The sequence below is a fragment of the Lactuca serriola genome, chromosome 3 (assembly GCF_051521515.1).
Source record: "Lactuca serriola cultivar US96UC23 chromosome 3, Lser_US96UC23_V15, whole genome shotgun sequence".
Lineage (NCBI taxonomy): Eukaryota > Viridiplantae > Streptophyta > Magnoliopsida > Asterales > Asteraceae > Lactuca > Lactuca serriola.
The window spans coordinates 41,749,375-41,821,463 of NC_136410.1; the positions used below are offsets into that span (position 1 = coordinate 41,749,375).

Consider the following 72,089-nt stretch of genomic DNA (forward strand, 5'->3'; position numbering starts at 1 on the left):
CTCGGAAACACAGGCGTTACATATATATATATATATATATATATATATATATATATATATATATATATATATATATATATGTATATGTATAAGATCAAGTCGTCTTACCGCTAGTACGCCTCATTCACGAAGTCGGTCGATAAGGGGGGTATAAGGTTGTTGCCTATAGAATGGCAACTTAATGGGTGTCCACTCTCACCCACCGCTTCCTTGATCGGTGGAGGGTCGTTAGCCGAACGGGTAGGTTAAGGGCTTACAAATTCTCATTAAAAGTATGATGAATATTATAAAGTAACTAAATGTTTTATTAAATACCCAATCTTAGTTACTTTAGGAAAAATGTGAATAAGGTGCTAATCCATGAAATTACACTTTACACTTTGTTTAAGTCGTTGGTGGAGCATGTGTGGTTAACCGGCACACTAACTTGGACTTAACAAGGTAGGTAAAGGGTGACTTAAGGTTTATCATAGTACTGGTGGAGCGTGTGTGGTCTACCGGCACATCGATTGAGTGATAAACTTTAAGGGTACCAAGTGATTTGCATGGTTACTTCACACCTCGTTTTGTGATCCTCGGTATCCCAGTCACAAAACTTGGAGGGCACACTCGAGATTGAAACATGCCTTTGAAAAGTTCATTGAATCTCAAAAGAATCTAGGAATTTCTAAGAACCAATTAAAAACCTAATATTCATATTTTGTTTTTCATGGTGGAAATTGGTAAATTGTCATTCACCTACCTTTCAAATATGTTATATAACTTGGATTACGGCATACCTCTTCTAAGTTATAATATATTGTGATTGGATCCTAGCCTTAATATTACATTTGGGTGCTTTATTAAGGACTCTCTTAATATCTAAACTAATCTTGTCCTCTTCTTTCATATGTCTTCAAACAACGCTGCTTCTGGCTCTAATCCTAATGGCTCCTTTACCCTTATGAACTTGTGTGGGAAAATCAATTTTGACGGATCCAACTTCAATGAATGGATCAGAAACATCAGGATGATTACCCGCTACGAGGACAAAGAATATGCCCTTGACAAGGAGCTTAAGGAGATTGATGAGACCACTGCAACTCCCCATGAGATCGCTGACTTCCAGGCACATGAAAGGGATGCTACAAAAGTGGCATGCATCATGTTGACCACCATGACAGCAGAAATCCAAAGGTCCTATGAGGACTTCTACCCTTTTGAAATGCACCAAGATCTGATGGAAAGATACCATCAAAGTGCACGACAAGAGAGCTATGAAATCATTTGCTCCATGATAACAACCATGATGAAGGACGGGGAATCTGTCATGAGCCACATGCAGAAAATGCAAAGGTATGTGGATCGGTTGCAGAAGCTTAATGTGAACTTCCCTGAGGAGCTTGCAATAGATATCTTTTTGCGCTCCTTACCATCGTGCTATGATCAATTCCGCATGACATATCACATGAATAAGGAAGAGGTCACACTCAGCAAACTTCAAGGACTCCTCAAGACCGCGGAAACAGGTCTTAAGGGTAAGTCGGTTGTTAACACTCCTACTCCAAACACCACCCCGGTTTTGGCAATCGGGAAAGGTCGAGGGAAGAAGAGGAAGAGCTCTTCGAAGGGTACCAAGGCTAGGACCCTTCATGGCTCTTCTTCAAGTGGAACCAAGAAAGGTTTCATCACTCCTTCTTCTGACCCAAAAGAGGCTGAATGCTTCTATTGCCATGAAAAGTCACATTGGAAGCGGAACCGACCAAAATACCAGCAAGATGTGAAGGATGGGAAAGTTAAACCCAACCATGCAGGTATTTACACTATCTTATCAAATAACTCACCTCATTCTAACTCTTGGGTCCTTGATCCCGGTTGTGGTATTCATATATGTTCTGATTCGCAGGGACTAAGAAGAAGTGAGAATGTGGAGCATGGAAGAATAAACTTCATCATGGGGAATAGGAAAGCTTTACCTATCACTAAGATTGGAGTTTATACTTTATCGCTAGGTAGTGGGTTTAGTTTATATTTGAATAAGTGTTGTTATTCGCCAGAAATGGCAAGAAACATTATTTCCTTTCATGCATTGTATAAACAAGGTTTCACCTTTTCCTTTGATAATGAAGTTGGTTCGATTAATGCTTTCTTTAATAATGTTCTTTATTTTAAAGCATTACCTTGTGATGGTGTGTATAAAACAGTATTTGTGGTTGATAACTTAGGAAATAATGTATTGTGTATTGATTCTGTTAATGATAATAACTTGGATAAAGTGTCATTATGGCATTGTCGTCTTGGACAAATAAGCAAGAAACGCATAGGCCAACTCCAAAAGGATGGAGTCTTGGAGTCATTTTACCTAAAGTCAGATGATAGTTGCGAGTCATGGTTACTTGGCAAAATGAAAAAGTCACCCTTCACAGGTTCTTGTGAGAAGGGTGAAGGTTTGTTGGATCTCGTACACACGGATGTGTGTGGACCCTTCAAACATCTCATAAGGGATGCTAATCGTTATTATTTGACTTTTACTGATGATTATAGTAGATATGGATATGTCTACTTAATCAATCATAAGTCAGAGACTTTTGAAAGGTTTAAAGAATTTAAACAGGAAGTCAAGAATCAATTAGGCAGGAATATTAAGATGCTTCGATCCGATCGAGGTGGTGAGTATCTTAGTTCAGAGTTCCTTAACTATCTTAGGGAATGTGGAATTGTTTCACAATTGACACCTCCCAGGACACCGCAGTTGAATGGTGTGGCTGAGAGGCGTAATCGAGCCTTGTTGGATATGGTTCGTTACATGATGAGTCGAGCTTCGCTACCAATCTCATTTTGGGGGTATGCCTTAGAGACTGCCGCCCATATCCTTAATCTGGTCCCTACAAAGAAAGTTGCCAAAACTCCTCATGAGATGTGGACTGGTAAAGTACCCAAACTATACCACATCAAGATTTAGGGTTGCGAGGCTTTCGTGAGATGCGAGACTCATGATAAGCTCGAACCCAGAAGCGAGAGGTGTATTTTCATCGGCTACCCACAACAATCCTTTGGTTACCTCTTCTACAGACCTAGTGAAAATGTGGTCTTTGTAGCTAGGAGGGCTGTCTTTTGAGAGAGAGAAAGAGAGAGAGAGAGAGAGAGAGAAAGAGAGAGAGAGAGAGAGAGAGAGAGAGAGAGAGTTCATAAGCCAAGGAAACAGTGGGAGGCAAGTTGACCTTGAAGAAATTCAAGAGTCAAGTGGTGAAGGAACTTCAAACCCTAGCACTCAACTTGAGGAGGAAACTCCTGTTGAGCCAATTGACATGTTTGTACCTCTGAGGCGTTCCACAAGTGTTAGGAATGCACCTGAGCATTACTATGGATTCCATATTACTACGAAAGGTGATACACTTATCAGTGATGAGACACTAATAGGTCTGGATGAACCTAACAGTTACGTAGAAGCCATGGCAGGCCCTGAGTCAGCCAAGTGGAAAGAGGCAATGAACAGCGAGATATAGTCCATGTATGACAATCAAGTTTGGAACTTGGTTGAGAATGTACCATGTCGTAAGACTGTAGGGTGCAAATGGATCTTCAAGAAGAAGACCGACATGGATGGTAATGTACACACTTATAAGGCACGATTAGTTGCAAAGGGTTTCTCACAAACTACGGGAGTTGATTATGATGAGACCTTTTCTCCAGTGGCCAAGATTAAGTCTATTAGGGTTCTGTTAGCCATAGCCGCATTTCATGACTATGAAATGTGGAAAATGGATGTCAAAACCGCTTTCCTTAATGGAAAGTTGGCTGAGGATGTTTACATGAGTCAGTCAGAGGGTTTTGTCAATACAAAGTACCCTAATAGAGTGTGTAAGCTGGAGAAATCCATTTACGGGTTAAAGCAAGCACCTCGCAGATGGAATCTTTGCTTTGATGAGAAAGTCAAAGAATTTGGCTTTTCTAGGAGTGAAGATGAATCTTGTGTATATGCCAAGGCTAGTGGGAGTATAGTTAGCTTTTTGGTATTGTATGTGGATGAAATACTACTCATAGGAAATGACATCCCAACTCTCCAGGAAGTTAATTCCTGGTTTGGGAAGTGTTTCTCCATGAAGGACCTAGGAGAAGCTGCCTATATTCTAGGGATAAGGATCTTGAGAGACCGGAGTAAAAGACTAATTGGACTTAGTCAAAGTACTTACTTGGATAAGGTGTTGAAGAGATTCGGCATGCAGGACTCCAAGAAAGGAGAGTTACCCATCCAGAGTAAGACACAAAGCCCTAGTACTGAGGCTGAGATAGCAAAAATGAGTCGAATACCTTATGCTTCGGCTGTAGGATCGATCATGTATGCTATGACGTGTACTCGACCTGATGTAGCCTTTGCCTTGAGCATGGTTAGTAGGTATCAGGGGAACCCTGGAAAGGCACACTGGACTGCGGTAAAGAATATCCTCAAGTACCTACGGAGGACTAAGGACTGGGTCCTTACCCTCGGTGAGAGTGATGACTTGAGAGTTGTAGGGTATAGTGATGCTAGCTTCCAGACTGATAGGGATAATTTCCGCTCTCAGTTAGGCTAGGTCTTTACCATAAACGGAGGAGCAATTTCTTGGAAGAGTCCCAAGCAAGAGACAGTGGCTGATTCAACTTGCAAATCAGAGTATATAGCAACAAACGAGGCAGTAAAGGAGGCGATATGGCTGAAGAACTTCATTGGAGACCTTGGAGTTGTAACGGCTATTAAAGAGCCAATGGAAATTTTCTGTGATAGTGAAAGTGTTGTTGCCTTAGCCAAGGAACCAAGGGATCACGGGAGATCCAGACACATCGACAGAAAATACCATTTCATCGAACATCGAATGGAAGATGGACTCCTCGTGGCGAGGAGGGTATCATCGGATGAGAATCCAGCAGATCCTTTCACGAAGGGACTTACTCAGGTTAAGCATCCCCAGCATGCTCGAAGCATAGGGCTGAAGGATGATATTAGATTTAGTAGTTAGATAACCTTGAAATTTGTAAAGTGTAATTGACATTAGATGATGAATAAAAGGTGTTTTATTTATGAGTAAAGTGTTGCTATCTCTTGTCGATCGTTTACTATATTTCTTTTGCATGTTTTCACTTCCAGAATAATTACGTTTGGTATATCACATTATTCGAACCTCCACAATCGGTCATATGTCGGAAGTAGGTATGAATCAAGACTGTCATGATTGGTTGCAAAGGTCTAAGGTGTTGCACATGGCTACAACAATCATGAGTGCTCATAAGTTCTGAGCATTGGACTCAACCCACGCTTACTGGAATCACTTCATGGAATTTATCTCGAGTGATCGTGAGATGGTAATATCATATAAGTCTTCAAACCTATAGATATGATTTGTTACTTATGAGTTGGTTATGCATTGATTGTACGTAAACACATTGGTAACTCGATGTTATAAAATGTGCTTTTGTGTATAATTCAATGAGTAGTAGAACAAAAATATGAGTCAAAGTTTATCTGTTCCTTCTTGGATTAGAAGCTGATATCTGGGCCCCTCGATGATTTTTGTTTGACCTATGTACCGGGCCCGGTCAGAACTAAGTTGATGTGTTCAATTAAGTTTTTTGTCAAACAAATCGGAAATCGGGAAACAAACTGCTGGACAATAAGTAAGACATTGTTCCATGTATTTGTCTGGCTGATATCTAGAATAGAGGATTATATGATCACTTATCTAAATGGAGTATCATCATCTTCTCAATTCTGAGAGACCTTGAAAGAGCTACGATTGCCGATCGGTTCCTGAAGTCATCCTTGCAGTTATAGTTATTAGACTTATCCAAGTGGGAGACTGTTGGATAAGGTGTCTAAGTCCATAACTATTTTTAGTATGTACTTGACCCGACCCGGCATGGTCCATTTGGGTTGCATGGCACCATGCAATTGGATAGACTAAATGAGAGAAATAACACTTGTGGTTTATTAATATATTATAAGTTCTAATATATTAATATTATTATTTAATTAGTTTGATCAAGAATTAATTTAGAATTAATTAAGTGATCAAAAGATAACTAATTAAATATATGGGTTGATTATGTAAATCATCCATAACTTGTATAGTGGGCTAAGAGGCTCCATGGATTATCAAGTTGGGTTAAACCCATAGGATGCTCCATGGGAGTTACAAACCCATGGGTCATGGAAATGAAGAGCCATGACACATTAGGGTTTACATGGTGTAACCCTAGATGTGTCAACACTATATAAAGAACATGTTCTCCACCAAAATCAGCTACACAAGAACAAGTGAGGGCTAGGCCAATTTTGCAAGTGTGTATTCTCTCAAAAAGTTTACTCCTTTGCATTTGGTGTTGTGTGAAGCATTTGAGGCATCACACTTAGGGTGCTAGGCTCACAAGGTTTCAAGGATCATAATCAACAACAAGGTAAGTTATTCTATCTTTCATTCAAGTTAAAAATGTTCCCCATGTATGCTAGATACGAATATAACCTTGGAATTCAACTTTGCATGATTATTAGACAAACATAGATCCAAGGTTATTAGGGTTGCATGTACACTTAGGAAGTGTTAGAATGCTCAAAACCCATCACTTAATACACGGCCTCGAGCAAAACCCACGAGACCTCAGAACCAACAAACTCATCGAGGCCTGAACAAATCAACCCAAACTAATATCTCCACTAGGGCCCAAAAGAATTACTAGACCCATCCTTATGTCTAAGCAACCACAATCAAAAAGGTCGACATATAAGGATCCACTGCCACGAAAAACGGTATCAAACCATGCTATATTCCCCAACCAACCCTTAGAACCCCTGAAATTTCCTTCATTTCAAGTATAGATCCTATGCTTCTAGTAGTACGGGCCCAATACTACTATAACACCGTAAATTTTCAAAAAAAAATTACATTTAAATATCACATAATTCTCATAACATGTTTCACATAAATCCCATTTAATTTATTTACAAAACACAACTTTATAATTAATTAATAATAATCCAGGATCCTCAAATCATAACTCCTTCTCTGGTGTGTACAATCAAGTTGGTACCCTCCCACAATTCTGAGAAAAACCTGAAACACATAACACATAACACGGTAAGCACGAAGCTTAGTGAGTTCCCCAAAATACCACATACACATATTAGCCACTCGAGGCTATAACTCCGTAGGACCCTCCGATCTGATGTGTCTCAGTGGGACCCTCCAGCCCTATGGCTCGTTGGACCTGTTGGAATAATGTCTAAGGCTGCAACTATATTAGGCAAGTATTTGACCCGGTTGTGCATGGTCCTTTTGGGTTGCCTTCACCATAGCAACTTGACAGGATGATTTACTATGAGAGAAGAAATATTATTAATATATTATGAGAATAATATAAGGAATAATAATATTATTATTTGATTAATATAAGTCATAAATTAATTAAGAATTAATTTGGTGACTTAAAGAGATTAATTGAATAAAGGGGCATAAACTGTCAATTGTATGATAGTTAGACTTTGGGCTATAAATCCCTTATGGATAAAGGGGGACGGTTTTAAGGACTATGGATAGGCCTTGAAATCGTCCAAAGTCTTATCAATTAGGGTATTGGATTGCTTAGGGCCTAAGTTATCCAATTAGGGTTTAAGGGTGAAACCCTAGGAGCCTCACTAGTATAAATAGACCCTATGGGTCAAAGGAAATCGGCACCTATGCTTTAGAAGAAACCCTTGCCGATTTTGATCCCCTCTCCTCTCTCTCAAATCATCCTCTTGCTAGTTGGTGTTTGTAAGCCATTAGAGGAGTGACAATTGTGACTCTAAAGCTCCAAGAACAAGAAGATCAAGCAAGTGATTCAAGGTAAACTTATAATTCGGATTTCTTATTGTTATTATACTCTATTAGTCATTAGAACTCTTGGATTCAATGTATGTTCAATTAGAGAAACCTAGATCCAAGCATTAGGGTTTGCATGTGCACATAGGAATGTTCATATGGCCAAAACCCATCAGTGGTATCAAAGCCTAGATTGGTTTCTATTGAATTGATGCATTGGTTGCTTGTTTGATGCTTGCTAAATTCGGATTTTATGTTTCTGTCTGATGGACTCGGCGAGTCCTATAGTGGACTCGGCGAGTAGGCTTGACTCGACGAGTCCATTGGGGTACTCGGCGAGTCTAAGTGTCAGAAAGAGCAAATATCGGGATTTCTTGCTGTTTATCTTTGAGATTATTGCCTTTATCATATTAGATCAATATAAATCCGATTTTATGATATATATGAGTATATTCTTGATCTAATTGAAGATATTTATCAATTAATAAAATATTTACTTCCTTATGTGATAATTGATTAACTATTTTGATTAAATTGGTAAATTATTTTGCAAGAAATTATTAAATAAATCAAATATGGATAATTATGTGATTAAATGTTAATTTGGATTAATTGTTATTTGATCCTCCATGTTTTGAAAAGTTTAAAACTTGCCCTCAAGTTTTGAAATTTATGTTTTGTGATTAAAAGTTTAATTTAGACAATTTAAATTTCAAACCCTAGAATTTTACAAGTTTAAAATTCAACCCTATACTAATATAATATTACAAGATTAATATATATATATATATATATATATATATATATATATATATATATATATATAATTAAAATGCTAGTCTTACCGTTAGTAGGCCTCATTCACGAAGCCGGTCTATAAGGTGGGTATAAGGTTGATGCCTATAAAATGGCGCTTAATGGGTGTACACTCACACCCACCGCTTGCTTGATCGGTGGAGGGTCGTTAGCCGAACGGGTAGGATAGGGCAACCTCATCTCTTCATTAAAAGTATAATATGAAATACAGAGTAACTACATGTTTTTCAAAATTCCCAATCCTAGTTACTTTAGGAAAAGTGAATTGATGAAATCCCATGAAATTACACTTTGCACCCTTGCTAAGAAGTTAGTGGAGCGTGTGTGGTTTACCGGCACACTAATTGGTTCTAAGCAAAGGTGACAAAGGGTGATTCATTGTTTATCATAGTTCGATGGAGCGTGTGTGGTTTACCGGCACACCGAATAGGTGATTGTTACAATGAAGGCACCATGTGAATTTGCATGGTAATTCACACCCACTTTGTGATCCTCGGTATCCCAGTCACAAACGAGAGGGGCATATCGAGATTTAAACATGTCATTGAAAAGTTTCAATGAATATCATCCAAACCTAGGAATTCTCAATACATTTAGAACTTAAAGTTATGTTTTCATGGTGGAGAATTAGTGAATCGTCATTCACTTACCTTCAAATTGTTTGCATGTTAGATTACGGCATCCCTTTTCTAATATGTAAATATTGTTGTTGGATCCTAGCCCTAATTTTTCTTATTGGGTGATAATTAGGGATTCAAATTCTAATCTATCTTTGTCCTTTCTATTTGTAGATGTCGAACGCGAACAACGCTGCTGCTAGTTCGTTCACATTGATGAGCCTTTTCCAAAAGGTGACTTTCGATGGAACAAACTTTAGCGAATGGATAAGATACATTCGCACAATTGCTCGCTACGAGGACAAGGAGTATTGCCTCGATGAGAAGCTCGAGAGGATCAACCCAGAAATCGCTACTCCGGCTGAAATGACTGCTTTTGAGACTCATAAACGTGATGCAATGAAGGTTCATTGCATCATGATAGCCATAATGAACGCCGAATTCCAAAAGTCCTATGAGGACATGTATCCATACGAAATGCACCAAGACTTGTTGGAGAGATACCACCAAAACGCGAGGCAGGAGCGTTACGAGATTTTCACTAACATGATTTCCGCCAAAATGGGTCATGGAGAATCTCTAACCGTGTACCTGCAAAAGATGCAAAGGTATGTTGATCATCTTCGCAAGTTGAATGTTGACTTTGGGGAAGACTTGGGGATCGACATGGTGCTTCACTCTTTGCCTCCGTGTTACAATCAATTTAGGATGACCTACCACATGAACAAAGAATAGGTCACCCTAAGTAAGCTCCAAGGTCTCCTTACGGTTGCTGAAATCAACCTCAAGGACAAGTCTGTTGTACCCACTCCCAATCCACCCACTGCTCCTGTTTTGGCCATTGGGCAAGGAAGAGGCAAGAAGAGGAAGGCTCCGTCTAAGAGCCATTGCAAGGGAAAGTCCCGAGATGGTTCCTCTTCTAGTGGAACCAAAGTTGATCCCGCTAAGCCTAACCCTAACCCGAAGGAGGCAGAGTGCCACCACTGCCACAAAATAGGGCATTGGAAGAGAAGCTGCCCAGACTACCTGCAAGCCATAAGGGAAGGAAAGATCAAGCCGTCTTTCGCAGGTATATACACAAATAAATCTAATGATTCATCTCATGCTATTTCTTGGGTCCTTGATACCGGTTGTGGTTACCACATTTGTTCTGAATTGCAGGGACTAAGAAGAAATAGGGATGTGGAGCATGGAAGAATAAATCTAATCATGGGGAACAGAAGATCGTCGCCTAAGACCAAGATTGGAGTGTATTCTTTAGTGCTTAGGAATGGTTTATGTTTAGATTTGAACAATTTTTGCTATTCGCCAGAAATGGCAAGAAACATCATTTCATTTCATGGTTTGTTTAGACAAGGTTTTAGATTTTCTTTTAATAATGAGAATAGTTCTATTCTTCCTTATCTAAATGGTGTCTTATATTTTGAAGCAATACTGTGTAATGGAATTTATGAAACTGTTATGATTGTAGATAACTTAGGAAATGATGTTTTATGCATGGATTCTTCCAATGGTATGGATAGAGCATCCTTGTGGCATTGTCGTCTTGGACATGTCAACAAGAAGCGCATAGCCCAACTCCAAAAGGATGGAGTGTTGGAGTCATTCGACCTTAGGGAAGATGACACATGTGAGTCTTGTTTGCTTGGAAAGATGACTAAATCACCCTTCACTAGTACATGTGAAAGGGGTGAGGGTCTATTGGACCTCATACATACCGATGTATGTGGACCGTTTAGATCAACCACAAAGGATGGGAACCGCTTCTATGTGACTTTTACCGATGACTATAGTAGATATGGGTATATCTACTTAATCAAGCAAAAGTCAGAAACGTTTAAAAAGTTAAAGAGTTCAAGAATGAAGTGGAGAATCAATTAGGCAGGAAAATCAAGATGCTTCGATCCGATCGAGGAGGAGAGTACCTAAGTCTTGAATTCCATGACTATCTCAAGGAGTGTGGAATAGTTTCACAATTGACGCCACCTAGGACACCACAATTGAATGGTGTGGGAGAAAGGCGTAATCGAACCTTGTTAGACATGGTTCGCTATATGATGAGTCGTGCTTCACTACCTATCTCATTCTGGGGGTATGCCTTAGAGACTGCCGCCCATATCCTTAACCGAGTCCCTACTAAGAAGGTTGCCAAAACACCTCACGAGATGTGGACAGGGAAAGCTCCCTCGTTAGCACATATCAAGGTTTGGGGTTGCGAGGCTTTCGTAAGACGAGATACTCATGACAAGCTCGAACCTCATAGTGAGCGATGTATTTTCATCGGCTACCCGCAGAAATCCTTTGGATATCTCTTCTATAGACAAAAGGACAATGTTGTCTTTGTTGCGAGGAGAGGAGTTTTCCGAGAGCGAGAACTCATAAGCCAAGGAGACAGTGGGAGGCAAATCGAGCTTGAAGAGATTCAAGAGTCGATAGATGAAGGAACCTCTACCGCTGGCACTCAACCCTAGGAGGAAACTCTGGTTGAACCGATTGACGAGTCATTACCTCTTAGACGTTCCGAAAGAGTTAGAGTTCAACCCCAGTTTTATGGTTTTCATATTACTACCGAAGGGGATACGTATATTAGTGATGGTACACTAATAAATCTAGATGAACCTAATAGCTATAAGGAAGCGATGGCAGGCCCGGAGTCTGCGAAATGGAAAGAGGCAATGGACAGCGAGATCCAGTCCATGTATCACAACCAAGTTTGGAATTTGGTTGATAATGTGCCCGGACGTAAGACCGTTGGGTGCAAATGGATCTTCAAGAAGAAGACCGACGTGGATGGAAACGTACACTCATATAAGGCGCAATTGGTTGTGAAGGGCTTTACTCAAACTCCTGGAGTTGACTATGATGAGACCTTCTCACCAGTTGCGAAGATAAAGTCTATTAGAGTGATGCTAGCTATTGCCGCATTTCATGATTATGAGATTTGGCAAATGGATGTCAAAACCGCTTTCCTTAATGGGAAGTTGGCTGAGGATGTTTACATGGCTCAGCCAGAGGGTTTTGTCGATCCGAAGCATCCAGATAGAGTGTGTAAGCTTGAGAAGTCCATTTATGGACTTAAGCAAGCGTCTCGCAGATGGAATCTTTGCTTCGATGAGAAAGTCAAAGAGTTTGGATTTGTACGAAGCGAAGATGAATCATGTGTATATGTCAAAGCCAGTGGGAGTATAGTAAGCTTCCTCGTTCTGTATGTCGATGACATACTACTCATAGGAAACGACGTCCCGACTCTGCAGGAGGTTAAGTCCTGGCTCGGGAAGTGCTTCGCTATGAAGGACCTTGGAGAGGCTTCCTATATTTTGGGAATAAGGATAGTGAGAGAACGAAGTAAGAGACTAATAGGACTTAGTCAGAACACTTACTTGGATAAAGTACTAAAACGTTTTAGTATGGAAAACTCGAAGAAGGGAGAATTACCGATACAAAGTAATGCTAAGTTGAGTAAGACTCAAAGTCCGAGTACCGAAGCTGAAATAGCAGAAATGAGCCGAGTTCCATACGCTTCCGCAGTTGGCTCAATCATGTATGCTATGACTTGTACTCGCCCTGATGTAGCCTTTGCTTTGAGCATGGTTAGTAGATGTCAAGGGAACCCTGGCAGAGCCCATTGGATTGCGGTTAAGAATATCCTTAAGTACCTTCGGAGGACAAAGGAATGGTTCTTGGTCCTCGGAGGGAGTGATGACTTGAAGGTGCGAGGGTATAGTGACGCCAGTTTTCAGACCGATAGGGACAACTACCGTTCGCAGTCGGGCTGGGTCTTTACCCTGAATGGAGGAGCAGTAACTTGGAAAAGTTCCAAGCAAGAAACCATAGTTGATTCAATGTGTGAATCAGAGTACATTGCAGCGAGCAAAGCGTCGAAGGAGGCTATATGGTTGAAGAACTTCATCGGTGATCTTGGAGTTGTACCTGCCATAAAGGAGCCCATGGAGATTTTCTGTGATAATGAAGGAGCAGTTGCCTTGACCAAGGAACCGAGGGATCATGGTAGATCTCGACATATCGACAAAAAATATCACTTTATTAGACATCGTGTAGAAGAAGGACAACTCTTGGTGAAGAGGATATCATCAGAAGATAACCCAGCATATTCGCTTACGAAGGGACTGAGTAGGGTTAAGCACTTGCAGCATGCTAGGAGTATTGGACTGAAGGATGATATTAGTATAGATTAGATAGTAGTAGAAACGTGTAATAGATAAATGTAATTAACATTTGATGATTAAATAAAAGAGTATTATTTATGAGTAATGTTACTGTCTTATGTTAATTGTTTAACTATTGTTTCACTTTGCATGTTTTGACTTCCAGAATAATTGAGTTTATTAAGAATAATCGAATTATTCAAATTGTCCACAATCGTTCATATGTTGGAAGTAGATATGAATGAAGATTGTCATGAAATGGTGTGTAGATTGTCTAAATGGTATTAGACATAGCAAAAGGTTGCTGCAACGTTCATGAGTGCTTATGAACTAGTTTTGAGCATTGGAACAAACCCACGCTTGCTGGAATCACCTTATGGAATGTGATAAAAAGGGTGATCGCAAGACGATAATATCATATGGTCTTAAAATCAAGATATATGGTTTGTTATTTGTTAATTGGTTGTACATTGATAATGCGAAACTGCATCAGTAACTTGATGTTATAAAACGCATTGTTGTGTATAGTTGATTAATGAATAAGTAAATGCATATAAGTCGAAGTTTATCTGTTACTTTTATCCTAAGAGGGTAAAAGCAATATCTCGGCCGCTCGATGATTTGATTTGACTTATGTGTCGGGCCCGGTCAGAACTGAATTGATGTGTTCGATTAAGTTCTATGTCAAATGAATCGGAGATCGAGAAACCAAATGCTAGACAAATTGGTTCCATAGAATTGTCAGCATGATATCTAAACAGAGGACTGTACGATCCCTTATCAAAAGGACAAGATTGATTAGATCAGAGTTTGACAGCGTCTTTGAGAGCTACGATTGCTAATCGGATTATACTTGTGTATATAGTTACTAGACTTATCCAAGTGGGAGACTGTTGGAATAATGTCTAAGGCTGCAACTATATTAGGCAAGTATTTGACCCGGTTGTGCATGGTCCTTTTGGGTTGCCTTCACCATAGCAACTTGACAGGATGATTTATTATGAGAGAAGAAATATTATTAATATATTATGAGAATAATATAAGGAATAATATTATTATTATTTGATTAATATAAGTCATAAATTAATTAAGAATTAATTTGGTGACTTAAAGAGATTAATTGAATAAAGGGGCATAAACTGTCAATGGTATGATAGTTGGACTTTGGGCTATAAATCCCTTATGGATAAAGGGGGACGGTTTTAAGGACTATGGATAGGCCTTGAAATCGTCCAAAGTCTTATCAATTAGGCTACTGGATTGCTTAGGGCCTAAGTTATCCAATTAGGGTTTAAGGGTGAAACCCTAGGAGCCTCACTAGTATAAATAGACCCTAGGGGTCAAGGGAAATCATCACCTATGCTTTAGAAGAAACCTTGGCCGATTTTGATCCCCTCTCCTCTCTCTCAAATCATCCTCTTGCTAGTTGGTGTTTGTAAGCCATTAGAGGAGTGACAATTGTGACTCTAAAGCTCCAAGAACAAGAAGATCAAGCAAGTGATTCAAGGTAAACTTCTAATTCTAACTTCTTATTGTTATTATACTCTATTAGTCATTAGAAGTCTTGGATTCAATGTATGTTCAATTAGAGAAACCTAGATCCAAGCATTAGGGCTTGCATGTGCACATAGGAATGTTCATATGGCCAAAACCCATCAGGACCCTCTTGTCCGGTCTGGGTGAGAACCCTCCGGTCTTACTACTCGTTGGACCCTTCGGTCCGGTCTAAGTGAGGACCCTCCGGTCTCATAGTTCGTTGGACCCTCCGGTCCGATCATAATATAGCACAGTTCGTTGGAGCCTCCGATCTGGTCTAAATATCACATAACATAGCACACAACACATATCACACATAAAATGCATAACTCAGGCAAGCACATAAGACCCTCTGGTCACACATAATTACCACTCTAGGTAAAGTATAATGAGAAGACTCACCTCGAATGATAAACAGCCCCCTATAAATGTTGCCGCTACGCATCGTCTACTAACTCTGTGCCAACCCACAATTAACCCAATTAGGAACTAAGTCCAACTCTCACTCAAAAGGTCCAAGAAAGACCACCGATCATCCCATCAAAAACCTAAAACCCATTGGTTCCACCAAGGCCCAAAATATCTTTGGCCCATAATATCTGACTTATGATGACCCAAATGGCCCAATGACCCAAGGTGTGTCCCAACCGTAGCCCAACCATGGCCCAAGGACACAAAACCCATACTGACAGAGTACGTGGGGCGTACCTCTACGTACGCTAAGCGTACTGGCAACATGGTGAGTACGCTGGGCGTACCTTCACTTACACTCAGCGTAATTCCCCTGTTACGTCCTTTTTCCATTAAGCACTTATTACACCACTCCAGAGGCTACAAACTCAGATCCAGGTCCTTTTCCATGTCTTATTCCATAAAGTCACTGACTTGGTGACTTTACTTGGCCCAAACAACTCAAACTCCAAAAATGATCTTCTACTTTCATAAAGAGGCCTAGATCTCATGCATGATTATGAATGTACTAGCAAGTTCGAAACTTTATTGGTTATGAAACACTATTATCCTTGAGGGTGCCAACCCTAAGCTCAGAAATGAGATTTCATCATAAAGGTCCCATCTTGGGACCCAAAATGACTCCAAAACTAGATCTATGCATCCTATAGTAAAGTCATGAACTTTATACCCCCAAAGAGTCCCAAATGATGATGTTATTCCAGATCTATGAGCTCCAACTTCGAAAGTGTTGGTCAAAAATATGGTTTATACTTTACTTTTCTAGGAAAATGTACTTTTCTGTAATATTTTATGAGTTTACGGTCAGTGGGTGTTTACGGCCGTAAACCCATTTACGGCCCATGTTCTCCGGCCCATGTTCATCTTGTGTGTGTGTATATATATATATATATATATATATATATATATATATATATATATAGGTGTTAAGGGTGAGGAGTAGAGATTGATGATGAACACATAGAATAGAGGAGCTTAAGTGTATGCATTTGAAGGTGTTCTAGAGAGAGAGAGAGAAAAGTGAGTGTGTGTAAGTGTATGTGAATCTCATGTAAAGGATCATCATTCTATTCATTAATACATTGAGATTCATATTATTCTTCTTCTCCTTCTCTTCTATTTGATCTGACATCATCCGTTTGATTGGGATTCCGCACCATTAAACGGATCTGATTGATACACAAGTAGATTGGGGACTTACAAGTGGTATCAGAGCTTGGATTGTATCAGTCAATTTTGTCAGATATGGAGCTGATTTGATCTTATTTTGGAAAGATTCTTGCGTTTTTGGATAGATCTCTGAAAATTAGGGGGGGTTTGTTCTTCGCGTTTTTCGTAAAAACGAGTTTCTAATCGAGTTTTGGAGCAAAAATGGTGAAAACGTCGTTTTTTTTTATTTGAAGCTGTGTTTACGGTCCTTGAAGAGTTTACGGTCCGGAGTTCCGTAAATGTGTTTACGGTCACCATAGTTTACGGCCATAAATGTGTTTACGGTCGCCGGAGTTTGCGGCCTCGGTTCAGTGAACGGCTAGGGTAGCCGGCTCAGCAGCAGCAATCTTCGCCTCGCACAGCAGCTTCGCACACGCGCCTCATCCTCGCTTCGTAGCTATCCTTGCAAAGAGCAGCTTCGCATTAAAAATATTGAAACGGATTGGGGGGTGCCGGGGATCGAACCTGCAACCTCTGGTTGAGGAACCCAACGCTTTACCAACTCCTCTAAGCATCCGTGTTGTTCCTTAACTACCGTTTTTTATTCTTAAAGACTCCCATTCGGTTCCAAACTTTCGCAAATTTAACACTTTTAACCCCAAAAATCAATTTCTTTCATTTTTAAATTTCTTTTTCAACCAAAATTTATAGTTTTAAAATTTTGACTTTTATTTTTGACTTTTTACTTAAATTTCTGACTTTGACTTTTAAAATTTGACCTTTAACCTTAAGCTTTGACTTTCTCATTTAACTTTTAAATTTTCAAATTTAGCTTTTTGGTTTGACTTTTAAGTTTGACTTTTCAAGTTTGAATTTTGAGTTTGACTTTTTAAATTTGACTTTTAAGGTTGACTTTTGAGGTTTATAGTGAAAGGACATTTTTAAATTTAAAGTTTGACTTTTAAGTTTGATTTTGGCTTCTAGTTGTGTTTTTGAATGGTTTTTGAGGTCTACATGGGAATTGAAGACATGAAACAGAGTCGTCAGGATATGTTAAGACAAAATTTCAACATGTTCGATTATATCCCTGGAGAAACCCTGGAAGCTCAGTTGCAGCGATTTACCACACTCACTATTGAGATGAATATAATTGGGATCTTCTTGACCAAATCTGAGAAAAACAAAAAGTTGCTGAATGCACTTCCGAAATCGTGGGATATGAACGTGGCTGACGTCAAGAAGACAAAAGATCTCAATCGTCTTAGTCTTGCTGATATAATTGAAGAATTTGACGCTTTGAATTGTCGAAAAACAATGAGTTCCACAAACATTCCGGTCAATGAAGTTTCATGTTCTCAATCATGTGAAGTTTCATGTTCTCAATCATGTGAAGCTACGATTAAACTTCTTCGTGAACATAATGATTTATTAACAAAGGAAGTTGAGGACCTGAGATATGAAGGATATCAACTCAGGAAAGGACAGAAATCCCTGAAGGCCCAGTTAGAAACAAAAATAAAGGATTTTAAGAGAATTCAGATAGAATACAGTGAAAAATGTGAACTTTATGACTATATTAAGAGACAACTTGATGTTGTAACCGAAGAACTTGACGCTTTGAAAATTAAGTGTGGAAAAACAGATGTTAGTTTCAAAAATTATACTGCATCAAGTAAGACAGTCAACTCCTTATTTGAAACCCAATTAATATTCAAAGATAATCAAAACAAAGGTCTAGGGTATGATAGTGTTCCTCCACCTTTCAATCATAACTACACATCCATCCCTACGACACAAGAAGAAATTGACAGGGAGGCACATCTTCAATATGGCAAACCAGCTGGATTTGTGTCAGGAGGTATTCAGGTTGAAAATACTAATGTTTCTGCTTCATGTGCAGGTAAATTAGCAGAAGATGAGAACAAGGAGAAAACCATTGAACAAACCAACATCTACTTGAACTCTGAATTTGTTGCTTCGAACTCAGTTGTTTCTGATCAACCTGCTGTTGAGAAATACAGGCCACCAATTCCAGCAAAATAGAGTGCCTCCTACAATTATGATTGTGGGAACAATAACAGACAAGGCAAGGTTACGCCACCAGGGGCAAGAAGAAACAACTTCACAGTGAAGAAAAAGACATGTTTTCACTGTGGAACACCTGGACACATTGCCCGAAACTGTCCAAATCGCGCATACGTTCCTTATTATGCACAAGGCTGGCAGAATGCTCCAAGAGGGAGATACTTCAAAAGAAACCCCTTAAGGTCACGTTCAGACCATGATGACTGGAACGCACAGAAGGGTAAGAATCAAACCCACAAGGCCAAGAATCCGAATCCCAAGGGCAAGAAGGGAATGCCGGCCAAGAAGCCCAATCCAAGAGATGCTCCACTAAAACAAAGACCAGTTACGTCAAAGTCATCTCAACAGCTGACATCAAAATCAAAAGCAAGTACTGAGCCACCCATCGGATCGAAAAAGGAATGGGTTAAACCCAACTACAAATGGGTTCCAAAGGCTCACTCTCCCAAATCTTCTAACAATTTTAATATTTCTACATCTTCTGTTTGTGATAAGCAGGACATGTTATGGGAGAGAGTACCGTGCAAAGATGAAAAAGGTCAACCTAGTTTCAAAATGGATTGGGTTCCAAAGACCAACTAATCCTACTCTGTGTCGGAGCAGCTATGGAGGCATATCATCATACTTCGGTTTGTTGGTAGTGGCTGTTCCAGGCACATGATAGGGGACATCTATCAACTGTACAACATTCAAACCTTTGTTTGAGAGTATGTGTCCTTTTGTGGGAAAGGAAGAAAGGAAGAGATCACTCATGGGGTTAGTGCTTAATGACATGAAGAATTTTCGGATCTATTCTGAGATTACGTGTGTTGTTCTCAGACCTTCTGGATGCAAATTCAATCGGTGACTTACGGTTTGAGTTTTCTTCTCTATACTCCTGAGTTTTTCTTAAGCTGATTCGCTTTAAAGGCTAATTTTTGTTTTAGGATAGTTTAAATTTGCGCATTTACTTTCGTTTCTCTCATATGCACAAATTTAGGGGGGGGGGGGGGAAATAAAAACAAAACAAAAATTAGAAAATTTAAAAAAATCCAAAAACATTAGAAAATCAGAAAATCAAAAAAATATGTTGGTTATGAAATGTGCTTGAGGGTGATGTTTTGGGAAGTGATATTATCAAGTAATAACAGGAAATCTGATTCTGCGTAATGTACCCAAAATTGAATAGTCTATGCTATGGGTTTGATGCGTCGGTAGGCATGAAAGATTCTAAATGGACATGACTAGGCATAGTTGAACTTAGGAATGTTATAGACTTGAAAAATCTTGACCTAGTTAGATCCGTTTAGCCTGACAATACGACGTTTGGATAGATTGAGCAGGGAGATATATGGGAATCTACTCGTCACATTAAATGAACCCGTATCTGGAACCGTGAATTAACTTTTCCTCGATGTGCGGATTCTATCCTTAATTCCGATATTGATGGGGCAACTGGTAAATTCTGATGAATTAGGTCTGTAGAAAATTGTTTTCTTTCTCTATCTTTCTGTTAGTCATATGTTACCTCCTCTGCGTGACTCAAAATCCGACCTGGACTGTAACATATGCAACTCTATTTCTCTGCATCTTCTATCTATGCAATTCTTTCTATCTTTTAGCCATATATTGTCTCCTTTGCGTGACTCACAATCCGACCTGGTACACAGTATATGCACCATTCTTTTTCTCAATCCCTCTAAAACTTCAGTTAGTCATATGTTCCACCCTCTGCGTGATTGGAAGAGATCCGACCTGGGTGCATAGCATATGCATTCTAAATCTATCGTCTCTCTTAATGATTGGCTGCTCACCCGATGTAAGGAGTACTCTGGAAGTCCTTGATTACCGGAGCATATCAGGAAGCGGGAACCATTTTCTAGTACAATTAAAAATTAAACACTTACAGATTTTCTATAGATCTCGCTGCTCAATTTAGGTGGACAACAATATCCCTATTCGTCGTCAGCTGAATGGTCCTTAAGAAATAGTTTCTAAGAACTTAGGATCATTTTGTCTTATAACTAATACTATGTCCTAATTTTGTCACAATTTTTCATGTTTAAGTGGACAACAATACCGGCGATCGACCAGACAAAGACGTGAAGATAGAAGGTACCGACAAGCGGATAAAGACTGTCTAAAAACTTTGATCCCAAATCATTCTTAAAGTTAGATATCATTTTATTTTTGTTAAATTTGTTCATAGTTTTCTTCTAATTTAAATATTAGGGGAGAATTAAAAATTTTAAAAACCAAACAAAAAAAATAGTGTTATTTCTGTTTTATTTCTTTTTCAGAAAATATGAAAAATCCAAAAAAATATTGTGTGCTAAATTTTTCTTTTAGTTTTGTTTTGTCTTGAAAAGTGAATTCAGGTGTAGATGAGACTCACAGAGTTTGTGTCGAAAATTTCTGAGCGAAGGCTTCATCCGTGAGCATCGAAGAATTCACATTCGAAGGAGCAAGAAATGAAGATTATTCTTTGGACATTCAATCCTTCAACCCCAGAAGAAAGGTTAAGCTGACTTGAAGATTATGTGACAGATTGCATTGAAGCCTCCTCAATCAGTCTGCTGCTATCTTGAACCTGCTGAAGTGATCCAGAAGAATTGTTCTCTTTGAAGATTCTTAAGCTGAAAGAGCTATTTTTCAAGAATCAGTACATCAATCCTCCTCACCCAATGTGCGTTCAAAGTCAAATTTTGAAGAAAAGCCCAAGTGATCAAGATGAAGTCATTCATTAAAGATAAATGTTGAAGCCAATCTCCCAATGAAGATTAACAAGAAAAGCAACTACTTTTTTAAGGAGAGCTTGTTGGGTCATTTAGAAAAGAAAGTTATAAACCAAGGGGGAGATTGTTGGGTCAAAAATATGGTTTATACTTTACTTTTCTAGGAAAATGTATTTTTCTGTAATATTTTATGAGTTTACGGTCAGTGGGTGTTTACGGCCGTAAACCCATTTACGGCCCATGTTCCCCTTGTATATATATATAGGTGTTAGGGGTGAGGAGTAGAGATTGATGATGAACACATAGAATAGAGGAGCTTAAGTGTGTGCATTTGAAGGTGTTCTAGAGAGAGAGAAAAGAGAGTGTGTGTAAGTGTGTGTGAATCTCATGTAAAGGATCATCATTCTATTCATTAATACATTGAGATTTATATTATTCTGCTTCTCCTTCTCTTCTATTTGATCTGACATCATCCGTTTAATTTGGATTCCGCACCATCAAGCGGATCTGATTGATACACAAGCAGATTGGGGACTTACAGAAAGTTCTTGCTTGCCAACTTCTTCTTTTCTTTCTTCCACGTTTACACCACCAAAATGAGCTTCTTAAGGAAAAAATCACTCAAGAATGAGGGGATAAGGCGTTCTACGGTTATCTGAGGGTAAGGGAAAAAATAAGGAGGCTAGGGCTTGAACCAATATGTCCTTTATATAGTGGCACATCCTAAAATTAGGGTTTCTGGACATTGGACGTACGTTGGGCGTACATCCTGTACGCCGGCCGTACGCCAGAAGGCACCCGCGATCTTTTCCTGTCATACGTTGGGCGTAACCCAGCTTATGTTGGGCGTACCCATACGAGTTCCAATTTGCGTGCATGGTCCTCCATGCCAACTTTACTCCATAAGGGACCATTTATGCCAATAACTTGCAAGTGTCAAAACTCCCTCACCTGATCTCCGTTTCCGACGCACTTTATATCCGAGAAACTCTACACTTCCATCAACTTTATTCCTCCAGCGCCTTTAACAATACATTTGGATCTAAAGCACAAACCGAACTCTTTTATCACACAACCTACCTTACCCATATCCCAAAAAGGCCTAAACCTTTATCCCTCAAATCCTCAAAGCCTTCTCATACTCGGATTAAGGCCCACGTGCCTTAATTCACAAAACAATCTGGAACAAGATGTTATAATTCTCCCCCGCTTAAATTAGATTTTGCCCTCGAAATCGTTCTTTTTCTTCGCATAGATCAAAACAATTAACCCGAGAAGCACAACCGGAAAATCTCTTCACATTCAACGATCCTTCTCCCAAGACATCCGAAACCAAATAGAAACTCCCAAACCGATGAAGGATGGACCTCTTTTTCCCGCGGAGGTATCCGCTCTAGCTTTCCAAAATTGGAAGACCATAATGGTCTGTCCCCCCGCCGAACCGCCCATGCAGAATATCACCTTGATAATCACTCATTGAAAAACAGACTCGGATAAAAGACTTCCAACTCTGAGTACCAGGTCAGCTCCCGACCTTACAGTTTAACCTCCAACGGCTACCCCTTGCACACCCAATATGATAACTTTACAACCCTCCGATTCACAATAGCTACCTCAGCTCATCGTGACTCATAAGTCACGTATTTCACTTTACCCCAAGCGAATACTACAATTTATTTGATATCGTCTCACCTTCAACATCTGCCGTCTACCAACCACTGATTCCATGCGTTTTGCGGTTCTTCCCATACTGACGAGCTAACTCACTCTGGTTTAACACATCTGATGGAGAATAATACTTCTAAAAATGAACCCATCTACAAATCTGAAACCTCATCTTGCCTACTAAACACACGAACGAATCCAGACTCAAGCTCTAGAGTCAGATTCAACAACAGAGTTGGGTTCACTCAATTCTAATCTAATACTCAAGTCATGACCCAAGATTCGCAATCCATGCATACACCACTTCTCCAATTCCCTTCGGTTGCGATAACCACGACTCAGCTCAGAATATAGTGATTCCTGACAAATATGAAGACCTCGGACTCACCCCTGGTTCAACCACAAAGCTCCCAAGACTCAATCATTAGGGCTACCCAAGCCTAAAACCCTTATGGGTCATGCTTTAACTAGTGTATAATACGGATCCCCATGATATCATAACATTCTATCTCACTGACTAGTGAGTACTACGGCTCCCCGTAGTATCACAACACTCTCTCGCTGACTAGTGAGTACTACGGCTCCCCGTAGCATCACAACAACCTTTCACTAAATACTGAGTACTACGGCTCCCCGTAGCATCACCACAACCTCTCACTGAATAATGAGTACTACGGCTCCCTGTCGCATCACCACAACCTCTCATTGAATAGTGAGTACTACGGCTCCCCATAGCATCACCACAACCTCTCACTGAATAGTGAGAACTACGGCTCCCCATAGCATCACCACACCCTCTCATTGAATAGTGAGTACTACGGCTCCCCGTAGCATCACCACAACCTCTCACTGAATAGTGAGTACTACGACTCCACGTAGCATCACCACACCCTTTTGCACTAACTCATTGAGACTGCAGCTCCCCGCAGTCTTACCGCACTTGCTCTTACCACTTCACAATCTCATCCGCAGGTTAATGCCACACTGCGATCATCAACTCATGCTCTGTGGTCCCATATAGATAGGTGTACACACCTACCCAAATTATGCATCACCACCCCTGACGACAACTGCCATGTCCAAACACTTTCCCGTGCTGCAATTCATATTCTCAAATAATCCCGCTTGATGTCAATTAGCTGAAAAGGCTCCCACTGGAACCGTAAACACCTGATACGCCATTCGCCATCTCATAACTCAAGTCTCAAAATAATCCAAAATTTAGAACATCATACTCGGATACCATCACAAAACCTCATGATGTCATGCCTCAACCACTGATCTCCTACTTACGCCATCATACACAGATACATCAATGCATTCTTTCAGAATCCCATAACTAATCTTCAGTTCACACAACACGTAACTTAGGAATATTTCAACTCTCAATTGAAACACGGAAGAATCGTCAATGACTCAGAACACATTTACGAACATCTGAAACTCCCTCCTCTATTGCTCAAAATTTCATGCAAGAATACCCATACCGAACCAGAAACTGGTTGCCCAATCAACTTCTACCCTTCCCTAAGTGCATATAACAACCCATAAATTGAACCAGAAATTCTTAACCGTCGAAAGTATCCTTACGAGCCACCACACGGTCTTCAACCAACGGCCACCTACCATGGGGACACTCATCCTTTCCTTAAAACATACAACATGCAGTATCTCGCTTTGCCCTCGTCTCGACCACCAATAACCCTGTCCACATGTGTCCGTACCGTAGGTCTCCCTAACCATTTCTCTGACCGCACTTGAACGGATCGTTGATCCCCCCAATAGAATACCCAATTCTCCCCACTCAGGATTCGAACCATCACCGATTGGCATGCCAACAATCTATTCCATAGACTGTTTCACCAGGCATGTCACACTTGACTTTTGAAATGTACTACGCAATCACTCAAGGACCTTCCCAATGGAACCAAGCAACCTCCAAATACCTTGTCTCTGACCAAAAGTCTCGAATTCCTCCCAATGCAGGAATAATCATAAAAGTAAGAGACCTCACTTCTCATAACCGACACACAACTTAGGCAACGAAAGCCACTACTCTGAAATGCTCCTCTTGATTTCCTGACACCGCTTCTAACACATACCCTACTATACTCAAATAGGGTATATGCTGACCCTTGATCAGCTTAGTCACCACTGATGATCCTCGCTTACTGTAATACTACCTTGCGGTAGACATACTCCCTAGATACTCTGGTGAAAGATCGCATCCAATGCTTCCCCACAGATTTTAAACCCAAGCTCAGAAATCAGAAACTCATTATCTCTTCTACTTCTCACAAGAAACGAAAGTAGCGCACTCTGGTCACAGAAAGTGACATCTCCTCTATCGTCTGATTGCTCAATTTAGATCGTAATCCTCCATAAAGCACCATCTTCTACTCATCCCTGAGTCTTGCGACCCCAACTGGCATCTCACCAAAAATCCCTTGGAAACTAACTCGTTTTCCCTCACAAGGTACGCTCCATTGAAACTCGTTCAACATGGCCCTCTAGCCCCATACTCTTTCACATCTCATCTCAGTCTAACCAATCACAACGGAATAACTGGTAAAACTAGAAGCAATAACCGCCACAGGTCATGGTACTCAAACCATGTGGCCACCTCTCGATCTGCTATAAGCCATGGTACCCGAACCATTTTATCTCCTCTTAATCTGCTACAAATCATGGTACTCGAACCATGTTCTATCTTCTTAACCCGCTACAATCATGGTACTCGAACCATGTTCTCTTTTCTCAATCCACTACGAATCATGGTACTCGAACCATGTTCTCTCTTCTCAATCCACTACCTATCATGGTACTTGAACCATGTTCTCTTCTCAATCCACCACGTAGAACTTCTGGAATTCTCCCTGTTTTAAGTATGGGTCCTCTGCTTTCAGTAGTGCGGGCTCATACTACCTGCCACATCTACCCATACTTTCCACATGGATCGTCCCAGGATTCCTAACTAGCTGTTCAACCTTCTCGTTCACCAATCTTGTTATACAAGTTCGCCCTCCAGCGAATACTCTCCTTTTTCAGCATACTCATCTGACTAAGTTCACTCCCTAGGCTCTTCATAGGTTCTCTCACTTTCCTGTCCTCAGCTGCTGAAGAACTCCTTATGATGCCAGCCATCTACCTCCTGAATATCGTCATATTCACTCAGTAGCTGACTCCCATCATCGAGAGTTCCACAAAGCACGAAGCAAGCAACATTCGGGCATCGGGTAATCTCCACCAGCACATAAAACCCCTCTAGGTTATTACCCCAATTGCTCTCCTCATACTCGAAGGATATCACCGAACTCAAGCAATTTTACCCTACGCAGGCATCTGACTACCCACTCATTAGACTCCTCAAATGCTCATCTAGGTATCTCTCCTAGATTACTCCTCTACTTGAATCCCTCTCTAAAAAGGATTCCTGTTGGATACTCTTACTCCGCACATACTCAAAAGCAAATCACAGATAGTAGCAACTCCAAGGCTAAGGCATCACAAATAAGGCCACTCTAGTACTAAAATATGAAATACCTAGCCTATCTCTAGCATGAATAATATCTCATAACACAAAAGTAAGGGTATTTTGAGAAATCACCGTTCGGGCTCCGGCTGATTGTACACACTGTTCCAACTCGTTTTCTCTTAAACTCTTTCTTATTTTAGAAAAATTAATCTCTTTGAAAATCTTTCTCAAATCCTCAGTTTGAGTTCAAACACACCCGGAGGTGCATCCGAATCCCTCAAACCAAGGCTCTGATACCAACTTGTAACACCGTAAATTTTCAAAAAAAAATTACATTTAAATATCACATAATTCTCATAACATGTTTCACATAAATCCCATTTAATTTATTTACAAAACACAACTTTAGAATTAATTAATAATAATCCAGGATCCTCAAATCATAACTCCTTCTCTGGTGTGTACAATCGAGCTGATACCTTCCCGCGATTCTGAGAAAAACTTGAAACACATAACACATAACACGGTAAGCACGAAGCTTAGTGAGTTCCCCAAAATACCACACAAACATATTAGCCACTCGATGCTATAACGCCGTAGGACCCTCCGGTCCGATGTGTCTCAGCGGGACCCTCCAGCCCCATGGCTCGTTGGACCCTCTTGTCCGGTCTGGGTGAGAACCCTCCGGTCTCACTACTCGTTGGACCCTTCGGTCCGGTCTAAGTAAGGACCCTCCGATCTCATAGTTCGTTGGACCCTCCGGTCCGGTCATAATATAGCATAGTTCATTGGAGCCTCCGGTCCGGTCTAAATATCACATAATATAGCACGCAACACATATCACACATAAAATGCATAAATCAGGCAAGCACATAAGACCCTCTGGTCACACATAATTACCACTCTAGGTAAAGTATAGTGAGAAGACTCACCTTGGATAATAAACAGCCCCCTATAAATGTTGCAGCTATACATCGTCTACTAACTCTGTGCTAACCCACAATTAACCCAATTAGGAACTAAGTCCAACTCTCACTCAGAAGGTCCAAGAAAGACCACCGATCATCCCATCAATAACCTAAAACCCATTACCAAGGCCCAAAATATCTTTGGCCCATAATATCTGACTTATGATGGCCCAAAAGGCCCAATGACCCAAGGCGTGTCCCAACCGTGGCCTAAGGACACAAAACCCATATTGATAGAGTACGTGGGGCGTACCTCTACATACGTTAAGCGTATAGGCAAGATGGTGAGTACGATGGGTGTACCTGCACATACGCTCAGCGTAATTCTCCTGTTAAGTCCTTTTTCCATTAACCACTTATTACACCACTCCAGAGGCTACAAACTCGGATCCATGTCCTTTTCCATGTCTTATTCCATAAAGTCACTGACTTGGTGACTTTACTTGGCCCAAACAACTCAAACTCCAAAAATGATCTTCTACTTCCATAAAGAGGCCTAGATCTCATGCATGATTATGAATGGACTAGCAAGTTCAAAACTTTATTGGTTATGAAACACTTTTAGCCTTGAGGGTGGCAACCCTAGGCTCAGAAATGAGATTTCATCATAAAGGTCCCATCTTGGGACCTAAAATGACTCCAAAACTAGATCTATGCATCCTTAAGTAAAGTCATGAACTTTATACCTCCAAAGAGTCCCAAATGATGATGTTATTCCAGATCTATGAGCTCCAACTTCGAAAGTTCTTCCTTGCCAACTTCTTCTTTTCCTTCTTCCAAGTTTACACCACCAAAATGAGCTTCTTAAGGAGAAAATCACTCAAGAATGAGGGGATGAGGCGTTTTAAGGTTATATGAGGGTAAGGGAACAGATAAGGAGGCTAGGGCTTGAACCAATATGTCCTTTATATAGTGGCACACCCTAAAACTAGGGTTTCTGGACATTTGACCTACGCTGGGTGTACATCTTGTACGTCAGGCGTACACAAGAAGGCATCCGCGATCTTTTCCTGTCATACGTTGGGCGTAACCCAGCTTACGCTGGGCGTACCCACACGCGTTCCAATTTGCATGCATGGTCCTCCATGCCAACTTTTCTCCATAAGGGACCATTTATGCCAATAACTTGCAAGTGCCATAACTCCCTCACCCGATGTCCGTTTCCGACGCACTTTATATCCGAGAAACTCTACACTTGCATCAACTTTATTCCTCCAATGCCTTTAACAATACATTTGGCTCTAAAGCACAAACCGAACTCTTTTATCACACAACCTACCTTACCCATATCCCAAAAAGGCCTAAACCTTTGTCCCTCAAAGCCTCAAAGCCTTCTCATACTTGGATTAAGGCCCATGGGCCTTAATTCACAAAAGAATCTGGAACAGGATGTTACAACTACCTTCCATACCTATCCATACTTTCCTCAAGAACCGTATGGAGTCCTCTAAGTCACCTACTCATAATAATACTCTCAATACTTGCTCAACAACATAGCAATTGCGCTAAAATACTTCCTAGGATCTCCTAGGACTCCCCACCTCCCCTGCCATCAACTGCTGAAGGACTCCAATCAATGTTAGCTAACCGCTTCATGAATACAATTACATGAAACAAAACTTAAATAATCTTTCAACTAAAAGACCCAACCCTGCAACGGTTAGACTCAAACGAGAGTTGCAAAATAGGACCGCATCCTTCACTTTAAGATTATTTAACCTTTGTAGCATGTAATTTAACGTATGAATTTGATAGCTAGCTCACATCAATGTGGATCCCATAAAGCATAAAGCAAGCAACATTCAAGCAGTGGAGTCGACTAGCACTAAGACATACTAAAATCAGGCAGGTCCTCACATGAAAATTCTGACCACTAGGCCCAAGCATCTAGTATACACCTTCATCCTGCCCTCACGCTCTCAAAAGTGGCTAATCATTCCTCATGCCATCCTGCTACGAACTGCACCCACTCATGAAACTTTCACCAACCCTATCGAATACTTGATTCTACCATGAGCCCTTTATCAACCAAGAACAGGAAATAAGGCTAAACCAAACATTCTCAGGCTATAGAATCTTAGTTATGTACAACTATGAGGCATACACTAAGAAACTACAATTATGATGGCAATTGAGTATAAGAAAGAAACCCTAGGCTACCAAGTATCATATAATCAGGAAAGTCTATCATACAAATCCTGAAGATCCCTAGACTATTAGTAGAATGATGTCTTAACATATCATGACATCAAATAACAGTGTGGTAATTTGGGGTCTACTTATTGTCTCCGACTGATCGTACACATCACATCCTCTTTTGGTTATTTTGAAAACAACTTTGAAAATCATTTTTAAAACCGTTTTCCTTAGTTTGAGACTGGATTCACACGAGTGCTCCTCTATTTCACTCAAACCAAGGCTCTGATACCAACTTTAACGCCTCGAAAATCACAACCAATTTAAACTTGTCAAAACAACCCATTTACTAATAAAAGTGTTTACAAAACAATTGTATCCAAAAACATGATTTAAAATTACAGTCTCTCAAGATCCAATCAGTAGTAAAACCAAGGATGTGTACGGTCACGCCTTTGCCTTGTCACCGTCCTCTGAAGAACCTGAAACCCTAAAATAAAATTGTAAGCACGAAGCTTAGTGAGTACCCCCAAAGTACCAACACACAAACATATAACATATACAAATAACAGCATGTACTGGGTCCACAACTAAAAGACTGGATTACCCATGAGCTCACAGTCTGATCCTGGCTTGCATATCAGACCCACAACTCATATTTGGCTTGCTCATCAGCCCACATCATAAGTCTAGCTTGTCCTTGGGGCTCACAACTTATGTCTAACTTGCTTCCTGACCCAATCAGTCATTGGACTAAAATACCCTCAAGTCCTCGGTATGAGTCTGGCATACCACCCAATCCTCAGCTCATATCTGGAATGCACCTAAGACCTTAGTATGAGTCTGGCATGCCCTACCCGGACCTCAACTCATATCTAAAATGCTCCAGGATTTGTTGGCTACACTACGAAGAAGTACACCTCAACACAACACAATATGCCGATATATAACATATAACAAACATACATAGATAATCATGCATACAAAATCACATGTAGTCCTACAGATCTACCAGACTAGCACATCGACAACTAGCATATAACCATGCAGATCTATTCCATACTCAGCATATCAGTGTATAGCATGATACCAATCTAATGGGCCAGCTTTGGTGCCTTCGACCCGTAAGTACAGTGAGGAAAACTCACCTGAAGCGGATGAATATCTCAGACAAATGCTCGAACCGTTGATCCGAAAATCCCCGCGCGCTAGCACCATTAAATATCATCCAATTAGTAATTGAATCTCGACCTATAATCAAGAATCTGAATTACTTGCCTAATGACCAGGGTAAAAGACCATTTTACCTTTTTTCTTACTTGACCCAAAACTAAGGCCCGATATGGCCCAACTTCCAATTTGGGCCCAAAAACCATCATGAATCAAATTCCAAGAAAGCCCAACAAGGCCCAAACCAAAAGACCCAAAATTACACATCCTGGGGAGTACACCTCGCGTACTCACCCTCTAAGCGCAATGTATAAGTCTCTAAAGCATGAAACTCAATTTACGTTGAGCATACTTCTGAGTACGCCCAGCGTACTCATCAGGGGCAAAAAATTCACATTAAGCTATTATTGGGTTAAGTTAAAGGCACCCAACCACTTCTCTTAACCCTTAACAATGTCTTAACCCATAAAGTCAAAACCTTTAAGGCTTTGCATGGCTAAAGATGGCTAAACCTCCAAAATCCTTCCTTTCACAACACTCAAAACTACTTAACTCTTTCATGGTGCTAAGGAAACGATCAAGCAAGCATTTTTATGGCTCAATACACTTCATGACCGCAAAAAAGGACAATTAATATGCTTTGGAGTACTCCATACTCACAAAGATCCAAACTTTAGGACAAAAGCTTATGAAACTATGCCATAACAAAATATATGAATAGATTCATCAAGTTTGAAGCTTTAGACCTTGAGAAAGTAGATCAAGATGCACTAAGCCTGGATCCACAAGCTTCAAGCAATCCCACACTTCTCCAAGAAGCTCCTTCTTCTTATATGAGCACCAAAATGCATGAAATACCACCAAAAACTCAAGAACCACACCAATAGAAGCTAGGGTTTCATTTCTAGGGTTTAAGGGGATGGAGGCTGAAGATAATATGGTTTGGTGGTAAGTTAAGGAGTTTAAATAGGGTCCAAGACCCTAAATTAGGGTTTGGGTCTGACTGGAATACGCCTTGCGCACTACAGGTATGCGTTGCTTACTCCCGTAAGCATCTGCAATCAATCTGACTAGCACGCCCCGTGTACTCCCATGTACACCCAGCGTACTAGGCTCAACACAAGTACGCCCAACGTACACTTATGTACACCTCGCGTACTAGGTTTAACCCTTGAACCACCAAACTTTCGAAGGCCATAACTTCTTCGTTCTAAGTCCGTTTTCAACGATCCATATATCCTCGGAAAAGGTAACGAGAAGCTCTACACTTCTATCAACTCCTCCTTGCCTTAAAACTTTCCGAACAAAAATCCAAGATTCATAAAAATCCTGACTGCCACTTTATGGTTATACCATTGGGCTCCAAATCACAAACCGAATTCCCAGATTATCTATCCTACCTTATCCACAACCAAATGGGTCTAAATCTCTCTTTCTCAAAGGACCTAAGTCCTATGATAACCAGTCTTTGGGTCATGGCCCCACGTTAGGAAATGATTCAGAACAGGGTGTTACACATACTTTGTGGACCACTTGATATGATCTAATAATCACCGTGGTATATGTGGATAACTGATATTTATAAATCACACTTTATATACAATTTACAAAGGCGTCACCTCACGGATCAAAGTTACATTTTGGTCCCTTACACAATTTCTTTTTATAGTTACGCTTTTACTAATTGCAAACGAGTTCACCGATGCAACGCGTGTGATGACTTAATTACTAGTTTTATTAAATTTGTATAAAGTAATACATATTTTGCATTATATTTTTTAGAGGTTATTGAACTTAGATTTGTATACACATAATAATATGCTTTAAACATATAAGTATTTTTTGTCGACACATATTTTATTAAAATAAATCATAAAATATATTTTGGTCATTTGACTTAATATATCATCTTAAATTAATATTTATTTATATATAATTTTATTTGACCCACATTTATATTTTATGATAGATTGATTGTCAAATCAATATTAATAACACAATCTTACTAATAAGTTGGAACAAAATTTGAGAAATAGCCAAAATGTGTTATTTACATAAGAAATACATTGAAGAAAATAAAAAATCAACTTGATCATAAAATTGAGAAATAATCATTTACATATGAAGTAAATTACAAAAAATAAAGAATCATTTACGTAAGAAATAAATTACATAAAACAAAAATTGACATGAATCACATGATCTTACTAATACTTGACGAAATGTTTGAGCTAAAATTAAGAAATAATCATTTACATAAGAAATATATGACATAAAACAAAACATTTTATTTAATATCTAGTTATTCCTTTAGTAGACAATTCATGTTTAAAGCTTCAAATCTACCATACAAACATCCATAATTTTTTAAATACTACCAACATAATTTACATATATATATATATATATATATATATATATATATACATATATATATATATATATATATATATATATATATATATATATATATATATATATATATATATATAGAGAGAGAGAGAGAGCTAGGTTCATTTGTTTAAACTAATTATTGTGTTATTGTATGAGTAAATACAGGCCAATCATTTCAAAAGGGTAAATATGTAATCTTATACTTAATTAATTATGGTAAATATATAAATCAATTAATATCCCTTTAATTTAGGGATATCAGTTTTAAAACCCAATTTCTAGTCTGCCTCTTCCCTCCTCTCTTATATTCATCGACTTTCGGTGCTCTCTCATACCTCCATTTCATATTTTCACCCACCGCCACTCTCTTTCTCTGTTTTTTGTTTTCCCCAATCTCGCTCATGCGAGAATCTTCAATCTTTCCACCCCATTTTTCATCATCAGCCACTTCACTAACATAATTCACAAAGAAAACCCAATTCCAGGGCTACAAGATTTTCAGGATCTGTTTATTACCTTTCCTAGATTTCTATGTTTCCCAATTCGGAAACATGACCTATTACGATTGAATTGATTTTCAAAACCGAGAAAAACAACATGTACGAGATTGATTGATATGAAAGGGGCTCGTTTATCTCATCTTTAATAATAGGTTGTTAGGGTTAAGTGATCGTTGTGGGGTTAGATATTCAATTTGAGATTTGGATGACAGATTTTGAATTCAAGATTGGATAAAGAAATTAATCGAGACAATATGTATATGGATTATCATGGCGATATGGGTCATCTTGACCCCGAATTGTTACAGCTAAATGAAGTGTCTTCTTTGGCTATCAAGTCAAATTCTTATGTTTCCGAGAAGCTATTCGAGCAATGGCTATCGCTCCCCAAAACCACTCTCTTGGTAATTATTATAATTTAATTTTCTATTTGACGTAAAACGGGTTCTCTTGTGATGTCTGTGTGCAAGTTTTTTATTTTTACAGGTATAAACAATTTTTGTGTTCAGGCTTCTTTTAATTTTTATTTCCATGTCTGTGTGCAAGTTTTTTATTTTTTATGGTGTTGGATTTTCATTGCCTACCAGGTGTTTGATCATTTGCTTCACTGAGTTTTGGAATATTTGATTATCGGAGCAAGGTTTCCGTCTTCATGTGCGTGCCTTTCTCGTAAAGATGGTATGACTTGTCAATACGTTTTCCTACTTTTTAACTAAAAATTTTCTAGGTGAAAGGGGGTATTGGAGGTATAGTTGAATAATATAAAGAAATACAAACTCTGAGAAGCTATTAGGATGTGGGAATGATGAAAGCAAAGCCAGTAAAGGTATGTCATTTCCTTTCATAATTACTTGATAAATGATGTTTTATTTATTTATTTAATTTTGTGTATTTTCTTTCATCTGAAAATCTTTGATATATATTCCAAAATTGGGCAGGAATGTATTACATAGAATACATACTTCAGAATCCAGGGGTTTGTTTGGATGTTAGATAGAAATCATTGGGTGTTTGGGTTTGTTTCATTTGATAGAAAACAATGGGTGTTTGGATTGGGTGTTTGACAGGGAAGGGAAGGAAATGAAAAGTAGTTTTTTTGGCTAATATACATATCAGAATGAGCAGTTTGGCTAATATCTATTGGAATGGAATCAAGAATTCCAATTTCGTTGGAATGGAATGACGAATTCCAATTTTGTTGGAATCACAGAAGTTGATGCTTGAAGAACGGACCACAAAATTGAAACGGACCTCATTATTCTTTTAGAATATATTAGTCGTTGTTAGATTTTGATGTAATTATTAACAATTGTTACCCGTATTCTATAAAAAATAATGTATTTGTTGTTTTTATTCTTCAATTGATTGTTCGAGAATTTGTTATTCTACAATAAAAATATGTTCAAGAATATTTTTATTATTTTATGGTTCAAGAATTTTTTTATTTTTGAATATATTCAAACATATTCTGTCAGAATGTCCGAATTAAAAACATAATAATTCGTAAAATCAGATTTTTAAAATTAATATAATCTATAATCCCTTAAAATATGCAAACTTCCTTTATTAAATCTATGTTAATTAACTAAAATACCCTTCTAGTTAAATTAAATGGTATTTTTCGATTATTTTTAATTTAATAATATGTATTAATCACTTTCTTAAAATAAGTAAAATGATTGGCCCATATTTATGCATAGAATAACACAATAATTAGTTTGAATAGAATAACCTAGGCCTATATATATATATATATATATATATATATATATATATATATATATATATATATATATATATATATATATATATATATATATGTGTGTGTGTGTGTGTGTGTATCATAAGTACCGTTAAGGATACTAAGTTATAAAAACTTTTAAGTGATTATTAATAATTAGGTGAATGTAATGAAGGTTGGAGATGTCAAATGCATATAAAATTCATATAGTCCAAGAAAAAATATCTATTTTATAAAATATATAATAATATAGATAGATAGATATAGACACATAAATTAGTTTTGATATATATATATATATATATATATATATATATATATATATATATATATATATATATATATATATATATATATATATATATATATATATATATATTTCATTCAACATGTACATTACCAATATTACCTAACAATATATTTTCATTTAGAGCCTTTAAATCATTAGGACATTTGAATCATTAAGATGTTACTAAACACCTCTCAAATTTCATATGATATCAAATTAAAATGGATTTTTTTTCCCATTTCACAGGTATTCAGCTATTCATATTTATCTTCACGTCCTCAGCTTCAAAAGAATGTCCAACTGGCCCCTTGTCTGTCATAAACTACACATTCTACTTTTAACTTTGGTAAATGCATAAAACCGACCAAGTTAATATGTAATAACTCGAATGCCACTTCGACTATTACTTTTAATAACTATTCTAGAAATTTACAATCGATATTCTAGGCAATTTCATTACTAATCTCCTCTGTCATCTTCTTGAAGTATCTTAAAACTGGTGATCATCATACAACATTTAGTTCGGACTTGACATTTTCCTTCATTACACGTCACATCTTTAGTTTCACCTAGGAAGACATCATATAATAATTAATCATATGTGGTTTAAGTATATTATTACAATACCTACTTCCATATTAAACGTGGTAGATAGTCAATCAAATTATCTATAGATTTGTAACATTTCTCCTGCTCACTTCATACATACTAAAGTCTATCTTGCATTATCATATATCCCTTCTATCAAGATTAGAAAATTTTCGTTTTGTTTTTCCTTGATCATAATCAAAATAGGGAAACCAAAAAGCAAGAGCAAAGACATGGGAGATATTTGATATATACACAGATGTACGATCCGGTGGTAGCCAAGGTAAGTGATAAGAAAAGCAAAGTGGGGACTCAAATATGAGGCTTAAATCTCCCCACAATCCTCCACAGGATAAGACCACAATCTCGAATCCACTATCCCCATTGGCTCTCACTTCCTATATGCCCATTTTCGCCCATCACTCCAATTCCGTGACTCCAAAAAGCTCCAATCTTTAACATCACCACCTCCAATGGCAGCCACTCTATCAACCACCATGGCCATGCTTAACGCCAAGTGCATGACCTCCGCCAAACCCTCTAAACCAACCCCCAACAAACCCATCTCTCTCATCTCCGTCCAAAACCTTCCCAAATCCCTAACCTCCTCAAAACCCGCCACCATCTCCCTCACCGGAACCGCCATCGCCGGAGCCATCTTCTCCACCTTGAACTCATGCGACCCTGCTTTTGCCGTACAACAGATCGCCGACATTGCAGAAGGAGACAACCGTGGAATCGCTCTTCTCTTACCTCTCGTTCCAGCCATCGCCTGGGTGCTGTACAACATCTTTCAACCTGCGGTTAACCAGATCAACAAGATGAGGACCAAAGGAGTGGTGGTTGGGCTTGGAATCGGTGGTGGTTTAGCAGCATCGTCTGGGCTGTTTGCTACGCCGGAGGCCGCCGCCGCCGCTGAAGCCGCTGCTAATGACAATAGAGGGCAACTTCTTTTGATTGTTGTCGCACCTGCTATTCTTTGGGTGCTCTACAACATTTTACAGCCTGCTCTTAACCAGATCAACAAAATGAGAAATTGATCAATCATATATATATAAATTGGGTACATTGAACTAGTAATCTTGTAATCGCATTTCTTGTTAATCAACTTCTCTTCGAAAACATATATTTATATATCTTCTTTTTTTGCCATTTTTTATGCTCAACCGAATTAGTTTATTATGATTCAAATAAGTTACTATTACAAGATCTTCGTTCCAAGAAGATACAACATACATGCCATTTAGGCTACAAGTGATGCTTTTTTAATCACTATTCTTTTTTCCGGGAATCTTTGAGTTGTCCCCTCTTTCTGATTTGGAGGCAGAACCCTAGGCGCCAAGAATCCACGGCAAACTCCGGCAACGAGTTTAGCAAAGCCCAGATGACGGAGTGAGGCCAGTAAGGTGTGCAGCGTGGGTCATGCCCCAACCACCGTAGCCCCGCCTTGGCATATCCGGTTGGTGATGGTACAAAAAACGAAGATCTTTTGATAGACGCCATCTTCGTTGCTACGTATAATGGAACCTGCAACCAGTTTTACTGAATCAAACTCTGATACATTTGATAGTTCAAAGTAAAAAAGTTACCTGACACTGGACGTCGATCCCACTGTTCTTGTATTCAACATACAAACACCTTGAAAATTGATCGATATACCTAAACAAACAACAAACGAAACACACGAGACCTTTTCAAATGTAATCAAATTTGATTACAGAGTGAATAAAGATGTAAAACTTACGCTTTTGTTGCAGCGTAAACAGCATAAAGAGGATCTGATGGGATGACGATAGCAGCACCAGAGCCAATATTCACGATTGCGCCTCTCTTTCTCTTCAACATCGCCGGTAATACTGCTTGTGTCACTTTAGTAGTCGCTTCAACATTAACCTTAATCAAATTATTCAACAATTCATCATCCACTTCATGGAAAAACCTAGCGTAAGGATATGAAATCCCAGCATTATTTATCAAAACCCCAACATCTAACCCCTCGATTGCCTCAGTAATCTTCTTGATACCTTCCGATAAATCACCGGTAAGATCAAAAATGACATTCTTGATCTGGGTTTTTGAGAATTTGGATTTAATCTCAGAGGAAACGTCCTCAAGTTTCTTAGGGTTTCGACCCACCAAGATCAAGTTAAGACCTTTTTTAGCTAATTCAAAGGCAAAAGCTTTGCCAATGCCATCTGTGGAGCCAGTAACAAGTGCCCATGATCCATATTTCTTGATGTTCTTTGGAGGTCTTAAGAAATTAACGTAAACCCATGTGAGAATTGAAACTGAAATCTTTAATATAGATAAAGAACCCAAGAGAAAAAGAACAATAACCCATAAAGGTTGGGTTTTTAGGGTTTCCAAGAAACCGATCTCCATTGTTGTGTATGTGATTTGGAGTTGGATCTGAGATATGGGTTTTGTAGATGAGAGACTATAATAAATAAGGTGAGTAATGAGGTGATGGTTGGCAATATTGGTTTGAAATTTAAATGCTTTTGAGTCTTGACCATTATTAAGGACTGAGTTTTCAAGAAAACACGCAACTGCATATTTTGATGAAGCTCGAGATGGCAAGTATTCAAACAAGTTTGTTGAAGCTGATGAACGAAAAAAGTAAACCTTATTCTAAATTTTTTGTTCCAATGGGGATGTGGGGATTAATAATTTCTCTTAATAATATTCTAATATTCTAAATGACTATATATGATAATTAGTTGTAAATGCAATACGTCTTGAATCCAGAATTTTAGTTAAATTTGTGTCACTACGTCGTTTTTAAGAAATAGTACAAAATAACTATTTATCATGAAAACTTAGTAAGTTTTGTATACATTTTGAGTTGCAAAACTATTTTTAATTTTTTCCGAAAAAAATACTTTTCAAAGTTGTCATATTTTTTTAATACATAATTTTTGAAATGTTTTACACTAAAAAAATAGTTTTTAAGGTAATTTGCGGTGGACAGAAATTTCAAAATCTTTTGGAATCTCCTAACTCACAAGTTGCAAAATTTATGGTCATTTTTATTATTGATAAAAAAAAATATTGATCAAATTGTTAAATGTAGATTTGGCAATTTGCAAGGTTTCTTTACCAGACCGTGGAGCAACATCATCCGTTCTTCTTATCAACTTGCGGCTAGAGGATTGAGTTGGGGTTGTCATGTTCAAAAAATGGTTGGTAATGATCACTTGACCAATTTTTGGAGGATATTTGATGTTGTTATTTGCATATTAAAGTTCGTTTTCTAAGATTTTTGCTTTGGATACTTCTAAAGCTGTTATGATCGAGTCAATAAGTAAACTCATTTTTAGTCCCGGGGTGTCGAAGAAAATCTAACAGAATTATCTAAATGAGATTTTGCAAAACTTGGTGTTATATAACAAATGGGTGAGAGTTTGGGAGAGTTTTGGCTTCAATTACATTACTTAGGAGGAGGGAGTTATTCCTCCCAACCCAATGAACTAACTGTAACATCAGTTGTTGTTGTTGTTGTTGTTGTTGTTTTTTTTTTTTTTTTTTTTTTTTAACCCACAACACACGGAAACCCTATATTTTTCAACCCACTCAATTAAAAAAAAATACAAAACAATCAAGGTAAAATTTTAATTAGCAATAGGGTTACCTCTGGTACCACTCCATCTTCAGCGGTTTTTAGTTGAGTGAGTTGAGAAAGATAGGATTTTTGTGTGTTGTAGGTTGAGAAAGATAAAGAAAAAGAAATGACAAAAATTGATGTAACAGTGGGTTCAGTGTGTTAGGAGGGAGGGAACGACTCCCTCCTCCCTTATTGATGATGACATTTTGTTGGTAAGTGATTTCCTATCGAGATTAATATTTGGTGTTGAGAATTCGGTTAAACATTCAAGTTTAATGAGAGAGTTAAATTAAGTGGTATGCTTAATTGATATTTACTGGATATGAAATTTAATGGTCATTGAATTTTTTAATGGAAAAAAAAAATCTTTTATTTATTTAAAATATGTTTTTTTTTAACTTTATAGAATTCAATGTATAAAAACATTTTGATAGAATTATATAAAATGTAAAATGATGATGTGATGATATATGAATCCATTAAACTTTAATAAGCTTAATACATTAATGTCCACGGTGAACATCCACTAAAGGAGAGTGACATTGATTCTCTTCTATGACCATTATAATTCTCATATTGAGACGATAAATCATATCATTATTGTTTTTTATCCTTATCTTTTTCTTTTGTGAGCGACATGATTTTATTGAAAAAGACTTGCTAAATGCTAGCAACGAACAAAAAATTATATAAAGGTCTCGTTGGATTTTTCATCCACGTAATCCAATTCCTAGACTCATTATTATTTCTATGAGAGTTCAACCGGTTGAACTCTTTCTTTTTATATATAAATCATATCCTTTTAGGGCATCTTCAATCTATCTTTTATTTTTTCCTTTATTCAGTTTCAAGCTTACCTTATTTCTATCTCAATTTTGGGAAAGATGAATAGTATTCCACCAAATATGGAGGAACACCATTCATTTATCTCAAAATAGAGATGAAGTTTTAGTTGTCGGATGATCTTAACTTCAAATTTGGTTCTTTATTGCTCGGTGGTTAAGCGAACAAACATGAACAATGGTCTCATTCGTTCAATTATGTTCGTGAACGCTCATTTATATTCGTTCATTTAAGTTCTTTTTATGTTTATATATGTTCAATTGTGTTTGATTATCGTACTATATATATTCATTTATGTTCCTGTATGTTAATTATGTTTATTTATCTATATCCGTTTATGTTCGTTTAGCATATTCACGAACATATATGATCAATGTAAATTTTTAAACGAACGATCATGAACATGAGAATTCATTTGTGTTCGTTTATTTATTCGGTTAACTTAAACGAATGAACATAAACAAATATTTATTCGTGTTCGTTTACAAACTTATGCTTATCTTATAAAGTCTTGGATTGAATTTCTTGGCATGGTATGATATCCCTTAATATGAAGCAAAATAAATGCTTCTAAGCGGTGTTTTTTTCTACGTTTTAATTGCTTTAGAACTTACGAAACACAAATTTATTTAGACCGGTAAAACAAAAGAAGCCTATTATTTTCAACAAGATTGTTTCTTCTTCCTTTTGGATAATTAGTCATTCTTGTCTGATTTTTTTTTTTCTTTCTTCTAAGTCATTGTTTACTTCCACCATTACAATCAAAGCGGTTTTTCTGAAATTCCGTGTCCTTGAAATTGTTAATGTCTCTAGTCTCTCTTTTGCAAGAACTTTGGATGGTCTTTTGTGGTTTTAAAACCGTTCTATTTCATTGTGCACAGTAGCAGAGCTTGAACAAATTATTTGGAGGGGTCGAAATTAAAACTATAATTCTTAAAAAAAGAGCATGGGCCAAAGTCTAAATTTTATATTTTTTACGTCTGATATATATAAGATATAGCGGGTAAAACTACTTATAAGCAAAAAAAAAAAAAAAAAAAAGGGGGGGGGGGGGGGGGTGAGGGGGGGCACGACACCTGTAGCCCTTAATATCCTCCACCCTTATTATGTGGTATAAAATCGAAACCACAAAAAACCATAAAACCACACCATTTGAAAAGCCGCATGTGATTTTAAGATTATAAAACTGATACATGTGCTTTACGGTTAGATTCTAACTTAAAATCATATCAAACTGTACCATGTTCCACTCTAACATAATTCATCGTTATTTCTATCTTGTAATGTCTTTTTTTTCCACTTTACTTGCTTATTAAATTTCCCATCCATTAAAATATTACTATTAACTAGCCCAGTGGTATCAAGTGGTGACCTCCTTCTTTGAGGTCGAAAGTTCAAGTCTCATTGTAGATATAAATGAAATTAGGTGTTAGTTTAGGAGTAGATTATATATATTTATATTTGTCGGTTAAAAAAAATAAAAAAATAAGTTTTGGGTTACAAAATTTTACAAAGTCCTTTCTTGAATGTACACGTACATGTTTTTTTTTTTTTTTTATCACTTTACTCGCTTAATAAACTTTCCGGCCATTAAAATATTACTATTAATAAGTTTTGGGTTACAAAAATTTACAAAGTCCTTTCTTGAATGTACACGTACATGCTTCGTTGGCATAGTAGGTATATCGATGATCTTTAATGTACACGTACATGTTTCGTTGGCAAAGTAGGTATATCGATGATATATACTTTTGTTAGTAACAAAAAAATTCGAATATTATTACTAACTTTTAACAACCTTAGTTGAAACGTAGCTTTACAAGATATTGTGGTCCACCACTCGAAATATTTAATGACTTATGACTTAATATAAAGAAATGGTATATCTTCATATCATTTCTTGTTGCATCTTTCAAAATTTACTTTACATAATTATATGATGTTTAGCTTTATATAAATACCTTTTGAACAACATGTGAGTTTATAAAGATAAATAATAAGATATTTAAATTATGGGATCATTTGATTTGTTTATGGGTATATCTCACATTTAGTGTTTAGGAGTTTTTAACTTTTAGTTTTTAAGAAAAAGTTTGATTTAAACAAAAACTAGGTTTGGTTTGATAGTACGAACGTTTATTAATTAAACTAGATACGCGGGGTCGGATTCGTCACTAATATCAAAAAATAACTGACTGAATACATTATGTAAAAGATGGTGTCATCGTTTATTAGTCGTTCGTGATGGAAGTAGGATGCTATAGTTGGTTGACTATGAGAGTATGATGCCTAAAAATGAAATAAAGTAGAAGTAAACTGAAATTTATTCTCTTTTTAAAACACATATGTTGGATTCTTAAAACTACACACATAAACAAAAACACATATTCAGAATTTAAGTATAATGATTAAATAAAGAATCATTTAGCCTCATTTACACACTATGCGTATGTTGACTTTTCATTTGTTTTTATCTATAAATTTCTTTTTCCGGCTAATTTTTGCATATCATTGCTCATGTTATCCTCTTGTTCTTTTATCCTTTTCAATCAAAAGATATAAAAAGAAAGACTAAAGAGCCAGTACCAGCTGATCAAACCCATGACATCTTTTGTGTGCCCAGTGAATTTGTTCATGACAAGTGGATCCGAAGGACATATTGCATTTGCTTGCAAAAAAAACTATACACAACAAAAAAAAAATGGAATTGCATCAAACCAAATAAAGAAAAGGGTATTTTAGACATTTTTTTAAGAATGTGGTATAGCAATTACCACCTGCTCAGCGAGTTTAGGTAAGTGACACCTAAAGATTAAAAACAAATAATTTAATCATATTACACTTTGATAATATTATCATTTTTTAATTTAAATAAAAGAAAAAAGATAAATTACCCAGGAAATAAGCGTGCAGCAGTTCAATAACCAGACATAGCTTGATCATCTGCTTCTTTGGGTGCATAAGCATTCCCATATCCTATCCAACCAGGGGCAAATATTCCTTCCAAGTTACCTGTAAGTGTTGTGATAGATTAATCAAAAATTAATTAATTAATCAAAAATCAAAAATAGGGTGGAACCTTTTAAGTTACCTATTAAGTGTTGTGATAGATAATGGGCAAGAGTAGCTTCACCATGGAGGATTTTAGCGCCACTCCTAACTGCCTCCTCATCAATAACCACACCATCTATTATACCTTTACCTGTTCTTTCATTAGGAATATGCATTACATTTATAAATTATCATTCTATTTCTATCATTTCATTATAAAAAGAAAAAAAATAATACAGTAGTAATCTTTAGACACAAACCTCATACATGACATCCATCAATATGTTTTCCAATAAGGCCCTCAGACCACGGCCCCAGTGTTCTTAGTTATTGCTTTTCTTGCAATTAATCTCAAAGCACTTTCTGTATAGTGTAGGTTAACCTGCAAAAAATAATAAACAATTACAACTAACATTTTTCATTAGTAAATCTGTTGACTGTTGAGATGAAAGAATACTTAGTTGATTCATCTGAAATAACTTGTTGTACCGTTTCCCCAATGCATTCTTTGGCTGAGGTAGCACCTACAAAACATTATTTCTTATTCATCCACATTACTTTACCCATAGTATATAGGACTTATTGAGAACAAAAAGAAACACGCCTACCAAAAGTAGTTAATTAATGCCTACAGTTAATGAAAAGGTACCGGGACAAGTTGAGGCTCTGTAAGAGCTAATAAGTTGTTAAGAATTGGAAACCTTCCAACAAATTCAGGTATCAGACCATATGCAATAAGATCACTACTTTCAACCTAACAAAAATAAACACACTAACAAATTCAGGTATCATAACTCACTGATATTCTACGGCTCAAGTAACAGAGAATGTAAAAAATGGTTAAAGAACATCATCTTTAGACAAAAATGTACAAAAAAAGAAGTAATACGTATGTATTTCATCACAAAAGAGCGGATTTTACATTGAAACATTAAACAAATGCTTCAGAAAGGGTAATTATACCTCACAAACGAATCGATGGTTCCGAGTCCGTATAAACATGATGTGAGAAGACGATTTTACCTGCAAGTAATCCATGTAAAAGAGGTGAACTAAAAACTGCAAAGAAAATTAATTAATTACCTTTGGCATCATGAATGATTGCATTATGCCCTAATCGAGTTCGTTTGCACTTTCCGGTGGTCGGCACCGTCACGACGGCTGCCCTCTTTTTTTTCGAAGGTAGAGCAAATAGGGAGAGGCGGTGGAGGAAACATCGACAAGAAGCGGAGGGATTAAACTAAGTCCATAAGTAGATATACCACCAACGATCCGACCACGTTGTTGTTTCCCTGTTGAACTATAGAGGATAAATCGATTTTGGTTTGGAGTAGCAGGGGTGAGATAACCGAAGTTATTAATAGAGAAACACAAAAAGAAAATATGAGACAGTGTAGGGCCGACGAACGCACCTGGCCAGCCGGTCTCTTTTTCGTCGATTCTGATTTCCTTTTCTTCGATTGAACATCACAAAACCAACACGGGACCAACAATTTTTCCTTCCTCACAACCCCGGAAGACATGGAATCGATGCCCTCTATTTTTTTAAGTCGGATCGATGGATACTGTTGTAGAGTTTTGGATGAGTTTAGAGAGAGAAAGTGGGTTTTGGAGGCATCGGTACGGTCGAAAGCCACCGGTGAAGGAGGAAGTTTGATTGTGAGAAGCAATGTATGAGAGGTTTCTTGAACGACTGAGAAACAGGAGAAGGAAAATAGGATTCTATCGGTATACAAAAGAAACAGAGGTGGTGATGGAAAAACCTGGCGATATGCTATTGGATATGAGAAGCGGTGGATTATAAATGGAAGACACGTGTGTATGTGACACCGAGTTTTATGTCACGTGTCCACAAAAGAATACACATATTTACAAAACACCCCCTCCAAAAAAATTAGGTCTTGCGACAAAAATTCTTAGAACATTAGAGGGACCATTCTTGGCAAAATAACAACACTTTACTGTTGAAATTCATCACATCTTGCTAAGGCAATAGATGAAGGGCCAATTATGCCAAACCTTAGCTACTTTACTGTAGCTAAGGTTGGATAATTTTAATATATTGTATAATAGTTCCAAATCTAAAAGTTATTTTAGGTAGTCTTTAAAAAAAATTTATTGAACATTTTTAATGAATTTCAAGAATTACCCTTAAAGCTATATTTATATATTTATCCTTTTTAGACAATTGTGTCTTTTGTGTAATTTTATATATTTTTAAATCTTTATGTTTTTTCCAAACACTCATATAACAAATAAAAACTATAATTTCAAACTAATTTTGTCGAACACGTCATATATCCAAACTTTTCAGAAAAATAAAATAAAAATCATTTCATGTAACCCGTGTACTACATGGGAGACATAGTAAACAATATTAAAATTTTAAAAAACATAATATTAATCATAAAATAGATAATAATTGGATTTTAAAATAAACAAATAAAAATACAAACTTCTTCATCTTCTTTTGACACCAATGTATGTGTCTAGCCCAAACATATAAATGTTTTATTTTCTCAAAAGGTCAAATGAAATATAAGTAAGTTGTTATTATGGGCATCACATAAAGTGAACTGTCTATATTAGAAACAAGAAATAGAAGTAAAATGTTATTATCTTTTAAGAAATATAAGTAGTTTTTTGGATAAAAATAACATGAACTTCAAGATATAACAATGTAATTTGTTGCAAACATAAAAAAGCAACTTGCTATCAAGTCACATACCATGATGGTCTTATAAACGCAACAAAAGGCAAAGTACTTTTGTTATAAATAGAAAACAAAAGTATATGTTTGATTCCATGTTCATTAAATGTTAAATTACAAACATTGAAGTTAATGTTGATGTCTTAGTCATTGTATGCTAAATCATAGACGTCTAAGTTATTCTTATTGTATGTTATATGAGTCTATTTTTAATATTTTATTATGTTTTAAACCTCATTCTCCATACAAAATCACTAAAATACAAATAGTAAATTCATTTTGATATTCTGTTTTGACGCTATTTTACATGTTTTAGTTTGACACTACTTTACATAGATTCTCTAATATATTACAAAATTGCCCCTTCCATGAGGATATCCCTTATGACTCGTTGCAAATGTCAAAAAACACAATTAACACATAAGATTTGATATTATGAGAATGATTAAACAATTTAAACACATGAAGATGTCTTTTTTTATAATAATGATAAGATATTGGAAAGGAGAATGCTTACCTCAAGATATTTGTTGAATTTTAAGTAAGCTTTGTGGTCTTAACTACTGAGTATTCGTATCTTTTACATATAAATATTAAATGGTTATTCAAGATGAATTGAAAAAAATAATGTTTTCTTGATGCTTCAATGCTAAACAGATAAAAGAACAAAAAAACTTGTTTTTCATTATATACCCATTTTGACCAAAGGTAACCGGCCGTAATTAAAGCCGGGACAAAACCATCAAGTAAATTGGTAAATCGATGTTCTATTTCTTAAACATGTGATAAGGCAGAGACATACCGGGTCATGTAAAAGCTTAAATTCTTTCATCACCGCCTCAATGGCATCAACGGACAACCCTAAACAGATTGCAAAAGTTAAAATTTTCAAATAATGATTAATAAAATGGGGCCGAATTGATGAGAACGTTAAAAAGGAAGAAGTGTTGATATCCTACAATTGGATGAACATGAGATCTATTAAACGATTTAAGATGGAAATCACATACTGGGAACAATTATTTTCAAATCTAGTTTATGCTTACATTAGGCTGAATAAGAAATAAATTTGTGTTAAAATGGAGAAGATAGAATTGAAATATCTAAGTATTGCACTATGATATCATAAACTGAAGATATCAATCCAATATCAGAAACACCTTGGCCTAATCCCATCATTTTTTTGCTTCAGAGAAATGAAAGTAGATAGAGTCGATATGAAGAGAGAAATCGATTCTACAAATAAGGGATCTTCGAATCAATACCTTTACCGATGTCTTTAGTCCTGAGCATATATGTAAGTAGCCCCCCATCGAAGTAACCCAATTGGGATAATACACCTATAACTCTTCAGGTTTTTTTTGAAGATTATGCAGCTCAAAAGCATCAAGAGTTAACACGACAACAATGAAAATCAGTAAAAATACATGATTGGTTTTTTGGGTCAAATATAGCATCAAACACACAAAATTGTAATATATCATCAAATACACACTAACCTTGGCTAGATAAGGATCGACAAGTAGCAAACAATTAGTGGGGATCTAAAATAGTGACATGTGGCATACTGGATTCTAAAAAATTGATAAATGGTATAAATGAGTTTTGTTTATTAGAGCGGGAAGAGGGAGAAAAAAAAAAGGGGGGGGGGGGGGGGGGTATACGGTGGGGTTGTTGTATTTTTTATTTTTTTAATAGTTATTTAAATTCTAAAAAAATAGGAAAATGTAATATATATATATATATATATATATATATATATATATATATATATATATATATATATATATATATATATATAATCATGGCAAAATATTCATTTCAAATTTATTTTGATCAAATTCACGGTAGATTCTTAATTTTATACCTTTCATACAAATCAATGATTTTTAAATCTTATCTATAGTTTTTACGAAACAAAAAGGACCAATTATGCATTTTAGTCATAATTTTTTAAATCTTATCTACAGTTTTTATGAAACAAATTAATTATTTTGACGCATATATATATATATATATATATATATATATATATATATATATATATATATATATATATATATATATATATATATATATATACACGTCAAAATAATTAATTTATGACTAAACTGCATAATTGGTCCTTTTTGTTTCGTAAAAACTGTAAATAGAATTTAAAAAATTATTGATTTGTATAGAAGGTCCAAAATTAAGAATCTACCTTTGTCATGATTATTTTTTTTTATTTTCTTATTTTTTTTAGAATTTAAATAACTATAAAAAATTAAAAAAATAAAACAACACCCCCACCGTGCCCCCCCCCCCCCCCCCCCCCCCCCCGCCCCCCTTTTTTTTTTCTCCCTCCTTTTCTTTTTTACCCTATTTTATCTTTCTTTTTTCACTATCTCTCCACATCTTTTTCTTCCTCACATTTCACCTACAATTTCGAGATGAAAAAAAAACATACCAGATCCATCATCGGCTACCTCCGGCCACCTCATGTATCGCTAACATTTGTCGTCCACTCAGACCGCACCTAAAACCAGGTACCCCCTCTCTCACTCTAGATTTTTAGGCATGAACATAAACAAGTCTACAACACAAAATAAATCCATATTAAAATTCAAGGAGAGAAAGATATATTATATTACTACTCTCTTGTATTCCAGAAAACAAATTCACATAACCCAAAGATTGAAACTAAATCAAAAACTAGAAAGGGTTTTCAACATACGAAATCATATAAATCACTTCTGGTTCTAAGTACCAAATCCTCTTCTATAATCTCCCTATTCTCAACCCTATTCCATGGAACCCACACATCAGCTTGTCTCCCCAATGCTTTGTCCCAATCACCAAACCACCCTCCCTAAATTTGAATCTCCAGTCCTTCTTAACATTTCCAAGAAATTAGAATCATCAGAAACTAACACTAACTAATCAATTCATTTACTCATGGAATGGTTCATCTGTCTCTTCAATGCCCAATACACCGTTTGAGGCTTATCCCCCGCCGTCTTCACAAAAACCTTCGCCCTTCTAAGTTTTGCTTCCAACTAATACCCAGTTTTGGGCGTAACTAGGGTTCTAGAAGCTTCCATGTACGTGTGATTTCCGGTGATAAACCTCTCCTTGAATCGTTGTCGTTTCTTTCCCTTCAAGGATTTCATTATGTTAACCTTATTCTCTCTTTCTTTCATGTGTAATTGTTTGAATTGTTTCTTTTGGTAAGGTAGAACAGAGATAGAGGTGGTACAGAGGGTGGAGAGGAGAAAAACTCGGTTGCTATCGTCGGCGGAGACAAGGATGACGGTAAAAGCTTTGTCTTGTCAGAAAGAGTAACACTCTGTTCCCGAGTGTCACTTAATGACGGAAGTGGAGAGAAAGTGAGGGAATCAGATAGAAAGAGTAAGCCATCGTGTTCCCAATTTTTTTTTTGGAATGATTTGGGAATAAAAGAAAGGAAATCAGATGATAATCTTCCTCAGAAATTGGAAAGATTTGGAGAGAAGAGAATCTTTGATAAGGATAACAACACACAGTTTACCAATTTATCCTTATTAACCCTATATAGGATCATGTATCATACACAACACATAAAAATATTTCTTCAACCTCTGGTCCTGCTGTCGGCTTCCATCATCCATCATCCATCATATATTTCATTATCCTCTCCACTGCATTATATTCTTTTTTTTGTTATAGTATGAATCGATTATATAGAATCGTGTATAATATGAATCAATTATATGGTTTCATTATTCTTTTTGTCCCTTGTTAAACTATTAACCACTTTTCCACCATGGATACAAATGTCGTCATGAAAAGATCATCATTTTTTATGTTTTGACTTCTTTTTAGTAACTTAATTGGAACTTCATTTTTAGGAGTGGTAGGGTCACATGGGGGATTGTAATGATTATTGAATGCTCTAACATATGATTACTTTATCTTTGGTTGAATATACAATTTAGCTGCTAAAGCATTTCAAAAAGCTTCGAGAGTCCTTCTCAACAATAATAAATTTGTCATTCATGATACATATCCACTTCAGATACAACTATGGGTATTAATAGACACATATACCATAACATATATGATTTTAGTTATCTGTAAGTAATACTTTTCAAGTAATATTTTTCAAAATATAGCACTTTGGTGACATTGTGTATTAAGTCGGTTGAGAAGTACATTTTGTTATCTTTTGATTAAATCTTCTCGTACTTTTTGTTCCTACATATCCTCCTACTCAATGAAATTGTAACATGTGTAACATTTAATATTAATTTAATGAGATTTAATGATATTTTAGGATACTAATATGACACATGTCATATGGGTAGGAGGATTGGTAGGATCAAAAGTTAGGAGGATATTTAATTTCTCTTTACTTTTTGATTGTCTTTGTTTTTTACAATTTGTCCTCATTTATTATTCGTATGTTCAAATAATTTATAGCATCATTAATCCAAACAATAATATGTATAAACAACACTTATGGAGAAAAAGAACACAACCTCAGATGCTCTTCTTGATATACATATTTTTTAACACTATGAAACGATACCAATCAATGGAGAATGACCTTCCTTCACCCGCTCATATTTTGAAATTAAGACAAACGCAAGTGTTTGTTGAGAGAAGAAAGAATATTACATCTGGTTTCTTATGATCACGAAGGAGATGGGGCATTAATGGGTTTGTCTCTTTTTGTTTTATTTTTAATTATTAAAAATATACGAAATAAAAAAAAAAGTCACAAAAGAAATTAATAAAACGGTCATTTCAAGTGTTTTAGGGACCAAAATCATGGAAAATTCTTGATTTTGTACTTTCAATGTAAATTGTAAATTTTTTGAAAGCTATCCATAATTTTTGCAAAACCACAAGAACCAATTTTATAGTTTTGTCTTAATTTATAAAGATGACACTTTATTATCTCAATTTATTCACAAATTATCTAACTTAATATTATAGTCCCTAGAATTTATTTTATTTATTTACAAACTACATATCTTTTAGACAAAATTGTAAAAATGGTCTTTATGGTTGCCAAAATTTTGTGGTTTGATCCAAAAAAAAGTTTGGTAGTGCATCAGTGGTCCAATTTTATATTTTTTTTAGTGATTTTAGTCTATCAACTTAAAAAATACTAGTATACACTTATATTTGTTCTTTTAGTGTGCGTGTGTGTGTGTGTGTATATATATATATATATATATATATATATATATATATTCAGGTGTTTATTCTATGTATTGTATTATTGTATGCATAAATATGGATCAATCATTCTTAAAGGGTATTAATGTAATATTACTATATAATATATATTTTCCTAGTTAATTAAGGTGTGACTGATATCAATCAAATTCCTAAATATAAGGCTATTAAATATGGATCTTATCAACGAAAATAACTTATATATATTAATGTAATATTACTATATAATATATATTTTCCTAGTTAATTAAGGTGTGACTGATATCAATCAAATTCCTAAATATAAGGCTATTAAATATGGATCTTATCAACGAAAATAACTTATATATATTTATATGCATCGTATACGTTTTAGTCGATTGCAGATTCATCTTTCTTCCTCTTCATATCATTATTCTTAGTCTGATATTTCGTTAATGGAGGTATATTTTTCATTCACTTTTTTATCTTGATATTGTTGAATAATCGTTTATCATATGCAGATAAATTTTGCTATATTCATTGTTCAGAATAATCTTTCATTAGATTCATATCATATTTTTTTTTTCAGAACAAAGATAATATTGATAACAACAAGAAGGACTTTTCTGATAACAATGATCGGAATGTCAATCAATGTCAAGTGCACCAAGGATCGGAAGAAAATAAGAAGATGTGGGATTTGTTTTGGTGTTAGTCATGATAGGAGGAACTGTCCTCAAGCAAGGGTCAAGAGAGAGTAGATGTTTACTGCGTCAACATATTTTAGGAATTGAATAATGTTTTCAATTTAGTCTTTTCCGAGTTTATGGAGTTTTATTTCAGTATAATAATTATATGGATTCATGAATTATAGGGTTTCTCCTTGTAACTTTATGTTTTCATTCAATTAATATTAATAATTTTCATTTTGAGTTTGATTAAAATTCCATACATTTTCTTACTTATCATATGATTACAGATATGTGCACATTCTGTTAGAATGAAAGATATAAAAAGTTCTAGAATGTAATTGTTGATTACAAAGATACAGAATAAACAAATACACAATTATTATTATTCGTTTAGAATAAGTGTTCCCAAATTCGTTTTTACTTAATGATTAATCAAAGATTCCGTTAGAATTTTTACTATCAAATTCTTATAGAATGTTAAGTTGTATTACAATATACAGATCAAACACGAGGAAAAAAAATGTATTGTTATTCTTATTTAATACATTCTTACAGAATAAGAATGTGGTATAATGATACCGTGTTATAAACATGTATATGTTCAGTTGTACAACAATATACATAACAAATGTGTGAGAAATAATTTTTTTGTAAATGTTGTTTCAAATATTCTCACAGAACAACATTCTTGTAATAAACATTCATTTGTTAGTATATGCATTTATGCCATAATAAATCATAAATCGTTTGTAAATTCATAAAAAAAAAAAAGTTTTTTTTAAAAAGTTTGCGGAATAAATTTATTAAATGTCTAATTTAAAACGCAGGATGTGTCGAAGTATTATCTATGGAATTTATTATATTAGGAATGTGAATATGTCAAATATTTTAGAATATCATGATTAAGAATACGATTTTATGTTGATTCTTATCTTTACAATGTTTATAAAAATTTAAAAAACTAAATAATTGTTAACAATGAATGCAGATATCATGCCTTTTTAGTTACATATCAATTACACGGTTTCTCCTTTGTTAATATATACTCAATTGGCTCGAAGTTTGTAATATTGAATTTATTTTAGTGTTTCCAATCAGCTCGTCTTCAATCGTGCTGTAACTTATATTATGGATGATACAGTATCAGCTGGTGATGATCATATTCATGATCAACATGAATATCCTAAGGATTATGCACATGATTATGAAGATTTCGGGTTAGCTAATCATGATTCTCTACATAATATGGATTTTCAAATATCCGATACTAGCAATCTAAATTTAGGTGAATTTACTTTATAAGTTTTTAGACTTTCGTATTTTATAATAATAATGTTGATATTTTATATTGTTTTTTGCAATATGGCCTAACTTGCACTTGCAAAGATGAGCATCCATTAGAACATATTCAAGATCAGATGTATGACAATTCCGAATATCATTTCGGTGATTATAGTAGTCATAAAAAGATAGAAAACGAACTCGAGTTCAATGATAATGAGGCATATTATAATATAGATGATGATAACATTGATTTTCAGAAAGGTTAGTATATGAATAAGTAAAAATTTTAATAAACTAGATTATTATTTGACAGTTTTTTAATTTTTTATGCAGAACAATCTCATGTTACACATGATTATGTTTCGCTTGGTGGATCATCTTATTGGATTCCTGTTGTTTCAGACCAAATCAAACCTAAAATCAATTCAAATTTTGATTCATACAGAGCACCATTATCAATGTACTACAATTACGCATCAGTAGCAGGCTTTGATGTCGGACTTGGACCTATTAGAACCATCGAATCCGACATTATAACACAACGACAATTGCTATTCAATCGGGAAGGTAAACCAAGAATAGCTAAAGTGGATACTTTAGACCCTCAAAATAATAAGATTCAGAGAAGGAAAGACTCGTTTAGGTGCGAATGCAAAGCCAAAATTGTTTTTATTCTAGTACATGGTACTAATAAATATATTGTTGTTGAATTTGTCGAACAACATAATCATAAGTTTTTTGGTAAGGACAATATGTTTTTGTCTTGTACAAAGAGGAAACTTGATTATTCACAGGAGATCTTTATTCACAATTTGTCAAAGCAAAATATTGGTGCCTCAAGAGCACATAAATTGTGTACTAGACTTTAGGGTGGTTCTAACATTCACGGTGGGATGGTTTCTGATTTCAAGAACAATACTAGAAATCTCAATTCTTACATAGGTTCCAGGGATGCAAAATTCCTTGTAGGGAAGATGATGGAAAGGAAAAAAAGTGTACCAAGTTTTTCTTTTGATTTTAAAGTTGTTGAGAAAAAATTGAATGTTATTTTTTGGGCCGACGAAACATCAGAGTACAACTACAATGCTTTTGGAGACGTTGTTTCTCTTGATGCCACATTCAAAATGAATAAGTATTCTTACATTCTGCAATGTTTTCACATATGTTTTCTTGCTTCCAATAACGCATAACAATTTTTTTCTTTTAAAACAAATATGATATGGTTTTCGTACCTTTCACTGGGATAGATAATCATAAGAAATGTGTGACTTTTGGTGTTGGACTTTTGAGTAGAGAAGATGGTAGTTCTTACTCTTGGCTGCTTACAACATTTTTGAAAACATTCAAAAAACAGCCTACGCTTGTTCTTACAGATCAAGATCCAACTTTAATCAAGGCTATTAATCAAGTATTTCCAATGTATGCACACAGGTTTTGTATGTGACATATTACAAAAAAACTTCCAAACAAGGTGAATATTTTTTTTATATTCAAAACAATTTCAATATGTTTACTTTCTTAGTGCATATCGTTCAGTCAGATTTAATTTTTCTCAGAACAGATGATATGACTGAACTACATGTAAAAGGTGTATTCTGATAGAATAAAAACTAAATTCTGCAAGAATTCATGTATACACCATTCATACCCTTCATTCGTTGTTTAACACATTTATATATTTTATACCAATATATATTTTTTATTTTTTTCAGATAACATCTGAACTAGCCACAAACTCAGCTTTTCGAAAGCGTTTTCACTCCATAATTTGGAATTCTAAGTTGGAACCACATGTTTTTGAAAAGGAATGGAAATCTTGTTTACATGAGTTTAACATTTCAAATAACAAGTGGATGCAAGAGATGTATGGGTTGCGTAGGCGTTGGGTACCTGCATTCTTCAAGGACATACCGATGTCTGGTCTTATGAGAACTACATCATTATCGGAAGGCCAAAATTGGTCGTTTCAGAACAACACCCTTACCGGTTCGTATCTTTTAATGTTTATGATGACATTTGAGGGTGTTATGGAACGTCAAAGGCGTAATCAAGTTGTAAACGACTTTAACATTGTTACAACAGTTCATAGACTCATCACATCTAGTCCAATTGAACCACATGCTTCAAAAGTCTACACTCGTAAAATTTTCTATCAGGTGCAGAAAGAGATTTCTGATTCCGACAAAACTTGTTTCCAGATGAGTGTTACTTCTAATAATGGTGTTGACACTATTATTATTTTGGAGAAGCAAAAGAACATAACAACAAGGCAACCATCAAGTCCTGTTGTTGATGACAAACTTGAGGAATACCATTACGATTCTCTTACAGAGGATACCCAATACATGGTACGTTATTTCATTACCACCGTATACTTATTTGTTTTAATCAAACAACAAGACTTTATAACTAAAACTCTTATTTTATCATACATATTCCAGGTCACACACTCAAAAATAGATGGCTCATACAAATGTACCTGCATGCATTTTGAACATGTTGGTCTTTTGTGTAGGCACATATTTTGTGTATTTAAGTACTATAGTATTGAACAGATTCCTAAAGAATACATTATGAGACGGTGGCGTCGGGATGTTGTTCCAACATAATTGCTTAAAATGCGTTTTTCTAATACTTTGCTAGACTCTAACTCTCACATGACGGTTATTAAAATTTTCTCATATGTAGATCGTTGCGTTTCATTTTTAAGTCATGATGCATCGAAGTTAAAGTCATATCTTGAAGATTTGAATAAGTTGAAGAAAAAATTTGTAGATGATTGTCCAGCCCCCGAGATTCCATCAAGAGAATCATTCTACAACCAGATTATCGGCATACAATTAACTAATGATGCTCCCGATATTGACAACCCATCAGATATTCGTAATAAGGGAACTGGCAGTCGTGGTAAGAGATTAAAATCAAAGAAAGAAATGCTGGAAAAAGCATGTTCGAAGCCTAAGCGAAAGTGTGTTTTATGTAAACAGCTGGTTAACCATGATAAACGTAACTGTCCTCTTAAAAAACGTGACTAAGTAGTATGTTTTACATGTAGTTTTTGTTTTAATTTTATGTTACAGTAAAACTTTTTCGTTCCACAATAACTTCATTTATTGATTACATATTTCATAGTCTTTAATATAATTGTCATATATTGTTATATGCATTCCACTTTACATATATTTTTTCATAAATTCACAACCATTTCGATTTTTACATATATTAGTATATGCATTCTACCATAATATATTGTTATATGCATTCCACTTTACATATATTCTACTAGAATACATTGTTATATGCATTACACTTTACATATATTGTTACATGCATTCCACTTTACATGTATTCTATCAGAATATATTGTACCAATAATTATAACATTTTTTACCCACGATTAAAGTGTACACTAACTAGTATAAAACTTCCACAACAAATGCATATAATAATTACATTATCGAAAAAAAAACTTAACTGTATTTGATTCTTAGATTATAACATTTGATTCCACAACAAATGCATATAATAATTCTACCAGAATATATTCTACAAATAATTATAACATTTTTTACCCACGATTAATGTGTACACTAACTAGTATCAAACTTCCACAACAAATGCATATAATAGTTACATTTTTGGAAAACAAAACTTACATGTATTTGATTCTTAGATTATAACATTTGATTGCACAACAAATGCATATAATAATTCTACCAGAATAGATGGTACAAACAGTTATAGCATTTTTTACCCACGATTAATGTGTACACTAACTAGTATCAAACTTCCACAACAAATGCATATAATAATTACATTCTTGGAAAAAAAAATACTATCTTTTACCCAAAAAAAATATAAAACTAGTAGAACAAATATCATTCACATTCACCTGTCTCCCTAGAACACATTAACATAGTTCACCAAGCCTAATATCTATAACAAAATAAACCACTATACCAAAAGTCATTCAACATAAACCATCCTACCATTGATAAACAATTTCCCCAAAACGAACAATACTTCTCCCTGATTTCTTTCACTTCATTCATCACAACCAATTTCTGCATCTTTCTCCAACATACTTTTATGCTTGTTGTACTCCGATTTCATAAGCCTTGCCATGTATTTGATTCTTAGATTATTTAAAGCAACTACATCACTCTGTTTTTTTCCTGTAAAACCGCAATCCTAACGCCCTTCATTTTCCCCTATATATGACTCCATATGCCTCATAAGATATACTCCATAGTCTGATCCTTCTTTCTCTACTTTCCATGGCATTTTCATTACACGAGCTTTAATCTTGTTGAAAACTGTTGACTTTTGGTAATTCTTTGTTTTTAAATAGTTCCCAAGCCATTTTTTCTGCGATACAATACAATCAATTAACAATACACTAATAAACTCATGTTTTTTAAATATTATAAAAAATAAAACTGAATCATACCACACGAACGTGTTTTATTCCATAGATGTCCTCAACAGCACCATTCGGTTCACATGGTCTATAATATAGTAAGTTGGAACCCTAATATCAAAGCATATCAGATAATATTTACTCTTATCAACTATTGGGAAGAAAACTTGGCATAAAACAGAGTTTATAACAATAAGCTAATTTTGTATGTTAGGGTTACAATCGATAAAAAACAATAGTTAATTACATTACCAGTCCAATATCTTTAAGCTTTTCCGGTTTTGGTAGACTTTTAAGGTGTAGTATCAACATTGAATCAAACCATTTTTTAGTTCTATCAGATGACATTGATCCACCCAATATCTCTTCTACATGTACAGATTAAGAAATCAATCAAAACAACACGAGTAAATTACACGTATGGTCCCTATGGTTTGGGGTAATTTGCGCGCTTGGTCCCTAACTTATCTTTTTAACTCGGAAGGTCCCTATAGTTTGTTTTTGTTACACGCTTGGTCCCTACTGTTTATTTTTGTCACACGCTTGGTCCCTGTCTTACCTAAAAATATTATTATTTAAATACGGAAAAATGGTGGGGTATGTACGGTAAGATGAGGGTGTAGGGTTAGGGGTGTGTCTATTTAAATAAATTAAATAAATCAAGGGCAAAATAGTCTTTTTAGGTAAGACAAGGACCAAACGTGTAACAAAAACCAACAGTAGGGACCTTCTAAGTTAAAAAAATAAGTTAGGGACCAAACGCGCAAATTACCCTAAACCATAGGGACCATTAGTGTAATTTACTCAAACAACACATATTATTGGACTTGAACTAAATTTAAATTCAATACTAACCAAAAAATTTGTGTCGAAGAAAATCCTAGAAACCGATCCTAAATCCCTTAGTTATTCCATTATGTTGAGTAATGATGACCAACAGTCAATGATTATCGCATGAATAAACGCGTTGCTTTTAAAATAATATGTGAATCCTTGATGCAACACATGACTGCTCCCAATGTTCATTATCTCTTTCCTGATCAACAATTATAAAATGATCAATCATATAACACCACATTTTAAAAGCAAACCACAAAATTATATTATTTAACTTACCCATAATCTCTTTTTGATGCAAAAACTAAATTGTATAACGCCATTTCATCCTTCTTCACCTTGTCCCCAATTTTCACAATCCTTTCAATAAAAGGTGATTTTCCATATACCTGTATCTTTTTCTCTCTTTTCCCCTTTTTCCATTGCCATCATCTTCCTCACATACTTCAACTATTTCCAAGATTTCTTTTCCTCTTTTTTTTATCTTTTTTATAACTTTCCAACACAGCATCATCTGTCATTTTAATTGTTGTCGCCAACACTTCAGGCTGCTCCAAGAATTGTGAACAGGTTAGATTGTCTGTATTAACTACCTTTTCCACATTAGGTGTACTAAAACCTCCACCATCATCATGAAGATCCCCATCAACTACCAATCCTCTAAATGGAGAGAATTGTTCTTCCTTACCACCATCTGACTCTCCTTCTTTTCTATGACCATCAAAACTAGCTTCATTACTATTCATTCCTCCATTATCTGCCTTATTCACTTCCTTGAACAATTCTTGATTTTTTTTGTACCACTCCTTCAACATCAAGCTGTCTGGGAATTTCTCAATTCCATTTTTTAGAGCTTTTCCAATATTCTTTTTTTCGAACAATATTATTCCATAGCTATGCTCTATAATAGCTACGTATGCCTGTAACTTTTATTTTAACAAATCAGTAAAAAAATTCTGACAGAATTAATTTTCAACATACATATTACCTCACTAACATTGTGACACAGAATACAACTTAAATCAGTTAAGTGTGTATAAATATTCTGTAAAATCAGTTTTATGAAATTATAAAACACAATGTAGATTTTGGAAAATCAGTTTATGATATTCTAATTTACATTAAATTCTAATTAACATGAAATTCTAATAGAATTAAAGCCTTACCTCCTTATCCCCATACAATCTCATTAGCCCATTCGACATTTCATCTTCATCAACCATTTCTTCATCACCATCAACATTTTCAAAGTTTTCTGGTAGCTGTCTACCAAACCCCCCCCCCCCCAACACTAATTTCCAACTTCTCTATTCTTTCAAGAATAGCACCCGTAACATTCCTAACAAACGGTAACCTCTTAACTATCTTCAATCCTGTAACTTCATGCTATATACATACACCAGGTACATAAAAAAACTTCATCAATTAGTTCATTAAACATATACTATCATACATTAAAGTAAATATTTAATCGAGATAACAAAATTATCGTCAAAATGAGTATAGGTCCACTGTAATAACATATCTTATCATCCCTTCTCCACAGCTGCTTTCTGCTGACCAAACAATCTAGAATATATTTGCACCAATCTATTTTAGAGAAGTATTTTACCATGACCAACTTATTCACAACATTTATTTGATTGGTACCACTTAAATTTGATTCCACAAATGTGTTAATGAAAAGGGTCAGAAAATTCAGCCTAAACATAAGACTGTCTTGCTTTGTGTTTTTGATCCTTTTCAGGTATTCTTCCCCATTAAACCCTTTTTTTTATCATAGTGACTTTTCCATTCTTGCAAAACTTGATTATCTTTCTCACAACTAGTCATGCTCAAGAAGTCTCCCCCTTCATTTGGTAAACCCAACATGTCATGCACTTTGTCTTTCGTAATTGTTATGACCATATTCTCCAGAACTAGACGGCTACTATCTGGATCATAGTGATCTAACAGATAGTAGTTAAGTAACCCCGGAGCAGTGTCCATGTCAATGTTCAAAAGTGAACCAAAACCCATACACACAATCCCAATTTTTCTGTGCAGGGGACATTACTTTAACAGCTGCACTAATCCTACCAGGAGTCATCCTAATTTCAAGTCTTCTATACCCTTCTGGATGGTCCTTTCTTACCTTTCTGACCTTCTCCTCTATTGTTTTGATATCAACATTTTCATGCCCTATTTTTCCCTTCTTTCTCTTTGGAGATTTCTTTGAATGTGCATCATTCACTACCTTTTTTCTCTTTACAACAGTTTCTTTATCTTCCATTTGCACACCAAAATTTTCCTTTTCGTTGTTTTTATTTGACCCACTCATACTCCCCAAAAGTAACACATTTAAATTTCTTGGTTTTTTCCTTTCACAACTTGCTTCTGAGGATTTATTACTATCCTTAGCAGGTGTACTTCTAGTAGAACCTTTCCTTTTCATCCTTCCAACAATTGTGTTATCACTTGGTATTGTCTCTTCTTTATTTTTGTTAACATCTGTTGAATCACACAAACATAATTACTCACTGTCTACTACAACATGAATACAATAATTAATTTTATACCAACATTCTCATAATTAAATTCTATAAATAAAATAATTTCATGCAATAATGATGTTACCTGATTTTCCAGATTCTACATTGTTCTTTGCATGTTCTGATCTTGAAGTTTTTTTCTTTTGTTTCTTTGTTTTGCTTGATCCAACAATATTTCTATCAATTTGCTCACTTTTGACACCTTCTGCTTCATATTCTGGAAGAATGCATTTCATAAAGAAAATATATTAAATACATACATATTCTGAAAGAATGCATTTCAGAACACCATTACAAAAACAGAAAGCATTCTAACAGATTATTTATGCACACTTAACATGTTCCCATTCTTAATGAATATAAACACAAAACCTTACTCTTATTCTACGAGAATATGATTCAAACACATACAACACTTAACATTTACATTATAAAAACAGAAAACATTCTAACAGATTATTTATACACAATTAACATGTTCCCATTTGTTAAAGAATATAAACATAAAACCTTGTTATTATTCTATGAGAATATGATTCATAGACTCTATACAAATGAAGTAAACCATCAGAATCAGGGGATTAAATAAAAAAATAATTGATAATTCTTAAACAAAATCAAACACATCCAACATTACCAACAGTAGAAGAAAGTATTTTAAATATGTTCAAATTCTTGAAGAATGCATTTCATATGACCATTACAATAACAAAAATCATTCTAACAGAATATTTCTACACACTGAACATGTTCCAATTCTCAATTAATATAAACACAAAATCTTAATATTATTCTATAAGAATATGTTCAAACACAAACAACACTACCATTCTCAATTAATATAAACACAAAATCTTAATATTATTCTATGAGAATATGATTCATACTTTCTATATAAATAAAGTAAACCTTCAAAATCAGGGGATTAGAACTACAACTAAAAACATATTTATTTTTCCAAAAAAACGAAAACCATGAAAAAAAACAAAATAAAAAAAAATCCTTCAAAAATTCTTCAAGAACATCAAACACATCACAGTTTTATGAAATTTTTTAAAAACTAAATTGGCAACTCTTAAAAACAAAATCAAACACAAACAACACTACTAATTCTAACCGAAAAAATGTTAAATATGTTGAAATTCTTGAAGAATGCTTGTTTCGCATATCAGTTACATTTAAAAAAAATTATCGAGTTTTAAATCCCCAATTTCATAAAACCTTAATCTACAAATAACCCCTTTTTAAACTATTTCGTTCTTTTTTACTTAAACTAACTAATCATCCACATGCAAGTGCTTAATTTGTAGAAAATTCCAAAAGAATGGTGTGTATTCAAATGATTTCCTTAAAAAACATTTTTATAAAAAAAATTTACCTATAGGCGGAGCGACGAAATCATCATCGTCTTCATCTAGATTCAACGTTGTTTCTTGTGTGTTCTTAAATTTCGATTTGAAAGAACTCGTCATTGTATTCCTCATTGCACTGCGATTTCTTTTACTTCAAAAGATCACAACGCAATTTATGTGATTATTCTTCAAGAATCGGTCACTTTATATAACATATACAACAGAATCCATCGATTTTAGGGTTGAGTAGAGAAGATATAGTTTGATTTTGTGTTCCGATACAGAGGGTAGTGGAATCCGGGTGCATGCGATGTTATAGGGATTATGCGGGTAGTTTTTATCAATTTATTTAGTTTCCTATTTTAATGGAGAGGACAATGTACACTTATACCCTTATTCAATCGTTATCTTTAATTGAGCACCCATTTTCATTTATTGTATATCATTTAAATATTAATCATTTTCTTTTAGAAATTAAATAATTGATTGGTCTACATTTTTGGATACAATAACACAATAGATACTTTAAATAGAATAACCTAAGCCTATATATATATATATATATATATATATATATATATATATATATATATATATATCACCCCTAACAGTTGTCACTATCACCACCGAATGCTACCATCGCCAACCGACCGCCACCACCGTCGACCACAAACATCTAATCTCACCTTCACCCCCATATCTCCTTCCTAAAACCCGATGAAACTTCCCCACCAGCCACCACAACACCGTTCACCAGCTTTCTGTCGGAAAATATTACTAGACGTTGGCCCACCAGTCTTCTCTTCGTAGATGTTGCCTTTATCGTCGGAGATGATGCCTTCACGCCAAAGTAGTGGTGTTCAGACACCTCTTAAATGTCGTCACCACCCTTCTAACGGGAGTTGTCCCTACCCAAATGTGGCCACCACCATCTTTCAGTGATTAGGTTTTTCAACCACCACCACCACCGCTCTAGCGTCGTTCGTCCAGTTACAACATCATCTTGTTCGTTGACGGTCAGGTGGCGATTGTCAGAGTAGGAGTTTTCAGATGCCCAAATCTTTCAAGATCTTTTTATCTCCGTTAATAAGGAAGCTAGATCAGATTGTGACATCCCCATTTTTATGGCCAGAAAAGACCAATTTCGTTTATTCTTTTTAATAAAAATCAGAGTAACTTCTTAAGAAAAGTGTTACGGAATTTGTTCCCAAAACAAAATATGATAAAAATTTATCAAAACATTTCTTAAAGAAATGTATTTTCATTACATTACAAAAACTTGGGATGTCAATCATCGATACAGATTATAAGCATAAACCAAAAACATCATAAGCCTTACAACATTCCCTTTATTTTTTACTGGCCTAAAATCCATAATCTCTTGCCAAGTCATCCAACTATGCTTTTGCCACTACCTTTAATAAAAGAAACTGAGTGGGTCAGGCTGGGGAGCCTGGTGAGCATATAGGGTTTTCAACCCACAAGAATTAAGTTTATTATTTTCATCAATCATTAAACCCGATTACCTGTTCCTATTTTTCTCATCTTATGTCCCTAAAGCATCTCTCATAAGGGACCTACCCTAAAGAATTTCATCGGGATTGACACTACTACTAAGGGGATTCCTCAGCCATATGTGTCCGTAAGGCAACCATGAGGGGATGGAGTACACCGGTGAACACATCGTTCACAAACACTTACAGGTTGCGAGCCTGCTAGCGTTCCACTAGACTTCCAAGAAAAGTTTGTGGTCATCATCCATACTCTGCTAGATGACTGGATCAATGTCAACATTGGGGCCTCTCATCATTTTATTTCACCAGGCACCAACTATTTCATCTACCCATGTTTTACCCAACATATTTGTAGATATAAAATACATACATAGTTCAGATCTGGAAAACAAAGTTTAAATCTTTCATACATCATAGATCTCAGAGTATAAAACATACATATATAGTTTAGATCTGAAAAGTTTAGATATGAAGTGAGAAAGTCTAGATCTGAAGGAAAAGGGGTTCGGATCTGGAAGAAAAGTTTAGATCTAAAAGAAAAAGAGGTTCCGATCCTTCATCCAGCATAAATCCCAAGTAAACAGATAATATATATATATATATATATATATATATATATATATATATATATATATATATATATATATATATATATATATATATATACACACACACAAATTGCACGTAATTTATATAAAATACTTCATATCTATGTGTAAGATGAATGTGACTATACACTCACCTGATACGGAGTGATTCGGACAACACTTCACTTCTTAAAATAGTATTCTCTAACAAAACCGGGAAGTTTGCTTCAAAACCGAACTTCGTGTGGGCAGAGTTTCAAACCGAAAAACTCTTTTTCTTGGAGACTCCGGGATCTACGAGGCTTTCTTCTAGAGCTAGAAAGGTTTCCTAGGCTTTAGGGGGGTTTAGGGAGGCTAGAGAGAGAAGATTTTGGAGTGAAGAAAGTGGCTACCCTCGGCCTCCTTTTATAGGCGAGGCCTCGGACGAACGCGGGGCGTACAGCTCGGCCATACACACGTGGCGAGATTTCGGTGGTGGTGTGTGGCTCATCTTGGACCACAGAAGACAGAAGTACGTTGGGCGTTCCGAGCTTCGTACGCGGGGCGTAATGCAAACGTTGGGCGTACCCCCTCGCACAGCCTTCGTGATTTCCCACTCCAACTTCAAAAATTCATATCTTTTGCGTATGAGCTTGGATTTTGACGTTCTTTATATCCACGCGTAGGCGGGACTGTACTCTACGACTTTCGTTTAGACTTCATCGTCTAATTCTTGACCAATTTTAAAATTAACGATATGAGAAGATTACACTACTAAACGACCGTGTAGAATTCATAAATTCTACATACGGACTCCATTTTCGACTGTCTTTTTATCGTTGAACTACTATTAACGAGACCTTCGATTCTCATTTAGGTTGTGTCGGCTAAAAACCGCTCGATCTAGTATTCGAACTTCGGGTTGTGTACTACCGATCCGAAACTTAGAAAAATCATAACTTCCTCATACGAAGTCAGATTTGGACGTTCTTTTTATGCACGCTCTCGGTTTAACGATCACTACGACTTTCTCTTAGATCGCTAGGGCTAAAAAGTCTTGTATCGTAAATTCACTATTTACGTCAAGCAGTGTCATGCCGGTTCTGTCGCGAAACTTTGACAGGCCATAACTTCTTTGTTATAACTCAGATTTTGGCATTCTTTATATCTCTGGAATCCTTGTCACGACCATTACAACCTTCAATCATCGATATCGGGTTTATCTAACATTTTATTTTTGACGCTTATATTATATTATTATAAACAAGTAATAAGCACACCAAAGCACATAATTCACATAATATTCAAGTAATTAATCTTATTAATTTAAAATGGGTTACAATGGTTGACCTAGACTATTACATCATAATTAATGCTTAGCCCCGAAACACGGACATTACACAGATCTTCTACAAAATACTTCCTCCATGTGAGGTGTTTTTGGGGGTTGAAGAACATAGCAATTTGGGGGGGTGGGGGGGGGGAGAGAGAGAGAGAGAGAGAGAGAGAGAGAGAGAGAGAGGAACAAAACTTTTTTGGACTAAAACTATAGAATTTTGACAACCACGTGGACTATTTTTGCAATTTTGTCTTTTATTTGCCCCTAAATTTTCATCATTATATATATATATATATATATATATATATATATATATATATATATATATATATATATATATATATATATTTCAATTTTATTTAAATTATGGCTCATCTGGTATTTTGTTTTAACATAAATAAAATGAAACGAAAAGGGAGCATCAACCTGAAATTACTTTTCCCTTTTGTCGACCTAATTTAAGATAATTATAATTTAGTGTGTTTTTCAATTTATATTAATTAAAGTTTCGATCTTTTTATATTTTTTTTCCTCTCTTAGGTTGGTAGATGTCATACCACACATACCATATTTTTGCACTGTGATGTCATCGTCATTTCATTTTTCCCTTGGTCCACAAAACTGATAGGCATAATACTACACCTTACCATACTTTTATATAACTTTAAATATATGTAAATAATATATCAATATTATACTATATTTGTATTGTAGGGAATTAAAAACCATAAATTTTGATATATTTTCAATAAACTTTGAATATATATATATATATATATATATATATATATATATATATATATATATATATATATATATATATATATATATATATATAATTTAATAATAACTAGGAAAATGCCCGTGCGTTGCACGGGTCATCCTTTTTAGAAAAATATGGCAGAAGAATATGGTAGACAAAAAAGGCAAAGAATAAAAAATTTAGCAACTTTTTAGAAAACATATGGGGAAAGTCTTAATGTTAAAAAGTTTGGTTGATAATAGAAGATGGACACAGTATCAAAATAGAAGAATGTTGGAAAATTGGAGGCTAATCTGTAAATGGATTAAAGAAACATAGCACCTTTGGGAAAATATAAAAAACATGAATGACGGAAGAATATGGTAGACGAAAATGACAAAGAATAAAAAAAGGGAGTTGAATTTAGCAACTTTTTAGAAAACATGTGGCGAAAGTCTGAATGTTAAGAAGTTCGGATTGATAATAGAAGATGGAAAAAGTATCAAAATAGAAGAATGTTGGAAAATGGGAGGCTAAGTTGTAAATGGATTAAGGAAACGAGCACTTTTTGGAAAATATAAAAAACATGAAAGGCAGTAGAATATAGTAGACGAAAATGACAAAGAATAAAGAAAATGGGTTGAATTTAGCAATTTTTTAGAAAACATGTAGCGAAAGTCTGAATGTTAAAAGTTTGAGTTGATAATAAAAGATGAAAAAAGTATCAAAATAAAAGAATGTTGGAAAATGAGAGTTATAAATGGATTAAAGAAACCAAGTACTTTTGGGGAAATCTAAAAAACATGTGAGAAAACTCAGAAATGAAGAAGGTCACTCTTTAAACATCACAAGCGGGTAAGGATGAGCAGCGGAACTGGATACCCGCTTTCGGAACCACAACCGTTGGTTCCATAATTTAAACCACCTTAAGCGGTTTTGGTTCGGGTTCTTATTTTTATGGACCCGCTTCCCGCTGTGTACCCGTCGGAACCGGTATATATATATATATATATATATATATATATATATATATATATATATATATATATATATATATATATATGGAAAAGTGAATATACCCTTAAGGGTATATAAGCTTAGGTATCCAAACTCACCATACTACGTCGTTTTGTATCATATATACATTGTAATTGTCCAATGTAAAGAAACTGAGAAAACATTCTATTCCATTGATTGATTATTGATCCTTCAACGTACAAGCATTAAAGAGATCCTTATAAACAGGATCAGATAAACTAGCTAGAAAATAGGCTAAAGATAAACATAGGAATAAACTAAACAATACGTGATTATCTAAATGGAATAATCTAGATGTGTAAAATAGATCCGTTACTCCCCCCTCAAGATGGAGCATGAAGATTATGAATGCCCAACTTGTCCGATAGAAATTTGAGACGATCTGATCCAAGTGGTGTGGTCAACAAATCAGCTAACTGGTCATGAGTCTTGATTTTGACAGGTGCAATCTCCTTAGACTCAACTCGTTCCTTAACAAAGTAACAGTCCATTTCCACGTGCTTTGTACGTTCGTGGAAAACAGGATTGTGTGCAATGTGACGAACAAATTCATTATCACACAAAAGGGGAGTGGGTTTGTCCAAAATAATGTCGAAATCAGCCAACAGCCAACGAATCCAGAGTATTTCACTAACTGTGACAGCCATTACACGGTATTCTGCTTCAGCGGAGGAGCGTGAAACAACAGATTGTTTCTTGGATTTCTAAGAGATTGGAGCACCCCCTAAGATCAAAAAAATATCATGTCCATGATCTCCGTGAGAAGGGGCATCCCAACCAATCAGATTCAATGTAAGCAGTGAGCTTAACGTCTCCTTCCTTTGGTAAAAGTATGCCTTGCCCCAAGGTGTTTTTCAGATATCGAAGAACTCGCATGGCTGCATCCCAATGGTTTTGGCGAGGATAAAAAAAAGTTGACTAAGCACGTTCATTGCGTAAGTTATGTCAGGCCTAGTGGCTTGGAGATAGAGAAGCCTACCAACAAGGCGTCGATAGGTGCTTGCATCTACCTTGTCAGCATCATCTCCTTTATCGAGCTTCAAATTTTGTTCCATAGGAAACCGACTAGGCCGACAGCCAAGCATGCCAGAATCTTTGAGCACATCAATGGTGTATTTACGTTGACTGAGTACTAGCCCTTCATTTGTGCGAGCTACTTCAATTCCCAAGAAGTATTTCAAAGTTCCAAGGTCTTTAATACTAAAATTCTTGTCAAGGCATGACTTCGTATCTGCTATCTTATTTCTATCATTCCCCACAATGATAACATCGTCAACATAAATGAGTGCTTCCACAAAGATATCTCCGTCTTTGTGAATAAAAAGCGAGTGATCAGCATGAGATTGTCGAAAAGCAAGATCTTGAAGGGTAGCAGTGAATTTTTTATACCAGTTTCGCAAGGCTTGTTTTAGGCCGTATAAGGACATCTTTAGCTTACATACACGTGTCTCATTATCTTTTCTGAAGCCTTGTGGTATTTTCATATAAATGTCTTCATCAAGATCGCCATGCAGAAATGCATTATTGACGTCTAATTGGGATATGATCCAATCACGCTTGACAGCTATGGTAAGCAAAACACGAACAGTGACGAGTTTAGCAACCGGGGCAAACGTGTCATGAAAGTCGACTCCTTCCATTTGTATGTAACCGTTTGCCACAAGGCATGCTTTGTATCGTTCCACCTCTCCATTCGGCTTATACTTCACTTTGTACACCCACTTAGAGTCTATAACTCTCTTATCTTTTGGCAGACTCGTAAGTTCCCAAGTGTTGTTTTGCTCAAGGGCTTCAATTTCCTTATGCATTGCCTTTTTCCATTGTTTGTCTCGAACTGCTTGATGAAAAAATTTAGTCTCATCGTTGGTGACCATGGCAGCTAAAAAGGATTTGTGAGATTGAGAATTTTTTTATAAGAGACATAATTGGTAAGAGGATGTACCGTAGAGGCGACTCGATGAATGACGGGTTGTGAATGATTTATCAAAGGGGGGAGTTGCACTTCATAGTCTTTACAACGGGTGGGTTGTGACCTGTTTCTGGTTTCTCTTTGCTGATCGGTGCTGATGGTTTACTGTCGGTGTTGTTGGTTTCACTGGCGGCGTGATGGTTCGTTGGTACAGAATTATCTTCAACTTCGCCAAAGACATCATTTACAACACTCGTCGTATGTTGGTTGTGGTCAGAATGACTTGTGGGGCTGTTGTCATCAATAAAACTTTCATGCATGGCAGTCTCGGATGATGAGTTTTGATCAGGGGTTATGATGATCTTATCAGCAAAGCGAAAAAGATCCTCACCGTCGGCTAGTGGTTGCATGTTTCCATGCATATGTTTCATGGGAAACTCGTTTTCAAGGAATCTCACGTCCCTTGATATCACTAACTTCTTGGTTTCCATGTCATAAATTTTATAACCTTTTATCCCTTGAGGGTACCCAAGGAATACTCCTTGTTTGCCTCGTGGTTCAAATTTATCTCCCCCAGTGTCGGTATTGTGATAGTAAGCCAAGCATCCAGAGACGCGCATATGATCATAATCTGGTGACTCATTGAAAAGAAGCTCATAGGGAGTGAGACCACGAAGTACCTTGGAGGGGAGTCGATTTATGACATAGGTAGCAGTCAATATGCACTCGCCCCAAAAGGTTTTCGGTAGGTTTGCTTGAAATAAAAAGGCACGGGCTGTTTCAAGCAAGTGTTGATGCTTGCATTCTACCACCCATTTTGTTGTGGGGTGTATGGACAAGTGGTTTCTAAAACAATGCCTTCCTTGGCATAGAAGTCAAACATTTTTTTTGAGATAAATTCTCCCCCGTTGTCACATCGTATCCGTTTTATGTCTTTCCCAAATTGTGTTTTGACCATTTCGTGAAAATTTATGAGATGTAAACCAACTTCATGTTTGTGTTTGATAAGAAAAGTCCATACTGATCGGCTAGTCATCAACTATTGTTAAAAAGTAGAGAGCCTTTGATACGGACGGGATACTATATTTTCCCCAAACATCACAATGTATAAGCTCAAAACAAGAAACAATTTTTATTTTACTAATGGGAAATGGCAACCTAGTGTGCTTAGCTTTAAAACAAGCATCACACATTTTAGTTTGGTTATTCCTAGAAACATCTCTAACAAAATTTAAATTCGAAATCTTCTTGGGTGATGGATGACCAAGTCTTTTGTGCCAAACCTCAAAATTTGTCACGAGAGCCTTCTTTTCCATTGCCCCCATTCGATACAATCCTCCAATGCAGTTACCCGCACCAATCAAGTCCCTCGTCACTAATTTCTGCACAACAAAGAAGTCAGGAAAGAAAGTACAACACAATTAAGGTTCCTTGCAAGTTTGTTAACAGATAACAAGTTGTAATTGAAATTAGGAACATGTAAGACGCCATCAATTTTGAGACTTCCTGGTAGGGTGTGTTCACCCTCACCCATGACGGGAACCTTATCGCCATTAGGGATGATGACAGGTGTTTCTTTGATGTTTGTGATTTTGTTATCAAGAAAGTCACTTCGATGGGTGATGTGCTCGGTTGCACCCGAGTCAACCACCCATCCATCATACGTGTTAATTCTACCTGCCAGATTAGCTTTAGGAGCCTCATCTTCTCGGAAGTGTGCAATAAAAAGACGATAATGTTCATCTGTTAACCCTGGTATAGGGTTGGGTCCAACTTCTACACAAGCTACTTTTTCCTTTGGTTTGTCTTTCTTTCCTGGCCACCGATCAGGGTAACTTATCTTCTTGAAGCACCCATCGCTTTTGTGTCCTTCTTTTCCACAAAAAGTGCATTTTTCTGCCTTTTCGCTACTCTGTTTCATGATTCGTTGTGCGCCTTTGTTAGCCGTCTGTGTGCTTTGAACCCCTTGTGTGGTGCGTGTTGCCTTCCTGTTCATCACGTTCACCTGGAAGGCTGTTGTTTTGCCAACTGATTTTCTGGATCCACCTGCGATTGCGCGTTGCTGTTCATCTTCAGCAACTAGGTGATACGTGGCCCCCAAGGAAGGTGGTGGCTTCATGGAAAGGATTTGGGTTCGGATGATGGAGAACTTCTCATCGATCCCCATAAGAAACTCATAAATTCTTTCTTTCTCCTTCAC

The 72,089-nt window shown here is 35.9% G+C and overlaps 3 protein-coding genes across 7 annotated transcripts; 1 reads left to right on the forward strand and 2 right to left on the reverse strand.

The window, feature by feature from the left end:
• Nucleotides 1–36,594: 36,594 nt before the first annotated feature.
• PSBY (photosystem II BY) lies at nt 36,595–37,443 on the forward strand. The gene is made up of 2 exons (XM_079029902.1): nt 36,595–36,716; nt 36,749–37,443. Exons 1-2 carry the CDS (start codon nt 36,610–36,612, stop codon nt 37,329–37,331), a joined length of 690 nt encoding a protein of 229 aa, XP_078886028.1. The 5' UTR covers nt 36,595–36,609; the 3' UTR covers nt 37,332–37,443.
• On the reverse strand, nt 37,444–38,793 carry KCR1 (beta-ketoacyl reductase 1). Its single transcript, XM_079029901.1, has 3 exons — nt 38,036–38,793; nt 37,881–37,950; nt 37,444–37,818 (listed from the first exon to the last, which is right to left on the reverse strand). Exons 1-3 carry the CDS (start codon nt 38,671–38,673, stop codon nt 37,564–37,566), a joined length of 963 nt encoding a protein of 320 aa, XP_078886027.1. The 5' UTR covers nt 38,674–38,793; the 3' UTR covers nt 37,444–37,563.
• A 4,251-nt stretch (nt 38,794–43,044) lies between these two features.
• Nucleotides 43,045–49,725, reverse strand: LOC145092029 (CLP protease regulatory subunit CLPX1, mitochondrial-like). Of its 5 annotated transcripts, XM_079029903.1 has the most exons (14): nt 49,216–49,725; nt 48,949–49,074; nt 47,765–48,073; nt 47,302–47,360; nt 45,202–45,482; nt 44,873–45,081; nt 44,753–44,812; nt 44,439–44,543; nt 44,247–44,313; nt 44,050–44,171; nt 43,830–43,940; nt 43,633–43,750; nt 43,516–43,543; nt 43,045–43,419 (listed from the first exon to the last, which is right to left on the reverse strand). In XM_079029903.1, exons 6-10 carry the CDS (start codon nt 44,894–44,896, stop codon nt 44,167–44,169), a joined length of 261 nt encoding a protein of 86 aa, XP_078886029.1. In that variant the 5' UTR covers nt 44,897–45,081; nt 45,202–45,482; nt 47,302–47,360; nt 47,765–48,073; nt 48,949–49,074; nt 49,216–49,725; the 3' UTR covers nt 43,045–43,419; nt 43,516–43,543; nt 43,633–43,750; nt 43,830–43,940; nt 44,050–44,166. The 5 variants fall into 5 exon arrangements, 1 of the variants encoding a protein (XP_078886029.1); XR_013702401.1 differs by lacking the exon at nt 44,439–44,543 and having other exon boundaries at nt 45,202–45,552; XR_013702403.1 differs by lacking the exon at nt 44,439–44,543 and having other exon boundaries at nt 43,513–43,543; nt 45,202–47,360.
• Between the last annotated feature and the right edge of the window lie 22,364 nt (nt 49,726–72,089).

Coding starts and splice junctions, on each gene's coding strand:
- PSBY (XM_079029902.1), top strand. CDS start 36,610: ATGAGGCTTAAATCTCCCCACAATCCTCCACAGGATAAGACCACAATC. Junction 36,717..36,748: donor CCCATTTTCGCCCATCACTC/CAATTCCGTGAC, acceptor GCTCCAATCTTT/AACATCACCACCTCCAATGG.
- KCR1 (XM_079029901.1), bottom strand. CDS start 38,673: ATGGAGATCGGTTTCTTGGAAACCCTAAAAACCCAACCTTTATGGGTT. Junction 37,951..38,035: donor GTTTACGCTGCAACAAAAGC/GTAAGTTTTACA, acceptor TTGTTTGTTTAG/GTATATCGATCAATTTTCAA. Junction 37,819..37,880: donor GGATCGACGTCCAGTGTCAG/GTAACTTTTTTA, acceptor AACTGGTTGCAG/GTTCCATTATACGTAGCAAC.
- LOC145092029 (XM_079029903.1), bottom strand. CDS start 44,896: ATGCAATCATTCATGATGCCAAAG. Junction 44,813..44,872: donor AATCATTCATGATGCCAAAG/GTAATTAATTAA, acceptor GATTACTTGCAG/GTAAAATCGTCTTCTCACAT. Junction 44,544..44,752: donor ACCATCGATTCGTTTGTGAG/GTATAATTACCC, acceptor TATTTTTGTTAG/GTTGAAAGTAGTGATCTTAT.